Source organism: Triticum aestivum, chromosome 2D (assembly GCF_018294505.1).
Source record: "Triticum aestivum cultivar Chinese Spring chromosome 2D, IWGSC CS RefSeq v2.1, whole genome shotgun sequence".
Taxonomy (NCBI): domain Eukaryota; kingdom Viridiplantae; phylum Streptophyta; class Magnoliopsida; order Poales; family Poaceae; genus Triticum; species Triticum aestivum.
Window position 1 is genome coordinate 59656828 of NC_057799.1, and position 72089 is coordinate 59728916.

Sequence of the window (72089 nt, forward strand, 5' to 3'; positions counted from 1 at the left end):
CCCAGTAACTGGTTTACCGGGCGCGGCAACTCCCTTGCCGTCCTTCTTGAAGTTCTTCTTACCCTTGCCCTTCTTGAACTTAATGGTTTTATTCACCATCAACACTTGATGTTCTTTTCTGATCTCCCCTTCCGCTGATTTCAGCATTGAATATACCTCGGGAATGGTCTTTTCCATCCCCTGCATATTGTAGTTCATCACAAAGCTCTTGTAGCTTGGTGGAAGCGACTGGAGGATTCTGTCAATGACCGCGTCATCCGGGAGATTAACTCCCAGCTGGGACAAGCGGTTGTGCAACCCAGATATTCTGAGTATGTGCTCACTAACAGAACTGTTCTCCTCCATTTTACAGCTGAAGAACTTGTCGGAGACATCATATCTCTCGACCCGGGCATGAGCTTGAAAAACCAGTTTCAGCTCCTCGAACATCTCATATGCTCCATGTTTCTCAAAACGCTTTTGGAGACCCGGTTCTAGGCTGTAAAGCATGCCGCACTGAACGAGGGAGTAATCATCAGCACGTGATTGCCAAGCGTTCATAAAGTCTTGGTTCTCAGGGATTGGTGCATCACCTAGCGGTGCTTCTAAGACATAATCTTTCTTGGCTACTATGAGGATGATCCTCAGGTTCCGGACCCAGTCCGTATAATTGCTGCCATCATCTTTCAGCTTGGTTTTCTCTAGGAACGCGTTGAAATTGAGGACAACGTTGGCCATTTGATCTACAAGACATAGTGTAAAGATTTTAGACTAAGTTCATGATAATTGAGTTCATCTAATCAAATTATTTAATGAACTCCCACTCAGATAGACATCCCTCTAGTCATCTAAGTGAAACATGATCCGAGTTCAACTAGGCCGTGTCCGATCATCACGTGAGACGGACTAGTCAAGCTCGGTGAACATCTCCATGTTGATCGTATCTTCTATACGACTCATGCTCGACCTTTCGGTCCTCCGTGTTCCGAGGCCATGTCTGTACATGCTAGGCTCGTCAAGTCAACCTAAGTGTATTGCGTGTGTTCCGAGGCCATGTCTATACATGCTAGGCTCGTCAACACCCGTTGTATTCGAACGTAACAATCTATCACACCCGATCATCACGTGGTGCTTCGAAACGAAGAACCTTCGCAACGGTGCACAGTTAGGGTGAACACTTTCTTGAAATTATTATAAGGGATCATCCTACTTGCTACCGTCGTTCTAAGCAAATAAGATGCAAAAACATGATAAACATCACATGCAATCAAATAGTGACATGATATGGCCAATATCATCATGCTCCTTTGATCTCCATCTTCGGGGCACCATGATCATCTTTGTCACCGGCATGACACCATGATCTCCATCATTGTGTGTTCATGAAGTCCTCACGCCAACGATTACTTCTACTTCTATGGCTAACGCGTTTAGCAATAAAGTAAAGTAATTTACATGGCGTTATTCAATGACACGCAGGTCATACAAAATAATAAAGACAACTCCTATGGCTCCTGCCGGTTGTCATACTCATCGACATGCAAGTCGTGATTCCTATTACAAGAATATGATCAATCTCATACATCACATATATCATTCATCACATCTTCTGGCCATATCATTATCACATAGCACTTGCTGCAAAAACAAGTTAGACGTCCTCTAATTGTTGTTGCAAATTTTTACGTGGTTTGTAGGTTTCTAGCAAGAACGTTTCTTACCTACGTATGACCACAACGTGATTTGCCAATTTCTATTTACCCTTCATAAGGACCCTTTTCATCGAATCCGTTCCGACTAAAGTAGGAGAGACAGACACCCGCTAGCCACCTTATGCATCTAGTGCATGTCAGTCGGTGGTACCTGTCTCACGTAAGAGTACGTGTAAGGTCGGTCCGGGCCGCTTCATCCTACAATACCGCCGAAACAAGAAAAGACTAGTAGCGGCAAGAAGAATTGGCAAACTCAACACCCACAACTGCTTTGTGTTCTACTCGTGCATAGTAACTACGCATAGACCTGGCTCATGATGCCACTGTTGGGAATCGTAGCATAATTTAAAATTTTCCTACGCTCACCAAGATGCATCTATGGAGTCTACTAGCAACGAGGGGAAAGGAGTGCATCTACATACCCTTGTAGATCGCGAGCGGAAGCGTTCCAATGAACGTGGATGACGGAGTCGTACTCGCCGTGATCCAAATCATCGATGACCGAGTGCCGAACGTACGGCACCTCCGCGTTCAACACACGTACGGTGCAGCGACGTCTCCTCCTTCTTGATCCAGCAAGGGGGGAGGAGAGGTTGACGGAGATCCAACAGCACGACGGCGTGGTGGTGGATGTAGTGGGTCTCCGGCAGGGCTTCGCCGAGCTTCTGCGAGAGAGAGAGGTGTTGCAGGGGAGGAGGGAGGCGCCCAAGGCTGTAGTGTGCTGCCCTCCCTCCACCCTTTATATAGGCCCCTGGGGGGGTGCGCCAGCCCTAGGAGATGGGATCTCCAAGGGGGGGGGGGCGGCCAAGGGGGGGAAGGGGTTGCCTTGCCGCCCAAGGCAAGGGGGAACTCCCCCTAGGGTTTCCAACCCTAGGCGCATGGGGGGAGGCCCAAGGGGGCCGCCCCAGCCCACTAGGGGCTGGTTCCCTTCCACTTTCAGCCCACGGGGCCCTCCGGGACAGGTGGCCCCACCCGGTGGACCCCCGGGACCCTTCCGGTGGTCCCGGTACAATACCGATAACCCCGAAACTTTTCCGGTGGCCGAAACTGGACTTCCTATATATAATTCTTCACCTCCGGACCATTCCGGAACCTCTCGTGACGTCCGGGATCTCATCCGGGACTCCGAACAACTTTCGGGTTTCCGCATACATATATCTCTACAACCCTAGCGTCACCGGACCTTAAGTGTGTAGACCCTACGGGTTCGGGAGACATGCAGACATGACCGAGACGCCTCTCCGGTCAATAACCAACAGCGGGATCTGGATACCCATGTTGGCTCCCACATGTTCCACGATGATATCATCGGATGAACCACGGTGTCGAGGATTCAATCAATCCGTATGCAATTCCCTTTGTCAAACGGTATGTTACTTGCCCGAGATTCGATCGTCGGTATCCCAATACCTAGTTCAATCTTGTTACCGGCAAGTCTCTTTACTCGTACCGCAATGCATGATCCCGTGACTAACGCCTTAGTCACATTGAGCTCATTATGATGATGCATTACCGAGTGGGCCCAGAGATACCTCTCCGTCACACGGAGTGACAAATCCCAGTCTCGATCCGTGCCAACCCAACAGACACTTTCGGAGATACCCGTAATGCACCTTTATAGTCACCCAGTTACGTTGTGACGTTTGGCACACCCAAAGCACTCCTACGGTATCCGGGAGTTGCACGATCTCATGGTCTAAGGAAAAGATACTTGACATTGGAAAAGCTCTAGCAAACGAAACTACACGATCTTTTATGCTATGCTTAAGTTGGGTCTTGTCCATCACATCATTCTCCTAATGATGTGATCCCGTTATCAATGACATCCAATGTCCATAGTCAGGAAACCATGACTATCTGTTGATCAACGAGCTAGTCAACTAGAGGCTTACTAGGGATAGGTTGTGGTCTATGTATTCACACATGTATTACGATTTCCGGACAATACAATTATAGCATGAATAATAGACTATTATCATGAACAAAGAAATATAATAATAACCATTTATTATTGCCTCTAGGGCATATTTCCAACACAAGAGGTATGAGACCTCTGACAAGTTTCTTAAGCCTGCAGACTAAGGGAGAAAAGCTCAATCGTTGAGCATGTGCTCAGATTGTCTGAGTACCACAATCGCTTGAATCGAGTGGGAGTTAATCTTCCAGATGAGATAGTGATGGTTCTCCATAGTCACTGCCACCAAGCTATTAGAGCTTCGTGATGAACTATAACATATCAGGGATAGACAAGATGATCCTTGAGCAACTCGCGATGTTTGACACCGCGAAAGTAGAAATCAAGAAGGAGCATCAATTGTTGATGGTTAGTAAAACCACTAGTTTCTAGAAGGGCTAGGGCAATAGGGATACTTCATGAAACAGCAAATCATTTGCTGCTCTAGTGAAGAATCCCAAGGTTGAACCCAAACCCGAGACTAAGTGCTTCTGTAATGAGGGGAACGGTCACTGAAGCAGAACTACCCTAGATACTGGGTAGATGAGAAGGCAGGCAAGGTCGACAGAAGTATATTGGATATACATTATATGAATGTGTACTTTACTAGTACTCCTAGCAGCACCAGGGTATTAGATACCGGTTCGGTTGCTAAGTGTTAGTAACTCGAAATAAAAGCTGAGGAATAAACGGAGACTAGCTAAAGGTGAGATGACGATATGTGTTGGAAGTGTTTCCAAGGTTGATGTGATCAAGCATCGCATGCTCCCTCTAGCATCGAGATTGGTGTTAAACCTAAATAATTGTTATTTGGTGTTTGCGTTGAGCATAAACATGATTGGATTATGTTTATCGCAATACGGTTATTCATTTAAGGAGAATAATGGTTACTCTGTTTATTTGAATAATACCTTCAATGGTCTTGCACCTAAAAATGAATCTCGATCGCAGTGATACACATGTTCGTGCCAAAAAGATATAAAATAGTAATGATAGTACCACATAGTTGTGGCACTGCCATTTGAGTCATATTGGTATAGAACGCATGAAGAATCTCCATGTAGATGGATCTTTGGACTCACTCGATTTTGAAAAGATTGAGACATGTGAACCATGTCTATTGGTATATATGCATGAAGAAACTCCATGCAGATGGATCGTTTGGACTCACTTGATTTTGAATCACTTGAGACATGCAAATCATACCACATGGGCAAGATGACTGAAAGCCTCGTTTTCAGTAAGATGGAACAAGAGAGCAACTTGTTGGAAGTAATACATTTTGATGTGTGCAGTCCAATGAGTGCTGAGGCACGCAGTGGATATCGATATGTTCTTACTTCACAGATGATTTGAGTAGATGCTGAGAATATTTACTTGATGAAACACAAGTCTGAATTATTGAAAGGTTCAAGTAATTTCGGAGTGAAGTTGAAGATCGTCGTGACAAGAGGATAAAATGTCTATGATATGATCATAGAGATATCTGAGTTACGAGTTTGGCACACAATTAAGACATTGTGGAAAGTGTTTCACAATTGATACCGCCTGGAACACCACAGTGTGATGGTGTGTCCGAACATCATAACTTCACCCTATTGGATATGGTGCATACCATGATGTCTCTTATCGAATTACCACTATCGTTTATGGGTTAGGCATTAGAGACAACTGCATTCACTTTAAAAGGGGCACCACGCAATTCCGTTGAGACGACACCGTTTAGAGAAACCTAAGTTGTCGTTTCTTAAAAGTTTGGGGTTGCGATGCTTATGTGAAAAAGTTTCAGGCTGATAAGCACGAACCCAAAGCGGATAAATGCATCTTCATAGAATACCCAAAACAGTTGGGTATACCTCCTATTTCAGATCTGGAAGCAAAAGTAATTGCTTCTAGAAACGGGTCCTTTCTCGAGGAAAAGTTTCTCTCGAAAGAATTGAGTAGGAGGATGGTGGAGACTTGATGAGGTTATTGAACCGACACTTCAACTAGTGTGTAGAAGGGCACAGGAAGTTGTTCCAGTGGCACCTATACCAATTGAAGTGGAAGCTTATGATAGTGATCATGAAACTTCGGATCAAGTCACTACCAAAACTCGTAGGTCGACTGGGATATGTACTACTCCTGAGTGGTACGATAATCCTGTCTTAGATATCACGTTGTTAGACAATACTGAACCTACGAGCTATGGAGAAGCGATGGTGGGCCCGGATTCCGACGAATGGCTCGAGGCCATGAAATCCGTGAGAGGATCCATTTATAAAAGCAAAGTATAGACTTTGGAAGAAATACTTGATGGTCGTAAGGCTGTTGGGTGTAGATGGATTTTAAAAGGAAGACAGACAATGATAGTAAGTGTCACCATTAAGAAAGCTCGGCTTGTTGTTAAGATGTTTTCCGACAAGTTCAAGGAGTTGACTACGATGAGACTTTCTCACTCGTAGCGATGCTAAGAGTCTGTTGGAATTGTATTAGCAGTTACTGCATTATTTATGAAATCTTGCAGATAGGATATCAAAACATTGTTTCCTCGACGATTTTCTTGAGGAAAGGTTGTATGTGATACAACCAGAAGATTTTTTGTCAATCCTGAAAGATGCTAAAAAGTATGCAGAGCTCCAGCAATCCTTCTAAGGACTGGAGTAAGCATCTCGGAGTTGGAATGTACGCTTTGATGAGATGATCAAAGATTTTGGGTTTATACAAAGTTTATGAGAAACTTGTATTTCCAAAGAAGTGAGTGGGAGCACTATAGAATTTCTGATGAGTATATGTTGTTGACATATTGTTGATCAGAGATGATGTAGAATTTCTGGAAAGCATAAAGGGTTGTTTGAAAGGAGTTTTTCAAGGGAAGACCTGGATAAAGCTGCTTACATATTGGGCATCAAGATCTATAGAGATAGATCAAGACGCCTGATGATACTTTCAAAGAATACATACCGTGACAAGATTTTGAAGGAGTTCAAAATAGACCAGCAAAGAAGGAGTTCTTGGCTGTGTTACAAGGTGTGAGTATTGAGTAAGACTCAAGACCTGACCACAGCAGAAGAGAGAGAAAGGACGAAGGTCGTCCCCTATGCTTTAGACGTAGGCTCTACAGTATGCTATGCTGTGTACCGCACATGAAGTGTGCCTTGCCATGAGTTGGTCAAGGGGTACAATAGGGATCCGGGAATGGATCACATGACAGCGGTCGAACTTATCCTTAGTATCTAGTGGACTAAGGAATTTTCTCGATTATGGAGGTGAAAAGGAGTTCGTCGTAAAGGGTTACGTCGATGCGAACTTTGACACTAATCCGGATGACTCTGAGTAGTAAACCGGATTCGTATAGTAGAGCAGTTATTTGAAATGGCTCCAAGTAGCGCGTGGTAGCATCCACAAGATGACATAGATATTCGTAAAGCACACACGGATCTGAAAGGTTCAGACCCGTTGACTAATAACCTCTCTCACAAGCATAACATGATCAAACCAGAACTCATTGAGTGTTCATCACATAGTGATGTGAACTAGATTGTTGACTCTAGTAAACTCTTTGGATGATGGTCACATGGTGATGTGACCTGTGTGTGTTAATCACATGGTGATGTGAACTAGATTATTGACTCTAGTGCAAGTGGGAGACTGTTGGAAATATGCCTAGAGGCAATAATAAATTGGTTATTATTATATTTCCTTGTTCATGATAATCGTTCATTATCCATGCTAAAATTGTATTGATAGGAAACTCAGATACATGTGTGGATACATAGACAACAGCATGTCCCTAGTAAGCCTCTAGTTGACTAGCTCGTTGATCAATAGATGGTTACGGTTTCCTGACCATGGACATTGGATGTCGTTGATAACGGGATCACATCATTAGGAGAATGATGTGATGGACAAGACCCAATCCTAAGCCTAGCACAAGATCATGTAGTTCGTTTGCTAAGAGCTTTTCTAATGTCAAGTATCAGTTCCTTAGACCATGAGATTGTGCAACTCCCGGATACCGTAGGAATGCTTTGGGTATACCAAACGTCACAACGTAACTGGATGGCTATAAAGGTGCACTACAGGTATCTCCGAAAGTGTCTGTTGGGTTGGCACGAATCGAGACTGGAATTTGTCACTCCGTGTAAACGGAGAGGTATCTCTGGGCCCACTCGGTAGGACATCATCATAATGTGCATAATGTGACCAAGGAGTTGATCATGGGATGATGTGTTACGGAATGAGTAAAGAGACTTGCCGGTAACGAGATTGAACAAGGTATCGGGATACCGACGATCGAATCTCGGGCAAGTAACATACCGATTGACAAAGGGAATTGTATACGGGATTGATTGAATCCCCGACATCGTGGTTCATCCGATGAGATCATCGTGGAACATGTGGGAGCCAACATGGGTATCCAGATCCCACTGTTGGTTATTGGCCGGAGAACGTCTCGGTCATGTCTGCATGGTTCCCGAACCCGTAGGGTCTACACACTTAAGGTTCGATGACGCTAGGGTTATAGGGAATAGATATACGTGGTTACCCAATGTTGTTTGGAGTCCCGGATGAGATCCCGGACGTCACGAGGAGTTCCGGAATGGTCCGGAGGTAAAGATTTATATATGGGAAGTCCTGTTTTGGTCACCGGAAAAGTTTCGGGTGCTATCGGGAACGTACCGGGACCACCGGGAGGGTCCCGGGGGTCCACCAGGTGGGTCCACTGGCCCCAGAGGGCTGCGTGGGCCAAGTGTGGGAAGGGACCAGCCCCTAGGTGGGCTGGTGCGCCTCCCACAAGGGGCCCAAGGCGCAGGGAAGGGGGGAAGGGGGAAACCCTAGGCTCAGATGGGCCTAAGGCCCACCTAGTGGTGCGCCCCCCTATCTCCCCCCTTGGCCGCCCCTCCAAGTCCCATCTAGGGATGGCCGCACCCCTTGGGGGGAACCCTAGATGGGGGCGCAACCCCTCCCCCTCCCCTATATATAGTGGGGGTTTTGGGGCTGCCATAGACATGAGAACATCTCTCTCTTTGGCGCAGCCCTACCCCTCTCCCTCCTCGTCTCCCGCAGTGCTTGGCGAAGCCCTGCTGGAGTGCCACGCTCCTCCATCACCACCACGCCGTCGTGCTGCTGCTGGACGGAGTCTTCCCCAACCTCTCCCTCTCTCCTTGCTGGATCAAGGCGTGGGAGACGTCACCGGGTTGCACGTGTGTTGAACGCGGAGGCGCCGTGGTTCGGCGCTTAGATCGGAATCAACCGCGATCTGAATCGCTACGAGTACGACTCCTTCATCCGCATTCTTGCAACGCTTCCGCATCGCGATCTACAAGGGTATGTAGATGCACTCCCCTTCCCCTCGTTGCTAGATTACTCCATAGATTGATCTTGGTGATGCGTAGAAAATTTTGAATTTCTGCTACGTTCCTCAACAACAACACCGTCATGAATGAAGGGTGAATTTTATGAAATGGATATTTTTTTATGTATGGGGTCAATCCTATATTCTACTATATAACTAAATATGTGACTCACACTAACACATTTCTCTCAACATGGAGCCTTTTATAAATGCGAAAAGACCCACTTCAACATGCAACCATGCATGGAGAGATGTTTTTCACTATATGATGCTACTTGTTTTCTATAAATATTTTAGAATTATGTAATAAATAATATGGATTTTACTTTCGGTCTCATAATATTAGCCAAACACTCATGTTCCATATAACCAAATCTCATTGAATTATATTGCAACCAATTCCCGCAGCAATATGCGGGGTACCATTTAATAAATTGTAAAAGGTGAGACAATCTCCTTTTTTATTTCACCCTAGCCGCCAGAGGCAGCCAACAAGTGGAACTACCAGGTGCCCTAGACATTGGCGTCATCGAGTTTCCTCACCTCCATCATCTGCTCATGTCGTGCCGAGAAAAGGGGACTTTGGTACCTTGTTGTGTGTGTCTTAAGTAGTTTATATATCTTGGTTAGGTCTTTGGTTATCCATGGCTTCGGCTCCAACAGTGGGGAATAAGCTTCCTTTGGATCTTCCATCAAAGATGTAGTTATCCCGGGTACCGATATTTGATTTGATAGGTGGTGTTTGCGCCGTCTCAGGTCCGAAGAGCGAGCAACTCGTGTTTCTTCGTGTTGGCGTCAAGGCAATGATCCTCATCTTCCGGCTCTTTTCAATAGTGGTGTTGTGGGCAGCTAGTGGCGTCGACATCGGAAGACTAACCCTTGGGGATCAATGTGATGTTCCCTCGGATGTTTTTGCGGCTGCGCCTAGATTGTGGCCTCTTTTTGCTTCGTTTGGGTGCATATCGCTCTCCAGAGGTTCATGCCCAGCTGTACCTTAGCTGTACCTTATATTTTTAGTGGAATTTTCTTGTCTTTCCGGGATGCCTTGTATTGATCAAATTATTGTACGGAGATAACAAATCCCACGTTCTTTTTATCTTCTTTTCTTTTTTCCTCGAAAAAAAAAGATGGAAAGAACGGTCGGACGCACGCTAGGAAAGGTACTATCAGTAATAACTTACCCGAATTTTTGTACATGTGCATGCCGTGTCACACCGTATATGCGTAGATGCTTCCACAGCTACCTAGTCCGTACTCCACTTAGCATCAACGGAGCAGCAACAAGAAGAAAAATCCGAGATGGTGTTCTTCCAGCATGAACAAATTCTGACGCAGGTAGGCCTACTCGGCTACTCCTATCTGTAAAGACAGCAGACAGCACACGATCGATGAGAACGGCTTGAACCAGAGCAGAGCACCCCGTGACGCGCGTGCGCTCGTCGATCCTCCGGCTTTGCAGAATCGCAGCAGCGAGCAACCATCGATCGAGCAAGCCGCGGCCATGGGGATTCGCCCCAAGAAACTTTCACAGACCACCGCCATTTTCGTACTACTGTACACGGGCACACGTGGTGTGTAGCTGGCTTAGCCAGCCAGCCCGTGCGACGGCGGCGGCCTGTGCTTGGCGGTGCTGGTGGGCGCGTCGTCGAGCCAGGCAAGCCGGAAGGCGGCGACGATGGCGCGGTGGTGCTCGGAGGCGTTGAGGGCGAGGTAGCACGCGAGCAGCTCCTCGAGGCCCCGCGGCGAGGCGCGGACGTCGTCGTTGGCCGCGATCATCTCCGCCATGCTCGCCAGGAAGTCCTCCTCCGGGTCCGCCGACTCCTTCACCACCACCAGGCTCTCCTGCAGCCAGCGCCGCCGCCTCGCTTGTCGCCTCCGCGGCCCGGTGGTCGCCATCGCCGGGGGCTGCGCGTCCGCCGGCCTTCTCCCCATCCGCCCGCCGCTCGCCTTCACGTAGAGCCGCGGCCGCCGCCGCGCCCTGGCCGTCGGTGACGCGCCGCCGCTCCCCGAGGCCTCCTCCTCCTCCCCGTCCGCCTTTCTGCCGGCCGGTTTGGTGAGGATGGGCCGCAGCTTGAGCTCCGGCATCGCCCTGAGCCCGTCGAACCGGTCGGCCGCGGCCCGCGCCACGGTGACCACGTCGAAGATGATGTCGCTCGGCTGCGGGCTGCGCGGGAACTGCGTGTCCCGGCGCTTGGGCGGAATCGGAATCCCCTTGACAGCTCCACGCTCGCCGCTGGGGACGTAGTAGGACGCCCTGTTCGGGGTGCACGGAGGCGGCACCGGCACCTCCCGCGACGACGCCGACGACGGCGGCGGGGTCACCACCGCCGGAGCACGATCGCCCCTTGCGATCTCGCCGGCGTCGCCTCCTCGCTTGCGCCGCAGCCTGTAGAACCAGGAGGCCGGCGGTGGCATCGTCGTGGCACGAGAGGGCGTCAGGCTTGAGGTCTCACGCTAGCTAGCTCTCCACTCTGGCTTTGTGTTGCACTCGCTGTGCTGTACAGTGGGGAGGCTGGGGGAGAATGTGGAGTGAGCTGCCGAGCGTGCACTTTTTATGGCGCGAAGGCTCGCCGCGGGTGGCGGTCGACAGACACAAAGCCGCGGTGGAAAAGCGCGAGCGGCGTCACATAACAATCTGGCATCTGTTCCGGCGGGGAGCCCGTCCGATTAGGATATCCCGAAAACGCTTGCACCTCATGCTAAATCTATTTCTTTTCTCCTTACATTGTTCATTTTAAATGCGTAGCTCACTGTCTTGCGTGGCACAGATTGCGTAGTAACATCTGCTGTAAACTGTGTGGCAAACAAACACTGTCAACTTGTGTCAAGTGCGCAATTATTTTACAGTAGCACGAACCGACGGACCCGGACTAATTGAGCACGGAACATGGTCCACAAAGGTCAAAACGTCTGATTTGAATTCGACAGACATGTGTAGGCCGGGGACTGATCGAAGACCGGGGAGAGACGAGGCGAGGCCGGCCGGACCACGCTGCCACCTCCCCAGCTTTTTACCATAGGCCTGCAACGGCTACTGATTATTGTCTGTACCCAGCATTTTTGCACATGAGTTTCTTCACAGCAGGAGATAAGCGAGTGGTTAGTAGGTAGGAGTGTGAACCAAGTTACTACGTAGTTCTTGAGGCAGGGGCAGCCATGATTCGGTGCCTGCAGGGGACATGAGCGCTTCCAAAAGTCCAGGCTCTGGTCCACCACGCATCAGTGTGCGGCTTCGCTTTGCTTTGGTTTGCCCCGGCCCTCGTGTGGGCCGGGGGCAATTAGTTAGCCTTGTTAGAGATCGCACAGCTAGCTTAGCTAGTGCTGCAGCCAGTCATCTGCTACTGCTAGAATTCTAGATGCTCCGCGCAGTTGCACCTGCAGCTTCGCTCCATCGCGTGCATCGTGGCATGGGGGAACCAGTGCGCTTTTCTCTTCCTTGCTGTGGTCAGTGTACTACTGATGAAGATATTCAGAAGTGTGCTGCACTTCAAACAGACAAGTTCAGGGCACAAATGTCCTAGACGGATGACGGTTAAATCTAATTAAATCAGTGGTCGATCGCCACGCGGGAGCATGCAGACGAATCATTCAGTAGTATCTATGATCGCGCTCATGATTTCGCGGCGCGGTTTGCCGCCGATCTCCTCCTCGCTGGATTCCTCCTGCCAGTGGTTGCGGGGACACTAGCTACGAGAGGGATCACCCTCGCGCGTCGCGACTACTCCCTCCGTTTCAAGATACATGACTCAACTTTATACTAACTATAGTACAAAGTTGGGTCATCTATTTTGGAAGGAGGGAGTAGATCACTAGACGGCCGCAGTACAGTCCAGTCCCAGTCCCTGTCCAGTCCACCGGTGCTATCTAGCTAGCTGCTGGTACCAAGTGAAGTTTAGCATGCCAAAACTGCCACTGTAATCGCGGATTTGCGGTGGCCGAGCCAGCAACCACCGGTCTACTACCTGCGTAGCCCAACTCATGGAACGGGGAAGAAGTCAGTGGACATGAAACAGCACCCTGAAGCTCTGTCCGAGTGCACAGTGCAGGTGAGGTCGGCAGGTGGAGTTAAGATGGCGGCGTCTCCTCCGTTAGGTAGGTACGAGCGATCACCAATCACAGCTGAAGAGAATTTTAGAAACGAGAGGGAATTTTGTGAGGGCCGCGGCATGATTGTGGCTTTGCAAATCCTACTCGAACGCCATCATTGCGATGATCACGATCGCAGACGGCGGGTTTATATGCGCGCGCGCAGGCGGAGGTTTCAGTCATGGCGATCGATCATTGTGGTTGTTAAGGGATTGACACGTTTGTGGGCCGGCGTTTTACTTCCAATCATGCAGCAAGTCTAATACTCCTATATAGTATACTCCTATATAGTATACTTACAACACAGGCTTGATTGCTGACGCAATACGCACGAAGATACTACATGTATCTAGTAGCATGTGCATCTCTTGTCGGTTGCAACGTTCGGACGCGCCTCAAGGGTGGTTGTTAAGGGATTGATACGTAGTACATACATGCATAGAACCGCTAAGGAATTATTTGTACTACATTTTGTAGGAATCATGCGAATCAAAGAGGTCCTTTTTTTTTTGAAGGGAACAATTGCTATTCCATTACAGAGACATCAGGCCGGCTCGGCCCTGGATCGGGGCGCTCCTCCGATCTGGCGGCCGGTGAGCCGGGGTTCGCCGGATCCGCCCGGATCTGGCCGGCGTGGCCCTGCCTCGTCCTGCCCGGCTTGGGTCGCGGTGTGGTGCTCCCTGGTGGCGGCGGTATGGGTCTTTCTCCATGGTTCGACGGGATGTGTGCGGTGGGTGGATGCCGGGGCAGCGGCCTCGGGTGGTGTGGATGGCGTTGCCTCTGCGGGCGACGGCCGTGGGTGCTGGTGGTCCGCGACTTCGGCCGCGCGGGCGGCGAGGTCTCGGTGGACGTCTACTACAGTGGGTCGGGGTGCCCCGTCACTCGGCGTGCCTGCTTCGATGAAGTCGAACGCCTTCTTCAGCTGCGTGCGCTCCTCTGGCCAGGTCTTTGGCCGAGTGGATGGGATGGGGGCGGGACCGGGGGAAACCCTTGGCCGTCGGCGGAGGCCACGACAATGGCGACGCCTTTGCTGGGCGTCGGTTCCCTTCTTGGAGGCCTTGTCGAGGTCCTCTCCCATCTTTCACTGTGCTCTTCTTTTGGGCGAAAGCTCTAGTTCCCCTTGTGGGCGATGGCGTCGTACCCTCGTCGTGCTCCTTCTTGAAGGCGTCGCCTCGGGTTCCCGGAATCACGGTGGGCGCTTTGCGGTGCGTGTGAGGTGTTTGGCGGCGGCAATGTGTGCAACGTTTCATCTATTCTACCGCCGGTCTTCATCTTGTGGTAGCGCTCCTTCGGCTTGGAGATGGACTGGCATAGGTGGTGGTCGTCATTTGGCGTCATGGTGGCGTCGATGGCGGAGGAACCTGCCAAGGTTGGTACCTCAATCTGCTCTAAAGATGGACAAGTGGAAGATGGTGGCGACGACACATGTGAGTGCGTCGGACTGGATTGTGCCCCGGACCCGGTATGTGGCTCGGTCGGGGCTTCCAGTTTTAGATGTTAGGCTTAGGTGAGAGGCCTGGGTATATGGCCCAGCTTGCACCCCTTCTTCATATGGATAGGAGTAGCGGCATATGTTGCCAAGATGGCGGATTCAGGCATATTATTGTACTACTTTGTAAGGTCCTCGAGAATAATCAATAAAATGGCCGCATGCATCTCCCCGATGCAGAGGCCGGGGGTCATCCTCCTTTTCTAAAAAAAAATTACAGAGACCTGCTGGTTAAATCCCCAGCTACAGAGTTCATTACAAGTTCAGGAAACTGGCCTAACCAGATTTCATACATGCCATCTCCTAAGCTAGCTCCATGTGCTGCTAAGACATGCGCTGCATTGTTACAAGACCTAGGGCATACATAAAGTTTTACATTCTCAAAAGCGACCCTCAGTTGAAATTTTATCTCTTGGAACAAGGCTCCGAGTGGCGCTGGGTCATAGTCCTCACTTGAAATTGCTTGCTTCAGCACTGTGGAATCCATTTCGAAGATGACTTGGTTGAAACCCATCTTGGCTGTTGCATTGAGCGCATTTAGTAGTGCTAGTGCTTCAGCATGAAGGGCATCCGAGACGTGTTCCAGGTTTCCTGCACCTGCAGCTAAAAGTAAACCATACTCATCTCTTACCACTAGTAGAAAAAGGGTAATTTGTTCCGGTTCATAAGGGCCTTTAGTCCCGGTTCTGGAACCGGGACTAAAGGGTCATTACTAAAGCCTCCCCTTTAGTCCCGGTTCTTACACGAACCGGGACTAAAGGCCGTTCACGTGGCCGCTGTCTGGAGCTCCACCTTTAGTCCCGGTTGGTAACACCAACCGATACTAAAGGTATTTTTATAAAAAAAAATTGATTTTTTTTTTAAAATTCGATTTTCAAATTTCTAAATTATTTTCTAATTTACTCTCTAATCATCCCTCATCACTGCTTAATTTAACCTCTAATCTCTAATCACCCATCATCATTCATCTAACTTCCCGGCCGGTCACCCATCCTCTGACTACTCCAGCCTGAGCACGCTTAACTTTCAGGTTCTATTCCCCCTCGTTTCCAAGTCTGCACTTCTTGTTTACCTAATAATAGAAAGATGTCAATCCTATTAACCCTCAGGAGTTTAGCTTGAGCATGAAGTCACATGTTTCACTGTTTGAGTTTGAAACTATTATTCTAAAAAACAATAATTATTTAGTAACACTAATATTTCTTCAATAAGTAGTTTGACCATAGTTTGACCACAGTTTGACCAGATTGGACCAAAATTCAAAAATATGAAATAATTATTTAGTAACACTAATATTCTTGAATAATTATGTAGTAACACTAATATTTCTTGAATAAGTAGTTTGACCAGATTTGACCACAGTTTGACCAGATTTGACCAAAATTCTAAAAAACTGTAATAATTATTTAGTAATACTAATATTATTGAATAATTATTTAGTAATACTAGTACTTCTTGAATAAGTAGTTTGACCAAAGTTTGACCTGATTTAACCACAATTCAAAAAAAAAATTGAAATTTGAGCATAACTTTTTTTCCTTTTAGAATTTGAGGATTCTAAAAATTTGCAAACAGGTCGTAGGCTGTCAAAATCGGATGCGGATTTTTATGCTGAACATTTTGATATATTATACTTTTTTTCTGACATCGTATGCAAAAGTTATAGCCGTTTTACATTTTCCCTACACTTTTTGCAAAACATGTCCAAATTTAAGTTTTTAAATTTTCCTAACTAGTACATGTAGTAACATAACTACATCTGGAAGGATTTTAATTTTTGAAATTTTTATCATTTTCTTTAGCTTTTTACAAAACTGAAAAGTCGACCGGGGGGGGGGGGGGGTAGAGCTTGAAAATGGGACCTTTAGTACCGGTTCGTGCCATGAACCGGTACTAATGTCTCAAACCCCATTAGTACCGGTTGGTAGCTCGAACCGGGACTAAAGGTCTAACCTTTAGTACCGGTTGGTGCCACGAACCGGTACTAATGGGCATCGCAACCTTTAGTCCTGGTTCGTGGCACCAACCGGGACTAAAGTGTTGGGGAACGTAGTAATTTCAAAAAAATTCCTACGCACACGCAAGATCATGGTGATGCATAGCAACGAGAGGGGAGAATGTTGTCCACGTACCCTCGTAGACCGACAGGGGAAGCGTTATCACAACGCGATTGATGTAGTCGTACGTCTTCACGATCCGACCGATCATGTACCGAACGCACGGCACCTCCGAGTTCTACACACGTTCAGCTCGATGACGTCCCTCGAACTCCGATCCAGCCGAGTGTTGAGGGAGAGTTTCGTCAGCACGACGGCGTGGTGACGATGATGATGTTCCACCGACGCAGGGCTTCGCTTAAGCTCCGCAACGGTATTATCGAGGTGTAATATGGTGGAGGGGGGCACCGCACACGGCTAAGAGATCTCAAGGATCAATTGTTGTGTCTCTGGGGTGCCCCCCTGCCCCCGTATATAAAGGAGCAAGGGAGGAGGAGGCCGGCCCTAGGAGGGGGCGCACCAAGTGTGGAGTCCTACTAGGACTCCCTAGTCCTAGTAGGATTCCACCTCCCATATGGAATAGGAAAAGAGGAAGGGAAAAAGAGAAGGAAGGAAGGGGGCGCCCCCCTTCCCTAGTCCAATTCGGACCAAACCAAGGGGAGGGGTGCGGTCACCCTTGAGGCCCTTTTCCTTCTTTCCCGTATGGCCCAATAAGGCCCAATACGTATTCCCGTAACTCTCCGGTACTCCGAAAAATACCCGAATCACTCGGAACCTTTCGGAAGTCCGAATATAGTCGTCCAATATATCGATCTTTACGTCTCGGCCATTTCGAGACTCCTCGTCATGTCCCCGATCTCATCCGGGACTCCGAACTCCTTCGGTACATCAAAACTCAATAAAACTGTCATCGTAACGTTAAGCGTGCGGACCCTACGGGTTCGAGAACTATGTAGACATGACCGAGACACCTCTCCGGTCAATAACCAATAGCGGGACCTGGATGCCCATATTGGCTCCCACATATTCTACGAAGATCTTTATCGGTCAGACCGCATAACAACATACGTTGTTCCCTTTGTCACCGGTATGTTACTTGCCCGAGATTAGATCGTTGGTATCTCGATACCTAGTTCAATCTCGTTACTGGCAAGTCTCTTTACTCGTTCCGTAATACATCATCCCGCAACTAACTCATTAGTCACAATGCTTGCAAGGCTTATAGTGATGTGCATTACCGAGTGGGCCCAGAGATACCTCTCCGACAATCGGAGTGACAAATCCTAATCTCGAAATACGCCAACCCAACAAGTACCTTTGGAGACACCTGTAGAGCACCTTTATAATCACCCATTTACGTTGTGACGTTTGGTAGCACACAAAGTGTTCCTCCGGTAAACGGGAGTTGCATAATCTCATAGTCATAGGAACATGTATAAGTCATGAAGAAAGCAATAGCAACATACTAAACGATCGGGTGCTAAGCTAACGGAATGGGTCAAGTCAATCACGTCATTCTCCTAATGAGGTGATCCCGTTAATCAAATGACAACTCATGTCTATGGCTAGGAAACATAACCATCTTTGATTAACGAGCTAGTCAAGTAGAGGCATACTAGTGACACTCTGTTTGTCTATGTATTCACACATGTATTATGTTTTCGGTTAATACAATTCTAGCATGAATAATAAACATTTATCATGATATAAGGAAATATATGATACTTTATTATTGCCTCTAGGGCATATTTCCTTCATAAAGGTCCCATTTGAACCGGGACTAATGCCTGTACGGTGCCCTAGCCGCTCGAACCGGGACTAATGCTCACATTAGTTTCGGTTCGTAATGCAACCGGGATTAATGCTCTTTTCTGGCCGAACCAAAGCCCTGTTTTCTACTAGTGTACAGTAAACCCCCATCCTCCAGCATGCGTTCCTTTGTGAAATGCACCATCAGTATTTACTTTCAAAAACTCACCTGGTGGAGGAGTCCACTTTTGGATGTTTGTTTGCTTTGGGATCATCCTCCGCTGCTTCAGGCTCCTGTATTCATAAGTATGGTAATTAATAGAAGATACTATGTCATCTAGGCATTTGATTTTCTCTCCAGCATTGGCTTTGTTTCTTTGATGCCAAACTAACCAAAGTAAGATACACACTTTCATACATTCCTCCTCATTCAGCCGAAACACTTCTTCCAATAGACACAGAGGATTTGTGCACAACAACAAATTCAGCCTGATAGGTTCCATTTGGGATAAACCCCAAATCTTTTTCACAAATTTGCATTTCAGGAAGCAATGCCCTCCATCCTCATCAAATCTAAAGCAAGCTGGGCATCGTGTATCCACTTCCAAACCCCTCCGCTTTAGTTTCATTCTTAAGGGTAAACTATAAGTTGCTAGACGCCATAAGAAGTGGAGTATCTTACCTGGCAGGGGGAGGGCCCAAAGTTTTCCCCAGTTGAAATTTGTACCTTCATTATTACTCCATGTACTAGATGCCTGTCCCCGAGACGATTCTTGTTCTGCACAGTCCAAAGCCACCTTATAAGCTGATTTCACCGAAAATAACCCTTTCTTGTCATAATGCCAAGCGATGAAATCACTAGTGTGCTCCTCGATTGGAATTTGTAGGATTATCTCAGCATCTTCAGTGTTGAAGGTTTGCCGCACCAACTGCTTGTCCCAAGTGTTTGTGGCTGGATCAATGAGTTCTACAACTCTTGTGACCAGGTGTCTTCCTCTCACAGAGGTAACTCTTCTAGTACTGCCTGTTGGTATCCACGGATCTGACCAGATCTTTATGCTTCTACCATCGCCCACTTGCCAAATCAATCCCTTTTTCAAAAGCTCAACTCCTTTTAGGATGCTACGCCATGTGTACGACATTCCATTCTTCGGCTTCGCTTTGATTATACTACTCTTTGGATGGTATTTTGCTGCAAGTACTCTTGCACACAAGGAGGAAGGAGATTGGAGGAGGCGCCATGCTTGTCTTGCCAACATTGCCATGTTGAAATGATGTAGATCCCTGAAACCCAGACCTCCCACTCTCTTTGGTTTAGATAGTTTCTCCCAGCTTGTCCAATGTATCTTGTTAACTCTGCCCATTTGGCTCCACCAATATTTGCAGATCATGGAACTGAGATCCTCACATAATGCTTTAGTTATATCGAAGCAGGACATTGTGTACACTGGTATAGCCTGAGCTGCCGCTTTAATAAGTACCTCCTTTCCAGACTTCGAAAGTAATTTTTCCTTCCACCCCTGAATTTTATTCCATATCTTCTCCTTTATATAAATGAAAGTTCTTTTTTTTGCCCTCCCTACATAAGCCGGCATTCCCAAATATCTTCCTTTGAGACCTTCAGATAGTATATGCATAGTGTCCATCACCTCTTTCTTATGATTTTGATCTGTATTCTTACTGAAAAGGATAGCTGATTTATCTTTATTAATAACTTGCCCTGAACAAGCTTCATATTTATGTAGTATGGAGCTCACAGCTCTAGCATTGCTCGCATTAGCTTCAAAAAATAGTAGTGAATCGTCTGCGAATAGGAGGTGACTCACACTTGGTGCTTCTCTGCAGAGTTTAATACCACACAAGATGCCCTTCCTCTCAGCTTCGTATAGCATAGATGAGAAACCCTCTGCACACAGGAGGAACAAGTAGGGTGAGAGAGGGTCTTCCTGTCGCAACCCTCTCTGGGGTATGATTAACTCTGTCAAGTCCTTGTTCACCTTGACCTGGTACCTCACTGTTGTAACACACTTCATCACCAAATTTACCCAGCCAATGGCAAACCCCAGTCTAAGCATCATTTCTTTCAAAAAAGTCCATTTCACACGATCGTAGGCTTTACTCATGTCTAGTTTCAGCGCTGCATAGCCTACCTTGCCTCTTCTTCTTCTCTGCAAAAAATGTGTTAGTTCATATGCTAAGAGGATATTATCTGAAATTATGCGGCCCGGAACAAATGCACTTTGGTTAGGAGATATAATATCAGGAAGAATATATTTCAGTCTATTTGAGATTACTTTAGAAATCACCTTATAGATGACATTGCAAAGACTGATGGGCCTTAAGTCCTTCATGCTTTGTGGGTTGGGACACTTTGGAATTAGAACCACTGTGGTATCATTCCACCCCTCCGGCATTTGACTGCCTTTGAGGGTATTTAGAACTTCAGTTGTTACCCTGTCTCCCACAATATGCCAAAATCTTTTGTAGAAAATTGCAGGCATTCCGTCAGGCCCTGGTGCTTTGAGGTCTCCAATGCTCCATACTACTGCCTTTACTTCCCCTTCAGTATACTCTGCACATAGTCTCTCATTCATTTGCTCAGAAACTATATGCCTCACTTCTTGTAGGACTTCTTTACTGTTTGGCCCAACCGTGGAAGTGAAGAGGTAAAAAAAAATAACTTGCTACATGTTCTTTTAAGCAGTTCTCACCCTCTATCCACTTGCCATCTTCCCTTCTAAGTCCCTTTATAGTATTCTTCCTTTTCCTTTCTGAGGCAAAAGCGTGAAAAAGGATGTGTTTTTGTCCCCTGCTTGTAACCACCTAACATGAGCTCTTTGCTTCCAAAAAGTGTCTTGTTGCTGCTCCAGCCTAGCAAGCTTCTCCCGTAAGAAGTGTTCTCTAGACACTATAGTCTGGTCAACTGGGGCCCTTCTGACTTTCTCCAGTTCTACTTTGATTGCTTTAATTCTTTTCTCCAAGTTACCTAGAACATTAGAGTCCCAGTCCTAAAGATCTCTCCCTACTTTCATTAATCTCTTTGATAGATCATACTCCCCTTGGAGGGGAGCAGCAGACCAAGCATTACTTATAATCTCTTCACAACCTTCCTCCTGTAACCACTTCGCTTCGAATCTGAACCCCTTGGATCATGTAGGAAAATTCGCGGCAGGGTTTAAAAACTCGGGGGGCAAAGTGCAATTTATTTTTCTCTATCTAGCCCCCCTCCCCCCAATCCGTATTTCATGTTCAAAAGATTCTAAAATATATTAGCACATTCATAACACATCAATGTATATTATCACAAAAATTCAAAATATAGCTTAGAAAATCAAAACGACAAATTCGACACTGAATATGACATAACAATAGTTGGGCTTTACATTTGGCCATTATCATATTTATGTCAAATTTGTTGTTTTTGTATCTCAAACAAATTTTTAAATTTGGATATGAAATTTTGTGACAACATACTCCTATATGCGAGAGGCTGAATTGCTAACGCAATACATACAAAGATACATGAAACTAGTAGCGGGTGTATCTCTTGTCGATTACAACGTTTGGATGCTCTTCAAGGGTGGTTGTCAAGGGATTGACACGTAGTACATGTATAGAATTGCTAAGGAACCGCGAACTTGGTTAGGAGGACAGTGGTATCCCCAGCCCATCAGGTTTCAAATCCTGATGCTCGCAAACAATATTATGCGCAAAATTGCACAGAGGAAGCATATTTCGTATCAAATTTTACGTCTAGCATGCCATTGAACGTTATCTTTTGGTGGACAACGACCGGTGCTAAGTAGACAAACTAGCTCCATTTGGTTCAATGATTAATGAGAGTCACATTAACACATCAGCCCGATATGTTCTAGCGGAAGCTCCATATCTTAGGATCGTATGCCGACATGGTGAGTGCTAATCATCACTTTCACAGGAACTTTACCAGGGAACTCAAAGCCCCTTTTAAGATCAAAATGTTTTCTGTATCGATATAGATGGGTGACTTGACTAATGACAACTCGGCTAAGCACAATTGGAATGTAGTAAAAAAATGATGTTATTTTGCTGTGGAGGGAACAATATAGCATTTATTTATCCCTTGCCCCTTTGAGTGTATCTTGTGACAAATTATGTTTGTAGTGTTTAATCTGCAATGCGATTGAGAATTGGTTGTGAGGGGGTAGTAGACAACTTTAGGCTCAAATACTGGGTAGGGGTGTGCCTTTATGTTGGGCAACTTGAAATGTCATCATGATACTAAATTTAACCCCCAAAAAAGAGTTTTCAGTTTCTTATAGCTTATTCGTATGTCTACCCACTCGATTTGTAAGTGGGCGCTCACTTTAGCAATTGGAGGCGCGGGAGTCTCTTAGATGTACGCACTTGGAGATGGTTGTTCAAGCTATGGCAATAGAAATAATCGAGCACAAGTGCAACTATAATCTACATTGCTTTGGCTCCGAACTTGGCCTTTTATTTCCTTTTTGAGAAGCGATAGTATGAAATAATGATGGCTGCATGCAGAAGACGAAGTGCATCCTCTTTCTCATGGAAATGTGGGTTTGCATTTATCCCCTCTCACCCCCATGACACGTGTGAAACAATCCGACAGTTCTTTACGTCAGTGCAACAATTCCCAAACCACACAACTGCTTTTTGTGTGGTTTGGTTATTCCACTATGTACTTGCTAAATGTCCAAAAAAATTGGAAGTTTCACATTAGAAAAGCATCTCTTCTTACCTCATTTAGATGTGGTTTGACCACTTTGCATCCTATTTCACATTTTTTCTACCAAATTTGACCGTTGATTGGTGGAGCCACTTTTCGAGCCCATCAAAATAGGATGCAAAGTGACCAAACCACTTCTAAATGGGGACTTAGCAAAAATATGTCATATTTGATTCAGAGCATCCTTGACTCGTAGGTTTCTAAAAACAAAGTAACAGTAAAAACGTGGGATTGAAATGGTATGTCCATTCAAATTCCAAAGGATTTTGGTTTGTTTGATTGTGTCATGTTGTCATAGAAAGAACAAAAGATTCTATTCAAGAGGCTTGGGTGAATGTTAATTTCATATAAATGTAGTCCCCCCCTTTTTTTGTTAAAGTTTTTGATCTATTCACCAATCATCAAGGCAGTACAAAGGACACATGAAGTAAAAGAAACTACATCCAGGTCCATACACCACCTTGCAATGGCCGAGGGCACGCCGCCGTCTTCGCCTCTCCCTCACCGGAGTCGGACAGACCTTATTGTAGTAGACATTCGAGAAGTCGTTGTACTAAGGTCCCACACGATCAACACATTAGAAGAACAACGATCGCCAATGAATAGAAGCATACATCAAAAGGACCAACATGTATACTTACAAACATAGACGAACGAGAAATGAATCCAAGTGGATTCATCGAAGATAAACACTGATCGATTTCCGCGAGATCCGTCGAAGACACATCTCCAAACATCCTCCAACAACGCTAGAGGCGCCGCCGAGACGGGGGCTATGCGAGAAGAACCTTACTCCAACTTCAGAGAGCTGCCGGCCTGCCCACAAACAGAGAATAGTTTGACAAAATAAGTATTTTATAGAAGTCAATCCTATACTATTCAAACAAACAATTCCATTTTTTAAGCAAAATTCGTAAGGAAATCCTTTAAATCAAAATCAAATAGGCCCAGTCTTTTGCGCGCCCGCCGTTGACGTCCACATCGCGCGCATGGATGGAAGATCGATCTGGAAAGGACAGGAAGAATGTTTGGCATCCGCGTGTTCCCGACGGGGACCGGTCGGCCCGCGAGGCGTGCGCCCGTCCGCGGCCCGGCAGTTCGGTGCCGGACCACGCCCGCGGCTTTAAAGCTGCCATCCTTTTCGCGCCCGGCAACGGCACGGTTGGAGCCGCCGGGACGCAACTCGACCGGAGACGATCGCGCGCGCGAGACAGGCGCGGCGGCGCGGACGCATGCACATGCGTGCGTGCGTCGGCGCGGCGCGTGGTCGGCCGCAGCGAGATCCACGGGCTGCTGCACGCACGCACGCACGCACGCGGGATCCATGGCTTTTTTTCTCGTCGCCGACGGGATTCGGCCAGGGGCTTCCATTTGTTCCTGTGTTTGTTTGAATGCCAGCTCGGGTACGTATACGTCGGCGTGAACCCACGGCTGAAGACGTGCCGTGCGTACTTGATGAGGTGGATGCATGCATGGCCCGGTTGCCATCCCGTTGGTTCGATTCGTCTACGCGGAATGGCATCGTCGCATCGCACGCGTCGACGATCTATCATCGGTCGCGCCATGATGCGAGACTGCGGATGCGTTACAGGCTTGCAGTGGTACCGCAGCGCCGACCCTTCGATTTCTAGAGCAAAAGAGGGACGGAGCAATTAGTGCCTGCCACCGCTGCTGCTGCTCGCCGATGATGTATTTTACGCGATGCGGTACCGTGATCCGTGAATTCGTTGGCAACGTTGCGCCGGAATGGTTCGTTTACTTTGAGATCCATCTCGATGTCGTCGGATCTCTCTGAACTCCAAACCGTGTAATTATAATTTGCAGTTTTACTACACCCCAAACCTGACAAAGCAACATGCCTGCCCCGAGTGGTACCATGTCACATACTCACATCAAAGGTGGTTTTGCATCACACCAAAGCTTATTTGCCGTCTAAGGGCAACTCCAATGCTTACCAAGAAGAAGAAAAAGAGTGAAGTGCATCCTAGGTCCTCCGACTATTTCGAAGGTGTCATGTAGGTCCTCAAACTATGATAAATGTCATCTAGGTCCTCGAAAATCCTTAAAATGCAATAAGTGTGTGTATATATATATGTGACACTTCTAAAATAGATCAAGGACCTATGTGACACCTTTGAAATAGTTTGAGAACCAGGATGACACACATAATGCACTTTGAGGACCTAGATGACAATTTTCATAGTTCAAGGATCTACGTGACACCTCTGAGATAGTTTCATGACCTATGATGCACTTCATTCAAGAAAAAAACACCTAATGTCCGCGGACACGTTCGGACATGTTTACTAAGAGCGGATAGGGGAGCGACCATCCAACCCAGTGCACCAAACATCCATTCCTGTTCACACTGATCTTTCACAAAAATGGGCGAAATTCATGTAAACATGATGATATTTTCAACTAAAAAGGGTAAAATTTAACAAAGTTCAACTAAACCAAATGATATTTGAATTAAAACAAAACTAAGCGAGGAACCGAACAATGACCTTGTAGTCATGGCATTCGAGGCCGCTGACACCTCCATCGTCATTGACGTCGTTTTAGCTGCCTATTGGTCGTGACAGCCTTGATCCACCACGTCTGGCTGGCGATGATGATCGGGCGGGACACTGGCCCGCACCGCCCGCCTTGCCCTTGCGGCCTTGCCGGCGAGGCGCTGAGCCTAGCACTCAGACTCAGCCAACCATGCTTAGTAGAGCTGGCCGCTGACACGACGCCTACGATGGGCAGACGTCCGTGCGACGGTTTTGGACCAATCCTCGGCTAGGCAAACGCGAGGTCCGTGTCAGCAGGACCCCGTCTGACCTCGCAAACACACCAATAAAAGTGTTTGAAATAAACGTTCGCAAATTTAATTTAAAATATCTTTATAATTTTGCAAAAATGTTCGCGATTCAATAAAAATACATTCGTAAATCAAAAAATATTCATGAATTTTAAAAAATATTTGTAGATTCTAAATATAATATAAATAGAAAATACACACCACATACTGGTTCATGGAAGGTTCCAGAATATTTAGAAAAACGATGAGAAAGTCATAGAACCACTGAGTGTGCTGGTCCATTACCACGCAGAGAGGTTCATGTTGTACACTATCCCCGGGCCTACATGGGCCCGCACTCCCTCTAGGTCCATGCCGAATGGCCCACCCGCGGCCCATGCCAGAAATTCTTTTTACTCCCTTTCTAATACAACTAGACAGTTGCCCGTGTGTTGCAACGGGAGTATGAAAATTCTACTTCCTCTGTCCCAGAATATAAGAATGTTTTTGACACTATGCTAGTGTTAAAAACGTTTTTATATTTTGGAACGGAGGGAGTAGTAGATTAGCTGTGACTGCACGCCTATTATTACATTGATGTGCTAAAATCTTACTAGCAATTTTTTGTATGCAGTCGCCATGGTTTACCTGTCATTTTATTGTTAAGCACTTACTCCGTATTTGATAATCCCAAATATAAGTCTTTCTATAGATTCTAACAAGTGACTACATAGGGAGCAAAATGAGTGAATCTACACTTTAAAATATGTCTACATACATCCGTATGGTGTAGTCTATTTAAAATGCCTAAAAAGACTTATATTTAGGAACGGAGTGAGTATTTGATAATAATTTAATGACTTTCCAATTAATAAACATGAGACAAATGATTCTATTTTAGGGAGAAAATCAGAGACGGGAGGAAAAATAAAAAAGGAGAAGAAAAGAGTGAAACATATATAAGGAAGGTTGGACGAAAAAGCGGTGAAATAGAAACCATGTATTCTATTTAAATAGTAGAGATTAGAATTAGAGCAACCCCATAAAAGCACAATCAGAGCAATTTCTCAAAAAGAATAATACAATTAGAGGACCTCAATTATTATGTTGAGGGCGAAATGTATCTCTCCCCTCTTATCCACCTGCAGTTTCAAATCTGCTCTTTCGTGGCACATAGCCTCGCTACACATGCACTAGGTCTTTATGTAGGGCATCATTTTTTGCCTTGCAACCTTCGGACCTTAATTGTATCCCTATGAACATTATGCTTGATTAATAAAGTAATCATATTTAGAGTAAAAAAGAATCTTAATTATTTTCCGAGAGATACTAATTTTATTTTTATTTTTTTGGGAACTAAAACTTAAAAAAAAAAACTCTAACATTCGGTGGAAAAGGAAAATCTCTAACAGCTTGCTCCGAGCCATCATCCCTCGCGCCACAACCCGGAAGCGTTGGAGACCGAGGAAGGCGCCCCTCTCCCCTCTGCGAGCCGCCGCCGAGGTACGTCGCCCTTTTCCCGGAGAAAAAGCGAGAAACGGCCGGGGACGAGTGGATCCAGTCGCCAGGGGTCGAGCTGAGCCAGATCCGGCCGCCGCACGTGCCCGCGCTTCGGATCCAGCCGCCTGGGCGACGGCTCGGCGAGGCAGCGGCGGTCGGCGGTGATGAGAGGGGATGGCGGGGGCGGGGCGACGCGGCGCGTTCAGGGGGTATAGGCGCTGGGCGGCGCGGTCGGCTCCCATGGCGAGCGTTGGTTCGGTGAGGTCCGGTCGGCCCCGATGGTCCCGGAGTAAGGAGGAGGATTTTTGTATGCCCTTGTGTGATGAATTTAGGATCTGAGCAGCGGCTCGAGCGGTAGACTTGATTTCAGATGGCTTCTTGCTAGCCTTCATCTTTGAAAGAAACTAGTGATTTCTTGTTTGTTTTACTGCTTGTGAAAGAAACTAGTTGTTGTTGTTGTTGTTCAGAAGTTCATCTTTACGCGATTTTCATGTTGTTTCCTCTCCATCTTTGTGGACGTGAATTTTGATTTGTGCAGTGCCACCAGCCACAGTGTGCTGCGCTAACTGTACTTTGCACTTTGCTGTTGAGCTAAAATAGAATAGGCAAAATTCCATTCTTGACAAACACCGATAATATAACACTCACACACAAGTCGACTCCTACCTACAGGTCCAATCAGAAAACCCAACACTGCCTCGCCCTCCTGGTGGCCGGCGAGATGTCTTCGGCGGCGTACCTCGATACGGACGAGAACCTGGAGGCCCTCATCAGCCGCATCGAGCAGAAGTCCCGCAAGATCGAGACCCTCCTCAAGCAGTAAGCCCCCTATCGCTCTCTCTCCCCTCCCGATTCCTCTGCTGCTTCCTGATTATAATGTGCGGCACGGGCAGGTCGAAGCCGGTGGAGGCCCTGAAGACGGCGCTCGAGGGGTCGCCCCTCAAGACCCGTGACGAGCGATGCAAGGTTCGGTTTTCTGTGGGCAGTCCTTCCTTGTCCCATGTCTTGTATGGAATGTCTTAAAACTAAATAAATATATTGGTATCTTCATCTTGTCGCAGTCGGCAAACTGGATCGTGGTGCACCGCGCAATGATGGCGATCAGGGACATCGATGGCATGTTCAACTCACTGGATACCGAGTACTATGACATCCTCATGAAGTGAGACTCATCCCCTTTTCTTTCCTAATTCCCTTTCTTGCTGCCAAGATCCAACTACTGTAGTTGAACCAGATTAAAGCTGTGAGCCACAGTATAGGTCTGTTGTTTGGAATTGGGTGGTGTTGATCATTAGTTCCTAGTTCAGCCACCAAGTAAGCAGTAACAGCACAACATTTTACTTGTTTAGTCTTCCTGGACTTTGTCACAGTATTGCCGCAGCCATTTCCTCGCATATTCTTTTCACGACTTCTGTTTTTTCATGTGCCATTTGTGTTTTGCATTCCAAAATGTGTCACTGAAACATAGAGTTTTTCTGTTTCATGACTGTTAGATGAAGTTAGTGTCGAACTGTCGATTACTGCCACAAGTATTAGCTCACTTAGCATTTCATGACAACCATACCACACAGACCATTGATAGCTCATGCAATAAATGAAACTACATTTGTCTGGGTGCAAATCCATGATGAGCACGGTGGTTCAGTGCTTGGACGAGATGTTGGCCATTATGTTTTCAAATGTGTGGTGCATGACGGAAAATGTCTGAATCGTTGTTGGATGCGTTGTAGAGTTTACTTGGAGTGTATTTGCACAGTTCAAATAGATGTAGAAGCAATGGAGCAAAATATAGGTAATCAGTTTTAGGTACGATTTTGAAGAAGATCAAAAAAGGATTCTCTGAATCTTCTCTCTAAAACAGATTTTAGGCAATCAATTCTGTTGACTGTTTTCACCTCAGTGTGCAAGCTGAACCATCATTGTTTGTACATGATACTGGTATATATAGTCTTTCGCTTGAATTTCTCATGTCTGGTAGAATTTGTGGCACCATTCTCAGGTTTGTGTAGTTCAACTACTTGGCAATATAATATTTTTCCTCAAAGGTTTCGCTTTATTTAAGCATCTCTAATATTGTTGCCCATTCAATCTGCATATACTGTCTGTAAACATCTGTTGCAATCCAATGCAGGTACCTGTACAGAGGTCTGTCCACTGGTGACCGGCCGACGTGCGACCAGTGCCTCAAAATCCATGAGAAACTGACGGAGAGAGCAGGCTTAGGATGCATACTGCGGTCACTCGCCGACACCGTAAACACCGTGTGAGCCTCCTTCGTCTTCATCAAGGGTCTATGCTGTGAAGATCCTGTCAGGTCGAATTAGTTGTATGGACTTTATAAATATGCAGAAGATGTTTGTTGACCTCTTCTCTTCGCTGTTTGGCAGCTTCGTAGCTGGATAGAGCATTGTTGCTTATTTGCAGCTAGTTTGGTTAGTTGCATCTTGATTACACGATTGGAATTTTAGATCCTTCTTTCTGGCATGTAACTCGATCAGCCCAACTCAAGGCTGATTAAATCAGTGGTCACAGTGAGCCAATGAGCGAGCGTGCAGAAGAATCATCCAGTATATGTGTGTAGTACCTATGATCGCGTTCATGATTCTGCTGCGCGTTTTGCCAGACGACCAATCGCGGGATTCATTCATGCGACGAGATTATCTCCCGTGACTCGACGGGCGCGGGTAAACCGTCACTTGAAGCTGGCCCAAGTGTCAGAAAAATCATGGTAGCAACTAAGCACTACTTATAATCTACCTATGGAAATTGATCTAGAAAAAATCTACCTATGGAAATCGAGTTACTGTCTTGAGGACGATGATCATCATGTTGCTATGGAGAATATGGAGCTTGCGAAATGATATAGTACATGGAAAGGAGATCCCGCCTATGCAAGTGTCCCGGCTGTACCTTGCCAGTTATCTGTCATCATTTGATCAAGCGAATAAGAAGTGTCCAAGAAATCTTCAAGGGCAAGGCCCCTTTGTTCGTTCCTCCGGTGCCTCGCGAACCAAACCCGGTTATATACAAACCATGGCCCAATCCTCCTCAAGGTTGGGTAGCGTTGTCGGTCGCCGGCAACTTCGTCAAGGACACTGGAGAGGCTAGTGCAGGCATGGTCTTGAGGAATACAGACGGTTCAGTTATATTCTCAGCATATAGATACTTTTTCCAGTGCACAGACGTCCTTGAAGCTGAGATAAGTGCAGTCTTGGAAGGTCTCTCTCTGAGTATGGAGCGATCTGATCATTCCATTGTTATTCATTCAGAATCGTCGGTCGCCATTGCTGCCTTGACAGATGATTCACTTAATCGCTCTGCCTATGGACATTTGATGATAGAGATAAAGAAGCTCCTGGAGTTGCGTGGGTATGTTCCGCTGAAAATTAGTCCAAATCAAAATAGAGTTGCTACTGGTCTTGCTAATGTAGGGAGAACTGGAGGTAGAACCGCGTGTTGGTTGTACCATGTTCCCGACAATGTGGAGAGTTTTGTATTAGCGGACTGTAACACTATTTCAAAGGAATAAATACCCACTATTTTCCGCAAAAAAAAAGTGTGACACTAGAGAAAAGCAAACGTGTACTAGGCCGCATCGGCTTGGGTAGTGCGAGTTCTCGGGGTGACCAGAAATCATTGCGGGTGGCGCTAAGACATGGCTGGGTAGGGAGACATAGAAGAGAGGGGTAACATATGGTAAAATAAACAGGAGCTCATGATTATCATGCTTAGTAGCTAGGTTTGGTCGAGGGTTCGCTGGATACTGTAGTAGTTTGAACTGCTTTGGTTTTGTTAATGAAAATCGAAAGGGGAGCCCTTCTTTTATCAAAAATAAAAATAAAAAATGAGAGTGCACAGAGGAAATCCTCCATAACGTTTTTCTTTTTGTGAGAAAATTCCTCCATAACATTTAGGGTGTGGCTTGGTCTCAGTCGACTGCGATTTAATCAAATCTTAGTCATGTGACATAACATGCAAGAGAGAAAGAAAAAACTAAAAAGAAAATTTTGCACGGATCTTAATATAAGATCTCATGGATATAGTATCGACTGAGACTTAACGAAGTCTAAGTTGACTGAGACTTAGCAAGACTGTAACATTTAATCAATGCTTGATGTTCTATGTGTATTGTTCCATGGATGGCAATCGCACGAGCATACGGGCATTTGTATAGTGAATATCCTTGGGCTTACGAGTCAAGTATCACAGCTTAAAATCCTCAAAAAAAAAAAGTATCACCGCTTAAACAATCTCGTTGCTACCACGAGAAACACCATTTGCGGGAGTCGACGCCGTGTTCACGGAGCTCGTCACCGTGGTCCACCGATTTGCCGCCGCCTGCGCTGCCATGAGATGCTGGAACGGGTTCGCCGGCGGAGCAATGTCCTTCTCGCCCTCAAGCATCTTCACCACCACACCCATCGGTGGCCTCGCCTCCGGCTGCTGCTGCACGCACCAGAACGCCACCTCGCATATTCTATGCACCGTCTTCTCGTCTTGCTCGTCACAGCCCTCCACGACTTCCATTAGCTCGCCGCCATCCGCGAAGCTACGTTAGGGCCAGAGGGGGCCGTTGCCCCCCTCCCCCCCAGCCCAAACGATAGTTTTTCATTAATACATAGTAGTAGTCCCTGCATGCTATAGCTTGGCTTAGAGTTTGGCACATGCTTTTTTCGGTTAAAAACTTATATTACTCAAGCATCGCCGTACAATCCTTCTTAACACTAGTAGAAAACTGGGCTTTGGTCACAGGGCAATATTCACATTAGTCCCGGTTCAGTCACGAACCGGGACTAATGTGAGCATTGGTCCCGGTTTGTGCGGCCAGGGGCCTGCCGGGCCTCGTGGGGGCATTGGTCCCGGTACGTCCGGACCCGTTGGTCCCGATTGATGGGACAAACCGGGACCAATGGGCCACGCTCCTGGCCCACCACCCTTTAGTCCTGGTTCCTACCACAAACCAGGACTAAAGGGCTGGTCCTAGTTGCGGCTAGTGTTTAGTCCCACCTCGCCAACCGAAGGGCGCTCACACCAGTTTATAAGCCCGTCCCTCTATGCCTTGTTGAGCTTCTCTTAAAGTGAAAATAGATGCCCTTATACAGGGAATTTGACCTAAATTTACAGTAAATTTCTTTAATTTTCTCTATAAGCGCATCTATGTTATTTTTTATATTTATAAAATAAATAAACTTTAATAAAATAAATAAAACTAAATAAACCTTAATAAAATAAAATAAAATAAAATAAACTATAGTAACTACAATAAATAAACCTTAATAAATTAAGTAAAAATAGCAGCAGTAAAATAAATAAAAATAGCAGCAGTAAAATAAATAAAAATAAAATAATTAAAGTAAAATACATAAGTAATTAGAAATAAAATAAATAAGTTTTTTGTTGTAAGTAGAAACAAAACAAAACAAATAAAGCAAAAGAGAAAAAAAACAGAGAAAAAAATTATGCCACCTACTGGGCCACAACGGCCTGAATACGACTAGAAACCCATCCATGGGCCAGGATTCAGGCCCGCAGAAGGCCCAGTAGGCCCCACAGACAAAGAGAACAGTTAGGCCCGAAAGCCTGCAGTTGAGAGGAGTTCGAGAGGGTGGGCGCAGCAGCGCTTATAAACCACTCTCGAGCTCTCTCAACTAGCGAGGTGGGACTAAACTTTTGACGCGGGGCAGCACAAGGCCTTTGGTCCCGGTTGGTGCCACCAACCGGGACTAAAGGGGGCATTGGTCCCGGTTCGTGGCACCAACCGGGACCAAAGGCCTTTAGTCCCGGTTGGTGCCACGAACCAGGACCAAAGAGTTCCCTATATATACCCCATCGCCACAGCAGAGCACTCCACAGTGCTCTGTTTTTTTTGGCCGGCGAGGGGAGGGCATTTGGGTGCTCTAGCTCACCTCCTATGCACATGAGGTGTTCGATGAAATGTCTGAGCCACACTAGTTAATCTTTGTCCTCTCGAAACTCGACCTCCGAGCTCCATTTTCCCCGAGATTTGTCTAGGTTTAGCGGTCCGTCACGTCTCGTCCCCGTCTTCACCGTCGTCGATCGCCCGCGCCGATCTCGTCGCCAGCACCACCGTGGTGAGCCTCTTGTTCTTATCTTCTTTCTGAAAGGAAAAAAATTCTTACTTTAGATAGTTACTTGTCTAATTTTGTTACTTTTATTATTCCTTCTTATTACATAGTGCGATGGTTTTGGTATCCGCCCCCGTCGGCCCTCGTCCTGTCTATGATTCGGATGTGGTATATATTATCTTTTTATAACTATTTGGTTCATTTATTGTTTATGACAAATATACCGACCAACGTGACATAGATTTTATTTATCTAGGAGGTGGTTGAACCGGAAATTCTAACCGACCCTATTGTCGAGAGGTTAAATTTAGTTGAAGAAGAAAACAATTACTTGAAGGAAAAAATAAAAAAAATTGAGGAGGAGAAGATGATATTGGAGTTGCATGTTGCGGATGTCGTCGATGATCACAAGATCAAGATGGATGCAATGCGCTTGAAGATTAGAGAGATTAGAAAATATGCCATTCATACCGAGACTTGGTATCATTATGCCGTTGGATCAATTGTTACCTTGGTTGCGATTATGATCGCATTTGTTTTCGCATTGAAATGTTTTACATAGTTTCAATGTATGGTTTAATTAATTAGATGCTCTGGAGAGCTATATATATGTTGTTAGATGAGAACTATGTATGTACTTTGGTTCTAATGTGATGATGAACTTCTATTAATTTGGTCACTTAATTATCTATTCATGATGTTCTATAATAGTTTTTGACACACTTAATTATATATAATGCACGCAATGAACCGGCAATGGATGTACGGTGACAGACACACCTCCGAGTACATTAAGGGCGTGCATGATTTTCTCGAAGTGGCTGAGGCAAACAAGCAGAATGGTTTTATGTGTTGTCCATGCCCTATATGTGGGAATACGAAGTCTTACTCTGACCGGAAAATCCTTCACACCCACCTGCTTTACAAGGGTTTCATGCCACACTATAATGTTTGGACGAGGCACGGAGAAATAGGGGTTATGATGGAAGACGGCGAAGAAGAAAAGGACGATGACAACTATGTGCCCCCTGAATACGGTGATGCTGCAACGGGGGAAGCTGCTGAAGATCAAGAGGAACCAGACGATGTGCCCAATGATGCTGCAAGGGGGGAAGCTGCTGAAGATCAAGAGGAACCAGTGCCCGATGATGATGATCTCCGCCGGGTCATAGTCGATGCAAGGACGCAATGCGAAAGTCAAAAGGAGAAGTTGAAGTTCGATCGCATGTTAGAGGATCACAAAAAAGGGTTGTACCCCAATTGCGAAGATGGCAACACAAAGCTCAGTACCGTATTGGAATTGCTGCAGTGGAAGGCAGAGAATGCTGTTCCTGACAAAGGATTTGAGAAGCTATTGAAAATATTGAAGAAGAAGCTTCCAAAGGATAAGGAATTGCCCGACAGTACATACGCAGCAAAGAAGGTCGTATGCCCTCTAGGATTGGAGGTGCAGAAGATACATGCATGCCCTAATGACTGCATCCTCTACCGCGGTGCGTACAAGGATCTGAACGCATGCCCGGTATGCGGTGCATTGCGGTATAAGATCAGACGAGATGACCCTGGTGATGTTGACGGCGAGCCCCCAGGAAGAGGGTTCCTGCGAAGGTGATGTGGTATGCTCCTATAATACCACGGTTGAAACGTCTGTTCAGAAACAAAGAGCATGCCAAGTTGACGCGATGGCACAGTGAGGACCGTAAGAAAGACGGGAAGTTGAGAGCACCCGTTGACGGGTCGCAGTGGAGAAAAATCGAGAGAAAGTACTGGGCTGAGTTTGCAGCTGACCCAAGGAACGTATGGTTTGGTTTAAGCGCGGATGGCATTAATCCTTTTGGGGAGCAGAGCAGCAATCACAGCACCTGGCCCGTGACTCTATGTATGTATAACCTTCCTCCTTGGATGTGCATGAAGCGGAAGTTCATTATGATGCCAGTTCTCATCCAAGGCCCTAAGCAACCCGGCAACGACATTGATGTGTACCTAAGGCCATTAGTTGAAGAACTTTTACAGCTGTGGAATGGAAACGGTGTACGTACGTGGGATGAGCACAAATAGGAGGAATTTAACCTGCACGCGTTGCTGTTTGTAACCATCAACGATTGGCCCGCTCTCAGTAACCTTTCAGGACAGACAAACAAGGGATACCACGCATGCACACACTGTAGATGACACTGAAAGTATATACCTGGACAAAAGCAGGAAGAATGTGTACCTGGGCCATCGTCGATTTCTTCCGACCAACCATCAATGTCGAAAGAAAGGCAAGCATTTCAAAGGCGAGGTAGATCACCGGAAGAAGCCCGCCATGCGTACCGGTGATCACGTACTTGCTATGGTCAATGATTTACACATAATCTTTGGAAAGGGTCCCGTCGGACTAGCTGTTCCGAATGACGCTGAGGGACACGCACCCATGTGGAAGAAGAAATCTATATTTTGGGACCTACCCTACTGGAAAGAGCTAGAGGTCCGCTCTTCAATCGACATGATGCACGTGACGAAGAACCTTTGCGTGAACCTGCTAGGCTTCTTGGGCGTGTATGGGAAGACAAAAGATACACCTGAGGCACGGGAGGACCTGCAACGTTTGCACGAAAAAGACGGCATGCCTCCGAAGCAGTATGAAGGTCCTGCCAGCTACGCTCTTACGAAAGAAGAGAAAGAAATCTTCTTTGAATGCCTGCTTAGTATGAAGGTCCCGACTGGCTTCTCGTCGAATATAAAGGGAATAATAAATATGCCATAAACACACCCGCGGGCTTTTTCGTTCACACGGGGAATGACATTATCTTCTGGAAGGATCATTGGATGGATGGTATTCTGGCAGAAACACACCCGCGGGCTTTTTCGTTCGCCACCCAGGAGGATATTTCGGTTAGATATTTCTTGGGGGCCACGACTTTGCGCGAAACGTTTCATCTACCGCTTTCGGTACAGGCGCATGCAGAGACTAGAGATCTTCAACGTCTTGTACGTGACATTCAACTGCACGATAGCCTCTCGGGGAATGATAGCTGGAACTGCACTTGGATGACTCAGAAGTACTCGGCCAGCAAATACTACAACTTTTACTTCAGGGAGGTTCGGGCCCATCAAACTTATGCCTGGCTTTAGAAGTCCAAGGTTACAATGAAAATAAAGGTTTTTGGGTGGGTGCTTCTATCTGATAGACTTGACACCAGAAACATGCTAAAGCGAAGACACTACAACATTGGCAATGACTATACTTGTCCCCTCTGCGAGTCCAACGTGGAAGAAACACTTGAACATCTTTTCTTTGGTTGTGCTTTCAGCAAGGATTGCTGGTCTAATATTGCCATTTGCTGGAGTTCTCAGGGCTCACGATTGGATTGGATAAGCACAACTAAAACTGTATGGAACAAGCCAATGTTCATGGCAATATTTTTACAAGCTGCTTGGAGCATCTGGAAGGAACGAAATAATAAAGTCTTCAGAAGAATAGCACCCACAAAAACATCCTGGATCTCAAGATTAAAGGAAGACCTATCTCTCCTAACTCATAGGGTTGGAGATAAACACATCTCCTTTCTAACCTCCTTTGTAGCTACCCTTTGACTTGTTACTTTCCCACCCCAACCATCCCCAAAGGGGATGGCATGTACAGCTCCATATGTAAATCCCCCATTTATTAATTTAATTACACAGTAGGAGGCTCTCCTACTGTTTCAGGTGTCAAAAAAAATATGCCAGAGAAAAAGTTCCAGAACCTAAAGTCTCATGACTGCCACGTGATTATGACGCAACTGCTTCTGGTTGCATTGAGGGGGCTTCTACCGGAAAACGTCCGATTAGCCATTGTGAAGCTATGTGCATTCCTCAATGCAATCTCTCAGAAGGTGATCGATCCAGAAATCATACCAAGGCTAAGGAGTGATGTGGCGCAATGTCTTGTCAGTTTCGAGCTGGTGTTCCCACCATCCTTCTTCAATATCATGACGCACGTCCTAGTTCATCTAGTCGACGAGATTGTCATTCTGGGGCCCGTATTTCTACACAATATGTTCCCCTTTGAGAGGTTCATGGGAGTCCTAAAGAAATATGTCCGTAACCGCGCTAGGCCAGAAGGAAGCATCTCCATGGGCCATCAAACAGAGGATGTCATTGGGTTTTGTGTTGACTTCATTCTGGCCTTAAGAAGATAGGTCTCCCTAAATCGCGGTATGAGGGGAGACTGACTGGAAAAGGCACGCTTGGAGGGGGGGACTCAATAATATGCAGGGACGGATATTCTTGGTCTCAAGCACACTACACAGTTCTACAGAACTCTACCTTGGTGACCCCGTATGTCGATGAACACAAGAACAGTCTGCGCTCCAAACACCCGGAGCAGTGTGACGACTGGATTACATGTGAACACATCAAGACTTTCAGCAGTTGGTTGGAAACACGTCTCAGAGGTGACACCACTGTTTGTGATGAGTTGTACTCGTTGTCCAGGGGACCATCTTCGACTGTATTGACTTACAAAGGATACGAGATAAATGGGAATACATTTTACACGATCGCCCAAGATCAAAAGAGCACCAACCAAAACAGCGGTGTCCGCTTTGATGCAGCAACCGGGAGGGGAAAGGACACATATTATGGTTACATAATGGACATATGGGAACTTGACTACGGACATGATTTTAAGGTCCCTTTGTTTAAGTGCAAATGGGTCAATCTGTCAGGAGGCGGGGTACAGGTAGACCCACAGTACGGAATGACAACAGTGGATCTGAACAATCTTGGGTACACTGACGAACCGTTCGTCCTAGCCAATGATGTGGCACAGGTTATCTATGTGAAGGACATGTCTACCAGACCGAGGAAAAGAAAAGATAAGGAAGCGAATACATCATACGATGAGCCAAAGCGCCACATAGTTCTTTCAGGAAAAAGGGACATTGTGGGAGTGAAGGGCAAGACAGACATGTCCGAAGATTATGAAAAGATTCATGAAATTCCTCCCTTCAAAGTCAAGGCTGACCCAAGCATCCTGATAAACGATGAAGATTATCCATGGTTACGGCGCAATAAGCAAATGACACAAGCGAAGAAAAAGTGAAGACTTTCTCCCGCAACTATTATGATGATACCATGCCAACTTTGTAATAGACGAGTATGATACCATTGTCCGTTTTGTACAAGAAGTGCTTCTAGTTTTTGCCGTAACCCTCTCAACTTTCTTGCACATGCTATGTGGATGAAATGATGATACCATGCCAACTTTCAACCTTTTCAGAGTTCATTTGAAATGCTTTTCAATTTTAGGGTCTTATAGCTCAAAATAATTAGTAAATGCATGAAAAATAACAGGCCAAAAATTAAAAATTATGCCACCTACTGGGCCACCACGGCCTGAATACGATTAGAAACCCATCCATGGGCCAGGATTCAGGCCCGCAGAAGGCGCAGTAGGCCCACAGGCATGTACAGAGAGGTTAGGCCCGTAAGCCTGCTTTAGAGAGGAGCTCGACAGCTCAGGCGCACCGCACCTTATAAACAGGTGCGGCTCTCTCTTAGCTAGCGAGGTGGGACTAAACTCACCACCACGCCGCTGTGCAAGGCCATTGGTCCCGGTTGGTGGCACGAACCGGGACCAATTCCACCCTTTGGTCCCTGTTGGTGCCACGAACCGGTACTAATGAGGCTGTGGCCCCACGAGCACCTTTAGTACGTGTTCGTGGCACGAACCGGTACTAGAGTTTCTTACTAAGCAGTTTTTTAGTCCCACCTCGCTAGCTGAGAGGCACTAGGAGCGGTTTAAAGCCCTGAGTGCAGAGACGATGAAGAAGAGGCGCAATGCTCACGTTGCTTAGCTTCAAGCCTTGAGGAATAAGGTAGACTGCATCGAGCTATGTGCAGTGCAGTCTACACTATTCCGAAAGGCTTGAAGCAAATCAACGAGCATTGCGCCTCTTTTTTATTTTTAATAAGTTTTTTGTTGTAAGTAGAAACAAAACAAAATAAATAAAGCAAAAAAGAAAACAAAAAACTAAATACAGCAAAAAAAATTCATAAAGAACTTTTTTTGATATAAACTTAAATAGCAAAAAGAATTATCATAAAGTAAAATAAATAAGTAATTAGAAACAAAATAAAATAAAATAAATAAGTTTTTTGTTGTAAGTAGAAACAAAACAAAATAAATAAAGCAAAAAAGAAAACAAAAAAACTAAATACAGCAAAAAAAATTGTTGGGGCGCTGCCCGCTTGGCCTTCCAACCCTCAGGTTTGCAAATATAGGCCCAGAAGGGCTAGGAGGCTAAACGGGCAGCGCGCCAAAGTTAGGCCCAGAAGCCTGCTATAGAGAGGAGTTCGAAACAGTAGCCGCGCCGCGGCTTTTAAACTGGTGCGGGCGCCCCTCGGCTAGCGAGGTGGGACTAAACTTTTGGCCGCGATGCGGGCAGCAAGAGGCCTTTGGTCCCGGTTCGTGGCACCAACTGGGACCAATGCCCCCCCTTTAGTCCCGGTTGGTGCCACCAACCGGGACCAAAGGCCGCCGCTTCCCGCCCTTTGCGCCGCAAAAAAAATTGTTGGGGCACTGTCCGCTGGGCCCTCCAACCCTCGGGTTTGCAAATACAGGCCCAGAAGGGCTAGAGGGCTCAATGGGCAGCGCGCCAAAGTTAGGCCCAGAAGCCTGCTATAGAGAGGAGTTCGAGACAGCAGCCGCAGCGGGGCTTATAAACCACCCCAAGCCCTTCTCAACTAGCGAGGTGGGACTAAACTTTTCGCCGCGACGCGGGCAGCAAGAGGCCTTTGGTCCCGGTTGGTGGCACCAACCGGGACTAAAGGGGGGCATTGGTCCCGGTTGGTGCCACCAACCGGGACCAAAGGCCGCCGCTTCCCGCCCTTTGCGCTGCTGAAAAGGGACCTTTGGTCCCGGTTGGTGGCACCAACCGGGACTAAAGGGTGGCATTGGTCCCGGTTGGTGCCACGAACCGGGACCAATGCCCTTGCTATTTAACCAAGACTTGTGAAAATTTCACATCTCCCTCGCCTCCCTCGCCAGTTGCCCCCGCCGCCAGGCTGCCCAAATCGCTCGCGCGCTCCTCGTCGCCGTCGCCGCCGCCGGCCGCCATCCCCGTCTCCCCGTGCCCCTGCCCCGCGCCCGAGCCCACGCCGGCCGCCGCCCCGTGCCCCTGCCCCGTCCCCGAGCACGCACGGCCGCGCCCCTGCGCCCCGGCCCGCCCCCACCATTGTCGTCGTCGCCGGCGCCCGCCCCCACTGCCGCCCCTGCCTCGACGCCGCCCCTCCTCCCCGTTCGGTCCGGCTCCGGCGACCCCCTTTCCTCCCTGTCCCCTCGATCCTCTTCACATAATTTTTTTTCATATAATTTTTTTTCATATGCATATGTTGATTATATGGATGGATGGATGATGTATATGTTCATTATATGGATGGATGGATGATGTATGCTATTTTTTCATATAATTTTTTTAGGCAGATTTTTAGAATTTTTTTGTGTATGTATGTTATGTTTATATGTATGTATGTATGTTCATATGTATGTATGTTTATATGCAAAGCATATGCAAAGAAAATGTATGAATGGTCATACGCAAAGAAAAATGTACGTATGGTCATATGCAAAGAAAATGTATGTATGTATGTTCATATGAAAGAAAAATGTATGTATGTATGTTCATATGCATATGCAAAGAAAATGTATGTTCATATATATGATGATATGTTCATATAAAAAGGAAAATAAGAAGAGGAAGAAAGGAGAAGAAGAGGAGAGGAAGAAGAGGAGAAATAAATAAGAAGAGGAAAAAAGAAGAGGAGAAGAAGAAAGGAATAGAAGAGAAGAAGAAAAAATAGAAAACATTCTATTTTTTCTTCTTCTCTCCTCTAAATTCTATTTTTTTCTTCTTCTCTTCTATTCCTTTCTTCTTCTCCTCCTTTTTTTTCCTTTTTTTTTCTTCGATCTTCTCCTCTATTCCTTTTCTTCTTCTCCTCTTTTTATTTCTTCTTCGTTTTCTTATGTTTTATCGGGTCTGTCGTCGTCGATATACCCCTCTCTCGATAACTTCAACACGAGGGGGGGTCGATATACCCCCTCCCCGCCGATAATATTATTTTCCCATGTACGTATGTCGTCGTTGTCGATATAACCCCCTCCCGATAACTTCAACACGTGGGGGGGGGTCGATATACCCCCTCCCCGATAACATTATTTTCCCATGTATGTATGTCGTCGTTGTCGATATATATAACTCCCTCCCAGATAACTTCGACATGATGGACGGTCGATATTTATACCCCCTCTCGACCGTGATAACTTATACCACGGGAGCACCCCCCGGCCCTCTCACTCGACCAAAACTCTCGAGGACACCCAAACCCTAGAAAAAAACGATGTCGGTCTCCTACCCCCTCCCGCCGCGCCCCTACCCTTGAAGCGTTGCCTAGGCCACCCCAAACCCGGAATAAGCTAGGTCTACGTTTGCACTAATATATCCACCTGCTGTCATGTTTGTGTAATAATTGCCATGTTGTAATATTTGCAGAAACAATGGAGCACGGACGAGACGAGCAAGCAGAAGAGGTGTTGGGGGACATAATCTTAGCCGGAGGTGATATCTTGTCGTATCTTAACGACAATGATGGTCTGGAAGAACAGGATGAAGAAGCAGGCTACGGTGATCGAAGAGTGGAGGAGGAAAGACATGATTATGATGGCTCCGGTGACCCAATGCTGGTGCAAGAAGGAGCCCGTGGTGACGGCTCCGGTGACCGAACAGAGTCCGGCCAGGTAAATATATTAGTTAAGCCTGTGCTGACTAGCTAATTGATGCATTCATTGTTTTGGTATGTACACATATTAATTAACACTCGTCTTTCTTCTTTTTTCTAGCCCTCCGGATCGAGCACAACTGCGGTAAAGAGACGAGGCCCGAAGAGAAAGTTGCGCTCGGATGAAAGGTTTGAGATCACAGCAATCGCGCGCGACGGCCAACCGATTGAACCCATCCGGACAAAGGATGCATTTGCTGCTCAGTGCGGGGTTCTAGTTAGGGACAAGATCCCGATCAGCATCCACCAATGGTATAAGCCTAAGAAGGAAGACCCTGAGGTGTCTTATGTCAATGATATGCAGAAAGATGATCTTTGGACTGAGCTGAAGGCAAATTTCACCCTACCGCCAGAGGAGGATCCGGAGAAGCCAGTTATAGAGCAATTAATCAAGTCTCATGCTCTTAAGAAGATGGCAGACCTATTCAGGAGGTGGAAGAATGAGCTGAAAACGTTTGTCGACAAAGAAGAGACACCAGAATTCATCGGCCGGTATGAGAAGATCAGAGATCACTGGCCCGCATTTGTGGCCCACAAGACATCGGAAAAGAGTAAGAAGATGTCAGCGACAAACAAGAAGAATGCTGCAAAGAAGAAGCTTCACCATCGCACGGGGTCAGGTGGCTACCTCAAAGCCCGACCTAAGTGGGCCAAGGCTGAGAATGATCTGCTTGAAAAAGGGATCGAACCACAGACAATGAACTGGACAGACCGTTGCCGGACTTGGTTCTTCGGGGCTGGCGGAACCTTGGACCCTGTATCAGGGAGGTGCGTTTGGACGAACGAGCTTTTGAGAATACCAGTCAAGAAGATTCAGCAATATATCGATGCAGCGCAGGAAGGGACGTTCGTTCCAGACAGAGAGAACGACGAGCTCACAATGGCCCTCGGGAATCCTGAGCACCCTGGACGGACACGAGGCACGCCAGGCTCCGTTCCGTGGAAGGCTGGTTTTCCGGACGCGGGCGGTTACAAAAGCCAGGAGAGGAGGAAAAAAGTGGAGCAGATCCAAATTCAGAAGCTGCACGAAAGGGTTCAAGCGCTAGAGGAACGAGACGGCAATCGACATGCCGAAACTGCCCCCGAAGCTACACCGCCATCTCAGCGGAGAAGCAGCGTGGCTTCCACCGAGCTGCTTCAGCTGGAGCATGCGGCTCCTGCTAGCTACCCCGTGGATGCTATCACGGAGTCTCAACATTGCCACCTTATGGCGGAATGGCAGAACTTCAAAGTCAAGGCGGCTGTTGGCTCTGTTTTACCTCCTGAACCCGGCGCAACCTACCACTGCCGGCCGATTCCAGAAGGATATGCTAGGGTGATGGTGGATGAAATAACGGAGGGATTTGAGGAGCTCCAGCTTGACCACCCTACCGGTGAAGGGGAGACTCGGCTGGGTTCTGCTCTGAAGACTCCATGCCTATGGCGGAAGGAGCTCATCAAGCTTCCGAACTGGACGGCTCCGGCGAGTAAGGGCACTCCGCCTCCTCCTCCGCCTCCTCCTCCGGCGAGTGATCAGGGCACTCAGCCTCCTTCTCCGGCGCGTGGCGGCACTCCGCCTCCTTCTCCGCCAGCGCCGGCGCGCCAGAGCAGCCAGCCTCCTCCTTCTCCGCCTCGTCAGCAAGGGCGGAAGAGACCCGCCGCCGCTGCGGCTGCTCCGGCGCGTCGTAGTCCTTCTCCTCCGCCTCGTAAGCAAGGAAAGAAGACAGCCGCAGCCGCTCCGTCTGCTCTGCCGGCGTCTAGCAGTACAGCTGCCAGAGGCGGGAGGCAATACAGATTCGGTCCTTCTCTGAAGACTCCAGAGAAGTTACCATACGAGAGGACCGAGGAGGAAACCAGGAAGATCGTGCGAGCCGAAGTGACAAACTTCTTTGAAGGGGTGAAAGCAAAGAAACATCCACCTCCGGAGGAGAAGGTAGATCCGGTGAAAGCAAAGCGCACTCTGGCTGCCCTGACAAAACCACCAAAGTCTCCGCCGAGAGGCAACTATGAGCGCATTCTTGCAAAGACATATGCCGAAGCGGAGCGGTCGGGAAGTACTGTCAGTGATCAAAGGTTAAAAGAACGACGAGCTGGGAAAAAAATTGCCCAGCTCGGCGAACAAGCGAACCAATCGTGCCCCCCGCTCAAGGTGTCAAAAGACATCGTCGCTAATGATCCGAGTATGGTGCCCGGTTATAGCAATCTTGGAGATTACCTGCCCGACGATGTACATTATGAAATCATGGAGGTGGACGAACACAAATACCATTACGGGAAGCCTCTCGTCAAAGATGAAAGATCTCTAACAACGATGATGCGAAGACTACATGATTGGTACATGAAAACCTGCAGAGAGTCTGATGGGATGGATACTTTGACGCTGAGAGTTAAACCGGAGCATGACCTCGTTGGAATTGATCTGCTGAATGTTCCATTTGAGGATTTCTTCCAGTTTTACAATCAAAAGGCCCTCGATAAAACAACGATCACTTGCTACTGTCTGTAAGTAGTACTACTTCTGTCATTAAGTCTCTCTATATAGGTCAGCTCTTTCATTGCATGTATTTATAATTATCCTCACTATATTATGCAGATTGAAGATCGCCGAATTGAAGAAAAGACAAATCGGTGATATTGGGTTCATTAACACAAATCTCATAGATGCATATACGGTTGAAAAACATCCCAAAGAAGCCGAGGCCAACTTGCTACAATCGTTGGTATTAAATCAAAACAAAGATATAATACTCTTTCCTTACAACTTCAAGTGAGTGTTACTGTCTTGTGCATATTCGGTTTCCCTTATTAGTCCAGGTTATGGTAATGTAATTGATGACTTATGCATGCATGCGCAGCTTCCACTATATTCTCCTAGAGATTAAGCTTGAGCAGGGAGTAGTAACCGTCTTAGACTCGAGACGAAAAGATCCCCAGGACTATGCGAACATGACTCAAATGCTCGAGAAGTAAGTTAAATCGATCATTATCCACCATATCAGCAACTTTGTTCATTTCCTGATATCAAGTAATTGTTTTCTTTGTCTGGCAGGGTTTGGAGAAAATTCACCTCAAAAGCTCCGGGACTGCCGAAGAAGCTGCAATTTAATCACCCGAAAGTAAGTACTATAGTAGCATGTTCCGCGCATCTCCTAGTGATTCAAGCGCTAGTTTCATCAATACCATTTAGCATGCTTGCTTATCAGTTTGATTGACCTCTATTTCTTGTAAAGTGGTTGTGGCAGGAACCCGGGAATAATTACTGTGGATACTACGTTTGCGAGTCCATCCGCTACACGACCTGTGAGCGGGGCTACACTGAAGAACAATATGAAGTGCGTAAGCAATAATATTCACAATTTTATTTTATTACCATCATTTGTGTTGAGTTTCATTTATTCATATATATATATGTATTGACCCCCTTCTTCAAATTAGATGTTTCGGAAGCGGGATGAACTCCTAGCACCAGATCGTATGCGAGGAATTCAAGAGGAATTGGCGGCATTCTTCCTTGACCACGTGATCGCTGAAAACGGAGAATACTATGTGGACCCTGTGTTCCTACAATTTAATTAGGAGATTGTATTGTAAGAGATAATTATTGTATATATGTAGCCGGTAGTGTCGGATAGATATACGAGAACTTGTTGTTCGACCAATATCTCGGAGAAGGAGAGGTGGTCGATATCACTTCTCTCTGTATGCATATGTTCATGACGATCTTCTGTTTCCTTCATTTGATTACTAGCTAGCGTGTCTACTCCTCTCCATACGTATATAGTACGTAGCGTCGACCAAGCACGGAGATAAGAGAGGACACTTCTCTCTATTAATTAGCTAGCTAACACAATATATGAAACACCTAAATTAACCCCCCAAAACCCCTAAACCACCCCCTTTCAAAAAAAAACAAAAACCTCAGCTCCTGCCAGCTGCTGACGCGTGGATGCCTATTGGTCCCGGTTGGTGACACCAACCGGGACAAAAGGCCCTACCTATTGGTCCCGGTTGGTGGCACCAACCGGGACCAAAGGCCCCCCTGCCTGGGCTGGCAGCAGCGGCCACGTGGAGGACCTTCTGTCCCGGTTCGTGTAAGAACCGGGACTAAAGGGTTAGGGCTTTAGTAACGACCCTTTAGTCCCGGTTCGAGAACCGGGACAAAAGGCCCTTACAAACCGGGGTAAAAGCCCCTTTTCCTACTAGTGTGAATGACTTCTTGGAGGCCAAAGCCCAACCAAACTACAGTTCTACTACCAGTTCTAGCAAATTTAGCTAGGAAATCACTTACATAGTTTTGACCACGATTGATATGAGTAATATGAGTCATACGAAGAGACTTCAAATGCATGATCTCCTGCACCAGCGCCGCATAAACAGACCTGTTCACGCCACTGTCATTCAACATGTTCACCGCTAGTATCGAATCCATTTCAATGCAAATTGGGAGATCCGAACGCTGAATGGCTAGAGATAAACCCTCCATGCATGCACTTATTTCTGCTTCTAAGGCATCTCGACATGAGAAGTGTTCCCTGCAGGATGAATAGATGATATTGCCGCGTGAAGGAAATATGCCCTAGAGGCAATAATAAAGTATTATATATTTCCTTATATCATGATAAATGTTTATTATTCATGCTAGAATTGTATTAACCGGAAACATAATACATGTGTGAATACATAGACAAACAGAGTGTCACTAGTATGCTTCTACTTGACTAGCTCGTTAATCAAAGATGGTTATGTTTCCTAGCCATAGACATGAGTTGTCATTTGATTAACGAGATCACCTCATTACGAGAATGACGTGATTGACTTGACCCATTCCGTTAGCTTAGCACTTGATCGTTTAGTATGTTGCTATTGCTTTCTTCATGACTTATACATGTTCCTATGACTATGAGATTATGCAACTCCCGTTTACCGGAGGAACACTTTGTGTGCTACCAAACGTCACAACGTAAATGGGTGATTATAAAGGTGCTCTACAGGTGTCTCCAAAGGTACTTGTTGGGTTGGCGTATTTCGAGATTAGGATTTGTCACTCCGATTGTCGGAGAGGTATCTCTGGGCCCACTCGGTAATGCACATCACTATAAGCCTTGCAAGCATTGTGACTAATAAGTTAGTTGCGGGATGATGTGTTACGGAACGAGTAAAGAGACTTGCCGGTAACGAGATTGAACTAGGTATCGAGATACCGACGATCAAATCTCGGGCAAGTAACATACCGGTGACAAAGGGAACAACGTATGTTGTTATGCGGTCTGACTGATAAAGATTTTCGTAGAATATGTGGGAGCCAATATGGGCATCCAGGTCCCGCTATTGGTTATTGACCGGAGGCGTGTCTCGGTCATGTCTACATAGTTCTCGAACCCGTAGGGTCCGCACGCTTAACGTTACGATGACAATTTTATTGAGTTTTGATGTACCGAAGGAGTTCGGAGTCCCGGATGAGATCGGGGATATGACGAGGAGTCTCGAAATGGTCGAGACGTAAAGATCGATATATTGGACGACTATATTCGGACTTCGGAAAGGCTCCGAGTGATTCGGGTATTTTTTGGAGTACCGGAGAGTTACGGGAATTCGTATTGGGCCTTAATGGGCCATACTGGAAAGGAGAGAAAGGCCTCAAAAGGTGGCCGCACCCCTCCCCATGGTCTGGTCCGAATTGGACTAGGGAAGGGGGGCGCACCCTTCCTTCTTTCTCCTTCCCCCTTCCCTTCTCCTACTCCCACAAGGAAAGGAGGAGTCCTACTCCCGGTGGGAGTAGGACTCCCCCCTATGGCGCGCCTCTCCCCTTGGCCGGCTGCCTCCCCCTTGCTCCTTTATATACGGGGGCAGGGGGGCACCCCGGAGACACAACAATTGATCCTTGAGATCTCTTAGCCGTGTGCGGTGCCCCCTTCCACCATATTACACCTCGATAATACCGTTGCGGAGCTTAGGCGAAGCCCTGCGTCGGTGGAACATCATCATCGTCACCACGCCGTCGTGCTGACGAAACTCTCCCTCAACACTCGGCTGGATCGGAGTTCGAGGGACGTCATCGAGCTAAACGTGTGTAGAACTCGGAGGTGCCGTACGTTCGGTACTTGATCGGTCGGATCGTGAAGACGTACGACTACATCAACCGCGTTGTGATAACGCTTCCGCTGTCGGTCTACGAGGGTACGTGGACAACACTCTCCCCTCTCGTTGCTATGCATCACCATGATCTTGCGTGTGCGTAGGAATTTTTTTGAAATTACTACGTTCCCCAACAGTGGCATCCGAGCCTGGTTTTATGCGTTGATGCTATGCACGAGTAGAACACAAGTGAGTTGTGGGCGATATAAGTCATACTGCTTACCAACATGTCATACTTTGGTTCAGCGGTATTGTGAGATGAAGCGGCCCGGACCGACATTACGCGTACGCTTACGCGAGACTGGTTTCACCGTTCGGAGCACTCGTTGCTTAAAGGTGACTGGCGGGTGTCTGTCTCTCTCACTTTAGTTGAACCGAGTGTGGCTACGCCCGGTCCTTGCGAAGGTTAAAACAGCACCAACTTGACAAACTATCGTTGTGGTTTTGATGCGTAGGTAAGAACGGTTCTTGCTAAGCCCGTAGCAGCCACGTAAAACTTGCAACAACAAAGTAGAGGACGTCTAACTTGTTTTTGCAGGGCATGTTGTGATGTGATATGGTCAAGACATGATGTGATATAATGTGTTGTATGAGATGATCATGTTTTGTAACCGAGTTATCGACAACTGGCAGGAGCCATATGGTTGTCGCTTTATTGTATGAGATGCAATCGCCATGTAATAGTTTAACTTTATCACTAAGCGGTAGCTATAGTCGTAAAAGCAATAAGTTGGCGAGACGACAATGATGCTACGATGGAGATCAAGGTGTCGCGCCGGTGACGATGGTGATCATGACGGTGCTTCGGAGATGGAGATCACAAGCACGGTGCTTCGGAGATGGAGATCACAAGCACAAGATGATGATGGCCATATCATATCACTTATATTGATTGCATGTGATGTTAATCCTTTATGCATCTTATCTTGCTTTGATTGACGGTAGCATTATAAGATGATCTCTCACTAAAATTTCAAGATAAAAGTGTTCTCCCTGAGTATGCACCGTTGCAAAAGTTCTTCGTGCTGAGACACCACGTGTTAATCGGATGTGATAGGCTCTACGTTCAAATACAACGGGTGCAAAACAGTTGCACACGCGGAATACTCAGGTTAAACTTGACGAGCCTAGCATATACAGATATGGCCTCGGAACACAGAGACCGAAAGGTTGAGCGTGAATCATATAGTAGATATGATCAACATAGTGATGTTCACCATTGAAACTACTCCATCTCACGTGTTAATCGGACATGGTTTAGTTGCTTTGGATCACGTAATCACTTAGATGATTAGAGGGATGTCTATCTAAGTGGGAGTTCTTAAGTAATATGATTAATTGAACTTAAATTTATCATGAACTTAGTCCTGATAGTATTTTGCAAATTATGTTGTAGATCAATAGCTCGCGTTGTTGCTTCCCTGTGTTTATTTTTGATATGTTCCTAGAGAAAAATTATGTTGAAAGATGTTAGTAGCAAAGATGCGGATTGGATCCGTGATCTGAGGATTATCCTCATTGCTGCACAGAAAAATTATGTCCTTGATGCACCGCTAGGTGACAGACCTATTGCAGGAGCAGATGCAGACGTTATGAACGTTTGGCTAGCTCAATATGATGACTATTTGATAGTTTAGTGCACCATGCTTAACGGCTTAGAATCGGGACTTCAAAGACGTTTTGAACGTCATGGACCATATTAGATGTTCCAGGAGTTGAAGTTAATATTTCAAGCAAATACCCGAGTTGAGAGATATGAAGTCTCCAACAAGTTCTATAGCTAAAAGATGGAGGAGAATCGCTCAACTAGTGAGCATGTGCTCAGATTGTCTGGGTACTACAATCGCTTGAATCAAGTGGGAGTTAATCTTCCAGATAAAATAGTGATTGACAGAATTCTCTAGTCACCATCACCAAGTTAGTAGAACTTCGTGATGAACTATAGTATGTAAGGGATGACGAAAATAATTCCCGAGCTCTTCGCGATGCTGAAATCGACGAAGGTAGAAATCAAGAAAGAGCATCAAGTGTTGATGGTTAACAAGATCACTAGTTTCAAGAAAAGGGCAAAGGGATAGAAGGGGAACTTCAAAAGAACGGCAAGCAAGTTGCTGCTCAAGTGAAGAAGCCTAAGTCTGGTCCTAAGCCTGAGACTAAGTGCTTCTACTGCAAAGGGACTGTTCACTGGAAGCGGAACTACCCCAAGTATTTGGTGGATAAGAAGGATGGCAAAGTGAACAAAGGTATATTGGATATACATGTTATTGATGTGTACTTACTAGTGTTTATAGCAACCCCTCAGTATTTGATACTGGTTCAGTTGCTAAAGAGTAGTAACTCGAAAACGGGAGTTGCAGAATAAACAGAAACTAGTAAAAGGCGAGGTGACGATGTGTGTTGGAAGTGGTTCCAAGATTGATATGATCATCATCGCACACTCCCTGTACTTTCGGGATTAGTGTTGAAACTAAATAAGTGTTATTTGGTGTTTGCGTTGAGCATGAATATGATTTGATCATGTTTATTGCAATACGGTTATTCATTTAAATTAGAGAACAATTGTTGTTCTGTTTACATGAATAAAACCTTCTATGGTCATACACACCAACGAAAATGGTTTGTTGGATCTCGATCGTAGTGATACACATATTCATAATATTGAAGCCAAAAGATGCAAAGTTAATAATGATAGTGCAACTTATTTGTGGCACTGCCGTTTAGGTCATATTGGTGTAAAGCGCATGAAGAAACTCCATACTGATGGAATTTTGGAATCACTTGATCATGAATCACTTGATACTTGCGAACCGTGCCTCATGGGCAAGATGACTAAAACGCCGTTCTCCGGAACTATGGAGAGAGCAACAGATTTGTTGGAAATCATACATACAGATGTATGTGGTCCGATGAATGTTGAGGCTCGTGGCGGATATCGTTATTTTCTCACCTTCACAGATGATTTAAGCAGATATGGGTATATCTACTTAATGAAACATAAGTCTGAAACATTTGAAAAGTTCAAAGAATTTCAGAGTGAAGTTGAAAATCATCGTAACAAGAAAATAAAGTTTCTACGATCAGATCGTGGAGGAGAATATTTGAGTTACGAGTTTGGTCTTCAATTAAAACAATGTGGAATAGTTTCACAAATTCTTGCCACCTGGAACACCACAGCATAATGGTGTGTCCGAACGTCATAAACGTGCTTTATTAGATATGGTGCGATCTATGATGTCTCTTACCGATCTACCACTATCGTTTTGGGGTTATGCATTAGAGACAGCTGCATTCACGTTAAAAAGGGCACCATCTAAATCCGTTGAGATGACACCTTATGAACTGTGGTTTGGCAAGAAACCAAAGTTGTCGTTTCTTAAAGTTTGGGGCTGCGATGCTTATGTGAAGAAACTTCATCCTGATAAGCTCAAACCCAAATCGGAGAAATGTGTCTTCATAGGATACCCAAAGGAGACAGTTGGGTACGCCTTCTATCACAGATCCGAAGGCAAGACATTTGTTGCTAAGAATGGATCCTTTCTAGAGAAAGAGTTTCTCTCGAAAGAAGTGAGTGGGAGGAAAGTAAAACTTGATGAGGTAACTGTACCTGCTCCCTTATTGGAAAGTAGTTCATCACAGAAATCTGTTCCTGTGACTCCTACACCAATTAGTGAGGAAGTTAATGATGATGATCATGTAACTTCAGATCAAGTTACTACCAAACCTCGTAGGTAAACCAGAGTAAGATCCGCACCAGAGTGGTACGGTAATCCTGTTCTGGATGTTATGTTACTAGACCATGACGAACCTACGAACTATGAAGAAGCGATGGTGAGCCCAGATTCCGCAAAATGGCTTGAAGCCATGAAATCTGAGATGAGATCCATGTATGAAGAACAAAGTATGGACTTTGGTTGACTTGCCCGATGATCGGCGAGCCATTGAGATTAAATGGATCTTCAAGAAGAAGACTGACGCTGATGGTAATGTTACTGTCTATAAAGCTCGACTTGTTGCGAAAGGTTTTCGACAAGTTCAAGGGATTGACTACGATGAGACCTTCTCACCCGTAGCGATGCTTAAGTCTGTCCGAATCATGTTAGCAATTGCCGCATTTTATGATTATGAAATTTGGCAAATGGATGTCAAAACTGCATTCCTGAATGGATTTCTGGAAGAAGAGTTGTATATGATGCAACCAGAAGGTTTTGTCGATCCAAAGGGAGCTAACAAAGTGTGCAAGCTCCAGCGATCCATTTATGGACTGGTGCAAGCCTCTCGGAGTTGGAATGAACGCTTTGATAGTGTGATCAAAGCATTTGATTTTATACAGACTTTTGGAGAACCCTGTATTTACAAGAAAGTGAGTGGGAGCACTACAGCATTTCTGATAAGTATATGTGAATGACATATTGTTGATCGGAAATAATGTAGAATTATTCTGCAAAGCATAAAGGAGTGTTTGAAAGGAGTTTTTCAAAAGAAAGACCTCCGTGAAGCTGCTTACATATTGAGCATCAAGATCTATAGAGATAGATCAAGACGCTTGATAAGTTTATTCAATGAGTACATACCTTAACAAGATTTTGAAGTGGTTCAAAATGGAACAGTCAAAGAAAGATTTTCTTACCTGTGTTACAAGGTGTGAAATTGAGTATGACTCAAAGCCTGACCACGGCAGAAGATAGAAAAAGAATGAAAGTCATTCCCTATGCCTTGGCCATAGGTTCTATAAAGTATGCCATGCTGTGTACCAGATCTATTGTATACCCTACACTAATTTTGGCAAGGGAGTACAATAGTGATCTAGGAGTAGATCACTGGACAGCGGTCAAAATTATCCTTAGTGGAATAAGGATATGTTTCTCGATTATGGAAGTGACAAAAAGGTTCGTCGTAAAGGGTTACATCGATACAAGTTTTGACACTAAATCTAGATGACTCTAAGTCTCGGTCTAGATACATATTGAAAGTGGAAGCAATTAGCTAGAGTAGCGCCGTGCAGAGCATTGTAGACATAGAAATTTGCAAAATACTTACGGATCTGAATGTGGCAGACCCGTTGACTAAAATTATCTCACAATCAAAACATGATCACACCTTAGTACTCTTTGGGTGTTAATCGCATAGCGATGTGAACTAGATTATTGACTCTAGTAAACCCTTTGAGTGTTGGTCACATAGAGATGTGAACTATGGGTGTTAATCACATGGTGATGTGAATTATTGATGTTAAATCACATGGCGATGTGAACTAGATTATTGACTCTAGTGCAAGTGGGAGACTGAAGGAAATATGCCCTAGAGGCAATAATAAAGTATTATATATTTCCTTATATCATGATAAATGTTTATTATTCATGCTAGAATTGTATTAACCGGAAACATAATACATGTGTGAATACATAGACAAACAGAGTGTCACTAGTATGCCTCTACTTGACTAGCTCGTTAATCAAAGATGGTTATGTTTCCTAGCCATAGACATGAGTTGTCATTTGATTAACGAGATCACCTCATTACGAGAATGACATGATTGACTTGACCCATTCCGTTAGTTTAGCACTTGATCGTTTAGTATGTTGCTATTGCTTTCTTCATGACTTATACATGTTCCTATGACTATGAGATTATGCAACTCCCGTTTACCGGAGGAACACTTTGTGTGCTACCAAACGTCACAACGTAAATGGGTGATTATAAAGGTGCTCTACAGGTGTCTCCAAAGGTACTTGTTGGGTTGGCGTATTTCGAGATTAGGATTTGTCACTCCGATTGTCGGAGAGGTATCTCTGGGCCCACTCGGTAATGCACATCACTATAAGCCTTGCAAGCATTGTGACTAATGAGTTAGTTGCGGGATGATGTGTTACGGAACGAGTAAAGAGACTTGCCGGTAACGAGATTGAACTAGGTATCGAGATACCGACGATCAAATCTCGGGCAAGTAACATACCGGTGACAAAGGGAACAACGTATGTTGTTATGCGGTCTGACCGATAAAGATTTTCGTAGAATATGTGGGAGCCAATATGGGCATCCAGGTCCCGCTATTGGTTATTGACCGGAGACGTGTCTCGGTCATGTCTACATAGTTCTCGAACCCGTAGGGTCCGCACGCTTAACGTTACGATGACAGTTTTATTGAGTTTTGATGTACCGAAGGAGTTCGGAGTCCCGGATGAGATCGGGGATATGACGAGGAGTCTCGAAATGGTCGAGACGTAAAGATCGATATATTGGACGACTATATTCGGACTTCGGAAAGGTTCCGAGTGATTCGGGTATTTTTCGGAGTACCGGAGAGTTACGGGAATTCGTATTGGGCCTTAATGGGCCATACGGGAAAGGAGAGAAAGGCCTCAAAAGGTGGCCGCACCCCTCCCCATGGTCTGGTCCGAATTGGACTAGGGAAGGGGGGCGCACCCTTTCTTCTTTCTCCTTCCCCCTTCCCTTCTCCTACTCCCACAAGGAAAGGAGGAGTCCTACTCCCGGTGGGAGTAGGACTCCCCCCTATGGCGCGCCTCTCCCCTTGGCCGGTTGCCTCCCCCTTGCTCCTTTATATACGGGGGCAGGGGGGCACCCCAGAGACACAACAATTGATCCTTGAGATCTCTTAGCCGTGTGCGGTGCCCCCTTCCACCATATTACACCTCGATAATACCGTTGCGGAGCTTAGGCGAAGCCCTGCGTCGGTGGAACATCATCATCGTCACCACGCCGTCGTGCTGACGAAACTCTCCCTCAACACTCGGCTGGATCGGAGTTCGAGGGACGTCATCGAGCTGAACGTGTGTAGAACTCGGAGGTGCCGTACGTTCGGTACTTGATCGGTCGGATCGTGAAGACGTACGACTACATCAACCGCGTTGTGATAACGCTTCCGCTGTCGGTCTACGAGGGTACGTGGACAACACTCTCCCCTCTCGTTGCTATGCATCACCATGATCTTGCGTGTGCGTAGGATTTTTTTTGAAATTACTACGTTCCCCAACACCGCGATCATCACGAAGCACCATACCAGCTCCAGCTTTACCGTCCTCCGTCCGTATTAAGTTTGACCCAACCAACGGGTGGAGGAGACCACTTTGTAGGATGTGTACCATCTGATATTTCATACGTACATTTCACAACTGGAGCATAAGATAATACAACTTTACCTTTCACAGGATCACAACTATAGTCTTGGGCCATTGCGATCAAGGAGTCCATGTAACTGCAAAAAAACGTCTACATGTATCCATCGGTGGTGGGGTCTTGTTGTGTGTCACCTCATTACGGTTACGCCAAATTCTCCAAAAGGTAAACAACATGGTTCGTCGAATATCTCCCAATGAATACAAGACATCCAGTAGCCATTCTACACCAGTGTTAATTACTTCCTTAAGATTCGGCAAGCGCCACACTTCCCTCATACAGTCCCAGAGCTGGACTGCTAGTGGACATGGGCATAGTGCATGGAAACTATCCTCCGGTTCAGTACCACAAACAGGACAAACATCTGAAGTTTCTAGTCCAAGGCACCATGCACCAACAAACACGCACCAGCTGACCAGCTCGGCTGCTTCTCTAACAAACACGCAGCTTTCTCTAACAAACGGCTGCTTCGTTTTGCAAGGGTACATAACATTCAAATCTGCATGCACAAATTTTTGGATGACTTTTGTGTGTTGCTACGAATTTTTGAATTATTTTAATGCATCATGGTTTATCTCCATTTTACTATACATGCATGAATGGAATAATATATTTTTAAAAGTTCTACGGCTTGGGCAGTTGGGCTCCTCTATTACAATACATTGGTAAGTGTGCCAGCTCACTAGACTAAAAAAATAGGAGCCTTCCCAGGCCTATGAGTAGCCCCTCGAGAGATGGATTAAGTCAAACAATACAAAATCAAAGAAATTTGAATACTGACAGGGCTCGGATCCACACGAAAGTTGTATTAGATCGGACGGTGGCGAGCGTAGGTTCGGGTGAGCCATGGTCCTAAATCTCATCTCTTAGCGCGCGCACGTCGGCGTCGTAGCAGAAGCCGAGCCTGACCAGGTTGATGTGGTGCGTCCTCCCGATGGTGCCCACCTCCGCCATGAACTGCTCCTGCGAGGTCCTGTCGTCTTGGCCCGGGTGGAGGCGCTTCACGGCGACCGCGAGGCCGTTGGGCAGCATGCCCATGTAGACGGCGCCGAGTCGGGTGGAATAGTTGTCTGTGAAGCCCGAGAGCTGCTGCGGGGTGAACCGGATGGGCTTCTCCCCGGCGATCTCTTTGAGGAACCTCTCCACGGTTGCGTCCCGTATCTGGGAGTCTGGCACCACCGCGTAGAGCGCCATGCTCCCCGGCAAAGCCGCTGCAGGGACGGGGGTCGTGTTCAATGGCGGAGCTATGTACAAACCTGAGGGGGCCATGGCCCCCCAGCCCAAAGTAGATTCATTTTTTATTTACTACTAGTGCCCCTGCAGTCTGCCTCAGTCCCATGTTCTGATGCATGCATACCCATCAGCTTCACACATGCATAGCTCGTCTGCTCCCCAACCATTGCTACTCAGGCGCTTGGCAGCTCCATCTCATTCGGCACGACTGATGCCACACTAGTTCGACGCTCACTCTCGAAGAGCTCCACCTCTGGGCGGCGCGCTCACCGCTCAGCCAGGGATAGCGAGAAACAAGGGCGCGCTCGAGCTGTGTCTTCACCACTAATCCGTTGCCACCCATGTTCTTGCCTGCTTCTGCATGAACGGCCGGCCGGTCGGCCACTCCTTGTCCAGTTATTTTGGTTCCTTGTATGAGTTTGATTAGTGGTCTTATTGACTTGGTCTCGTTAAAGGATTTGTCTTGCCGTTGGCGGCACATATTTGTTCATCTAGTTACTTGAATTGGGACTAAAAAAGAGACCGAAAAGCTGATCTGTAGTACCCCATGGTGTGTTCTCACTGAGGTTCGAAAGCTCAACTGTGCTAGTTAGTTGTTTTTTGAAGTATGTATGTATGCACTTTGCAACCAATACAGGTAATATGAATACAATTTTGTCTGAAGGCTACGAGTTCTAGTTTATTGCAGTGGTTAAATTTTTTTTTGGCCCCCCCATACATTCTTGTCAAGCTCCGCCACTGGTCGTGTTGATGTTGATGGCGGGGAGGCCGCTCTTTCTGACGCACCTGTACACGAAGCAGGCTATGGTGACGGATCCCAAGATGCTCAGCACCGCGATAACTGCATCAATGACACGCAAAATTCGGCGTTAAACTTATATCATCTTGAATTCTTATTCCTGATGATAGTGGCGTTAGCTAGATTTGTTGAGAGCGCACCGACGAAGACGGCGAGGAAGGAGTATAAGGTGCTGGAGGCTTCTTTGTCAAAATCGTCAAATGATGGTGGTGGGAAAGTAGACATGTTGATGAATTGGTTTGGTCGTTTGGACTTTGGAGGCAAAGAGAAGATTAGCAATGCGATTCTAGGGTTTTACATGCATGGGGGCTCAAATAGGAGATCACGATCGACCTGGAAGAGCGGTCACAGTTTTTTTTTTTTTGAAATAAAACATCAAGCTTTATTCATTAGATATAACAGTTGCATCGTCAGTAAGGAAAGATACAATGTCATCTATAGGCTCCTCAAACCAATCCCTAGTTGTAGAAAATTTCGCTAGCCTAGCAATTTCATGAGCAACCTTATTTGCTTCCCTATTACAATGTTCAAACGTCGTAACAGTAAATTCACAAGACATAAAATAGCAATCATCAAACACTGCGGCCGCCACTCCCGCCGATTGTCCTCCATTTTTCATTGTGTCAATCACTTCCAAATTATCCGAGTTGACAATAAGGCGATTACACCCCGCCTTCTGTACAAGGATAAGGCCAAACCTTAGCGCCATTGCTTCTGCGGTTAGTACATCAGCACACCAGTCGATCCTCCAGCTTCCGCCTACAATGAACCTTCCTTTGTCATCTCTGAGGACTGCCCTTGCCGTTCCTCTAAGCAGATCATGGTCAAAAGAAGCATCAACATTTAGCTTCACAAAACCCATAGGAGGTCTAAGCCACCCCCCTGTTTTACTAATTGCCTTAGGGGAGTTTACTTTGACATAGTTTGCCATTATAGCACGAGCCGCCATCGAAGTTTGATATGCATCTTGAGACTTTCCTTCATGAACTAGTCTGCGTCTATCCCACCATAAATACCAAGTTGTTATTGCGATCAATTCACGTGCGTTCTGGATGCCCAATTCAGCTATTTCTTGATCTCGCATAAGTAGTAAAAGTTCAAGAACTGCCTCTCCCGCCCGGTCGACATCAGAAGCTGTATTGATCACTTAATGCAAACCTAACTTAGCCCAGACCTGTTTCGCCTTCTGACATAGAAACAGGACGTGTTTTGTGTCTTCTGGCCCATTAGAACATGATGGGCATATGGGCGAGACTTGCATGTGTCTATTGGCAAGCGTAACCCGACATGGGAGGGTACCATGCAATGTACGCCAGATGAAATTTTTTACCTTTGATGGACATGATAGCTTCCATATCTTGCTCCAAATAGGATTAGCATTGGCTCTACCCATCCCATTTGTATGTTGCAATCTCCTCCCATGTTGTTGGTTTCATTCCTCCCAATATGCTGATCGAACAGTAAACAAACCATTTTTTGTGTAGCTCCAAGCAATGAAGTCGCTCATGTCATGCATCGGAAGGGGAATCACGAGCACCCTTTTAGTGTCAATTGGCCATAAAGTTTGTCTCACCAAGTCTTCATCCCAATAACTCGTGATTGGATCAATAAGGTCAGATACCTTTGACAGAAGTTGCCCCCCTCTAGGAGTAATTATTTTCCTATTTGCACAATTCGGGATCCAAGCATCTTCCCAGATATCAATATTTTGTCCATTTCCAACTCGCCAGATATAACCATTCCTTAGAGAATTAATCCCCGCCATAATGCTTTGCCAGGTAAAAGAAAAACCCTTCTTTAGATTTGCATTCATCAAATCGCTATTCGGGAAATATTTATCTCTCAAGATTGTGGCACATAAAGATTCTGGATTATCAAGCAAACGCCACACTTGCTTGGCTAGCAAAGCCAAATTGAAACAATGTATATCTCGGAATCCCATTCCGCCTTGGTCTTTTGGGACACACATCTTCCACCACGCCATCCAATGCATCCTTTTCTGGTTGTCCTCATCACCCCACCAAAATTGCGACATCGCGTCAATGATTCCTTTGCAATTTTTTTAGGAATTTTAAAGACGGACATGACATAACTTGGGATAGCTTGTACAACCGATTTAAGTAGGATTTCCTTCCCTCCAGCGGATAACAATTTCTCTTTCCATTCACTAATTTTTTTAGCAATACGGTCAAATAGGAATTGAAAACAATCACTTTTATGCATACCCACATTTGCAGGCAAACCCAAATATTTATCATTGAGGGCTTCGGTCATAATATTCAGGGTAGTGCAAATTTGCGCTCTATTTTCCACTTTTGTATTGGGGCTAAAGAAAATACTAGACTTTTCAACGCTCACCAATTGCCCCGAGGTAACACAATAAGCGTCCAAAACTGATTTCAGCGCCTCCGCATTCATAGCATTTGCTTTCATAAGGATGAAAGAATCATCGGCGAATAAAAGGTTTGAAACCGATGGGGCATCTCTACAAACCTTAACTCCAGAAATATTACCATTCTCCTCTGCATTAGCTAGTAGGGCAGTCAACCCCTCCGTGCATAACAAGAATAAATATGGGGAGAGGGGGTCTCCCTGCCTCAGACCTCTAGTAGGTTTAAAACTCTTAGTCTCTTCATTGTTAAAACGAACCCGGTACTCCACAGAGGATACACATTGCATAACTAAATCTACCCACTTCTTTTGGAAACCCAATTTCAACATTATTTGCTTCAGAAAAGACCACTCTACTCGGTCATACGCTTTATGCATGTCCAGTTTGATGGCACACATACCCTCTTTACCACTCCTTTTTTTCTTTATGGTATGAAAACACTCGTAGGCCACTAAAATATTATCTGTAATCATTCTACCAGGTACAAATGCACTCTTAGTCGTACTGATAATATCTGAAAGGATTATCTTCAAGCGAGCCGCAATCATTTTTGAAATAACCTTATACACCACGTTGCACAAACTGATCGGTCTAAATTGAGTTACCTTTTCTGGAGAATCCACCTTTGGGATAATTACAATTGTAGTATTATTCCACCCATCAGGTATAGTACCAGTATTCAATGCCTGGAGTACCTCTTCGGTCAGATCATCCCCTAACATAGACCAAAATCTTTTATAAAAAATGGCGTGTAGTCCATCCGGGCCCGGCGCTTTTAAATCTCCAATATCAAATAGCGCCTTCCGAACCTCCTCTGCCGTATAAGGGGCGAGGAGAGCATTATTCATCTCATCTGTCACTTTTCTTCTGACAAGAGATAAAACATCCGGATTCGGTTGCGCAACTTCTGATGTAAAAAGATTAGAAAAATACCCCAAAATATGGCTCTTCATCTCCGTATCTTGCACCCAAACACCGTTTTAATCCGATTTCTTTTTTTCCTAGCCGTTGCCGCGTTATGGAAAAAAGAAGTGTTACGATCACCATGCAATAGTCAGTTTGCACGACCCCTTTGTAGCCAATAAATCTCCTCTTGCTCCAAAAGGTTTTCAATTAGGACCAGAATCTCCTTTTGTCGCGCTTGGGACTCCCCGTTCATAGGACCCCTTCGTAGCTTTTCTAATTCTTTTTTAATTTATTAATTCTTTTTTGGGTCCTCTGAGAATATCCCGACCCCAAATATGTAAATCCGCATTCACCGCCCGTGTACGCTCAGCGAGAGAGGGCCCAATACCCCGTAATTTTGCTTTTTCCCATGCTGTACGTACAATTTCTTCAACGATTTCTTCTTTGAGCCATCGGGCTTCAAATTGCTTTTGTCGGCTTTCTGGGTGGTTAAAAATATTGCCATCAAAGTATTTTGTATCCAGAATGATAGGGCGATGATCGGAATGTACATGTTCTTCATTTATTACTGCCGACCTAGGGAATTTGTTTGCCCATTCCACATTACAAACCGCACGGTCAAGCCTCTCCCTAACATTGCCCCTCCTCCAAGTGAAAGGGTCCCCAATACATCCCATATCTTCCAGCCCGCACTCTCCCAAACAATTACGAAATTCCCTCATCATTGCGTTAGGTCTCGCATTGCCTCCCTCCTTTTCGGAAGACAGTAGAATTTCGTTAAAATCTCCCAAAACCACCCAAGGGTGATCCCCATTATTATGCAAATTACGAATATCCGCCCACGACAAATTACCATCCCTCTAATTCGGATGACCATAAAACCCCGTAAAATGCCATTGTACAACATTGTCATTCATAAACAGAATATCTATAAAATTAGCCGACACATAGTTTAAAACAACTTTATTCATTTTGTGGTAAAACATAACAAGGCCACCGGCTCGACCATCACTCTCCACTACAAACATCGAATAAAAATCTAAAACACGACATAGCTCATCGGCTTTACATTTATTCAAATGAGACTCCGAAAGAAAAATTAAGTCTGCCTTGGTTCGCCCTTGTAGATCCAAGAGCTCGCGAACTGCCGTGGGGGAGAGCATACCACGGCAGTTCCAACCTATGATTTTCATTTGGCCCAGCGGACCTCCTCCTCGGAGGCCGCCGATGCGCCATCATCTCCAACCGATTCTCTCCTCTGCTGCACATATGCCTCTTCTTTCCCCTCTGTCTCCTTTGTTACATGTGTAGTGACCCCATCTCCATCCGTTACTGTTTCCACCCTACCCGTACACACTCTCTTAGAGGAAGCGTACATATCACCATACAACACACGCTCATAACTATCCATGGTTTTTTCAAAAGAGAACTCTACGTCACTGCCTGTTGGTGGGACTTCAAATGGGTTTCTTCTTTTTTTCCCTAAAAGTTTACTACGCGCGTCCTCAGCCCTCTCAATTCCTCCTTCCTTTTTTCCCTTTTCCCCTTTCTCTGTGGCTTAACCTGGATAGGCTTCTTAGCACTAAAGTTAAACACATCACCAGTATTAGCACTTGCAGCAGCAAGCCTTGCAGCCACTGCTCCTGATAAGGCCTCCAGCACCCCTGGTTTAAACAAGATTTGATCATGTTGATCATTAGTAGTTGCGTGGCTGGTCTCACCCATGAGCAGGACACCCTGACCCTCTTGGGCTGCATTGTAACAGAGATGATCAGCCAGCCGCATCACCCCCTGGCCCTCCTGGCCAGCAGAGATACCCGGACGGGTGGTTTCCATCAGCGCCAGCCCCTGGCCCTCCTGGCCCTCCTGGCCAGAGCTAGCATGGGCGCCCGAGTCTGCTACCCGATCCTCCAGATCGGTAGCAGACCCAAGACTAGCATGCGGTGGTGCCTCAGGGGCCCGGCCCTCCTGGCCAAGCGGCAGAACACCCAGATGGGTGCCCGCTATCGCCACCAGCCTCAGGCCCTCCTGGCCGAGGCTAGCAGGGGTGGCTGTTCTTTTTAATTGGTAGCACCCATTCAACATGGCAGCGCGATATCGTAACCACGGTGAAGAAGTCATCGTGCCTGCACATGGCCAGCTCGACCGATCGGACCCAAATCGCGTCATTGCAGGCAGCTGCAGATTCGATTGGAGTGATTAAGATCGAACAGGCAAGGTCAGTCAAGATTGTTGAGTACTCCCTCCGTTCCTAAATATAAGTCTTTATAAATATTTCACTAGGTGGACTACATACGGAACAAAATGAATGAATCTACATTTTTTTTACGGGAAAGCTTACTTTATTAATTAAAGGACGGATATATCGTCTGCTAGCAGACTCACAATGAAATCAGGCGGGGCATCAATCCAACGAGATGGATTATTAGCACGTCCCATCTAGCCAGCTCATGAGCTACATAATTTGACTCTCTAATACAATGCTCAATAGTAAACCTTCCGAAATCTACTAGATAACTACGACATTCATCAAGAACCGGCGCTGCCACCATAGAATAACCTTCATTGAATTTAAGTGCATCCACCATCGTGATATTATCCGATCTCACCACCAAGTTATTGCATCCCGTATCTCTTGCTAGCTTCAGTCCTTCAAGCAGAGCTGCCGCTTCTGCCGTGAACACATCAGCTACATGTTCTAATCTCGCTGTGGACGCCGACATGAAAGATCCCCGGTGATCACGGATGACAGCACCACAAGACCCTGCATAATCGCCTTCTGTGAATGAAGCATCAACATTAAGGACAAGTTGTCCTGCTAGGTACGTCGGCCGCCTGTTGATCTTGGGTGTAGATTTAGCTTGTGCTCCGGGCACATAATTAATCGCTAGGGCAACCACCGCCGGCGCTGTTCGTTCTGGAGTCAATATTTCTCCCCCTCGCACGAATTGTCTTCTTTGCCACCATAAGAACCAACAAACTGTTGATATGAGCTCTGGTAGCTCGACCAATCCAGAATATTGTCGCCGATAATAATCATCACATAAAATGAACTCCAAGACTGTTGAACCTGCTCGATCAGTCAATGAAGCAAAGTTAATATCTGTTGCGATTCCCAAAGCTTCCCAAACTGCTTGCGCCCTTGCACACTTAAACAACATATGTGCTAAGTCCTCCGCACCATCTGTACAGTATGGGCATTGGGACAAGTTTCCAACATGGCGATTCATAAGAGTACTCCGGCATGGGATGGCATTGTGCAAGCATCTCCAGATATAAATTTTAACTTTCGCTGGCACTCTCAAACTCCGCAACTTCTTCCAAACTGGATGGGGCGCCACGAAGAAGCGGGCCAGACCGCTGTCATCTGTATCATAATTGACTTCCCATTGCTTATAATAGGCAGAATGTACTGAAAAAATGCCGCTCCTTGTGAGATGCCATGCAACATACTCCTCTGTCTCCACATGGAATAATGGGATTTGTAGTATGCGTTCAGCATCAATGTGCCAGAAATTCTCCCGGATTAACATCTCATCCCATTCTCCCGTGATTGGGTCAATTAACTCATTCACTTTAGTAAGTACTTGGTTCCCCCTTACTGTTAAAACTTTTTTGGAGGCACTGTTCGGGATCCAACAGTCATCCCATATATTAATCTTTTCTCCATTGCCTACTCTCCAAATGTAACCCTTCTTGAACGTTTGAATTCCAGACCAAATGCTTTGCCACACATAGGACGACCCCTTCTTCAGTTGACAATTCAGAATATCTCCTGTAGGGTAGTACTTGGCTCTCAGAACTCGTGCACATAATGAACCAAAGTTCTCAATTAGTCTCCAACACTGCTTTGCCAACATTGCCAAGTTAAAGCTATGAATATCCCGGAATCCCATACCTCCTCTCTCCTTCGGAATACACATCTTCCACCATGCAAACCAATGCATCCTTTGTTGGTCCTCCTCATCACCCCACCAGTATTGCGACATTGCATCAGTGATTCCCTTGCAAATTTTCTTCGGGAATTTAAATACGCCCATCGCATAAGTTGGGATGGCTTGGGCCACCGCTTTCAGCAAAGCCTCTTTGCCTCCGAATGAGAGAGTTCTCTCTTTCCATCCATTCACCATTGCTTGAATTCTTTCTATTATGTGTTTAAAACAATCAACACGGTCCACCCCTATCATGGATGGTAGACCCAAATATTTGTCTGAAATAGACTCCGTCATAATATTCAGAATTTGACATACTTCTGCCTTCACCTCCACATTTGTGTTAGGACTGAAAAATATAGAGCATTTTGATTCACTCACCAATTGACCTGAGGCTGCACAGTACTCATCTAAAATCCCATGCAGGGTGTTTGCATTGTGGGCGTCTTCTCTCATGAGAATAAGAGAATCGTCAGCAAAAAGTAAATGAGAAATCGTTGGCGAATCTCTACACACCTGCACACCATTCAAGTTACCAGCCTCCTCCTCATGAGCAATAAGGGCCGACAGTCCTTCAGCACATAAGAGAAACAGATATGGGGAGAGGGAGAGGGGATCCCCCAGTCTCAAACCTCTCGTGGGTGAAAAAGGCAACGTTTCATTTGAGTTGAACCGAACCTTATACTCAACCGACCTTACGCAAGTCATCACCATTTGAATCCACTGAGCATGAAATCCCAATTTAGTGAGCATGGCCTCCAAGAATACCCACTCAACTCTGTCATATGCCTTGTGCATATCTAACTTGATTGCACAGGTTCCAAACTTCCCCTTCTTTCTCTTCTTCATCGTATGTAAGCACTCATATGCTACTATGACGTTATCAGTAATGATGCGCCCTGGCACAAATGCACTTTGTGTCTCACTGATTATATCTCGAAGAAAAACCTTCAGGCGTGCTGCGAGCATTTTTGAGATCACCTTATAAACCACATTACATAAACTGATAGGCCTAAATTGGGTGATCTTCTCTGGGTTGTCCACTTTGGGAATCAACACGATAGTAGTAGAGTTCCAACCTTCTGGGATCGTACCTGTATTGACAGCCGCAAGAACCTCCTTCGTTAGATCTCCTCCGAGCAGGTGCCAAAACTTTTTATAAAAGATAGCATGTAATCCGTCCGGTCCCGGTGCTTTCAAATCACCAATACTGAATAAAGCTTTCCTGACCTCCTCCTCTGTGTACGGAGCCATAAGTGACTCATTCATATAATCCGTAACACGCCTCTTAACTTTAGTTATAACATTCATCGCTGGTACATTAACTTCAGCAGAGAAGAGATGCTGAAAGTACTCGGTAATCAAACTTCGCATAGCTTCATTGTTCTCTCTCCATACACCTGAGTCATCAAGCAAGCGTTTAATGTAATTTCTTTCTTCCTAGCCGATGCAAAATTATGAAAGAAACTAGTGTTCCGATCATCGAATTTTAGCCGGTTTGAGCGGCTACGTTGTACCCAATAGATCTCTTCCTTCTCCAAATTTTCTTCTATCTCCATTAGCAATATTCTCTGCATGTCTCCCGCCTCGTCAGTGAGAGGGCCCGACCGCAACAATTCCAACTCCGCCTTCAGCTCCTTCAAACGCCGACGGGGAGCCTTCAAGATCGAACGATCCCATTCATGCATGGTGGCGTGTACACTTGCTGTGCGCTCTGCAATGGGTGCCAACGGATTGGTTCGATCCCAAGCTTCAGACACAATTTGCATAACATTCTCCTCTTGCGGCCACCTAGATTCAAAGCACCTCTGATCGGTTCGCTGATGGTCCCCCTGTACATCTCCCTCCGTATCAATGAATATCGGCCTGTGATCAGACTTGGTGTGTGCAGCATTAGTAATCTTTGCCTCAGGAAAAAGCCCATGGAACTGACCATTGCATACTGCTCTGTCGAGGCGTTCTCTAAGCCTCCTCCTCCCCCAAGTATATAAATCACCACTACAACCCATGTCCTCCAATTCGCAATCAATAAGGGCATCTCTGAAATTTTGCATCATGTGCATTGGACTCGGTACACCGCCCTCCTTCTCGTGGGAGTATAAGATCTCATTAAAATCCCCGGCTATCAACCAAGGGAGTTTTATTCGTTGATGTAGATCACGCAAACATGACCATGACAGATGTTTATCTTCCCACTTCGGCTCACCATAAAACCCTGTAAACCTCCAAACCTCATCCGTGCCATCCCCCATGGTAACATCTATGAATTTTTTATCCTTATCTCTGAGTTGAATTGCCAATGTTCTCCGCCAAAACAGAAGCAAACCACCACTCGCCCGGTTACTTTCATGCACCTCCATGCTGTCCATCTTTAACTTTTTCCGGAGTTTTTCTGCCTTAGCTTTGTTCAGATGTGTCTCAGACAGAAAAACGACATCCGGCCCCCACTGCTTCTGGACGTCCAGAAGCGATCTTTCTGCCGCGGCACTAGCCATGCCACGACAGTTCCAACATATGAGTTTCATTATTCACGGTGATCACCCACCAGTCAAACAAGCCAAAACGTCGTACGTCCAAACCCTAACTCGCAAGGAGCATAGTAGACGGAAATCAAGACTGCAAGAACCTTGCCGAGGTATCGGCCAGAGCTGCAGGACAGAAAACCGATCGTTGCCGAAGCCAACGCCAGGACAGAAAACTTGGACGAACTTGCAATTGCCTCCTGATCCGGTCAGCAGCCAAGTTCCTGATGCATAAGCACCAGAAGGACCAAACGCAACAACGCCGTGGTAGTAGTCATCATGACGAAGAGGCAACACGTGAGAAAAAACGGCCTGCGTCGACGCCGCCGCAGGCGGCTGCCGCGCCCAGCCCTAATCACAAACGTAGGATACGGCCGCGCGGACGAGGGTTTGCTGTTTGTATCGATGAAGAAGTCGATTTCCGTTGAATGAATCTACACTTAAAATGCATCTATATACATCCGTATGTGGTTCATAGAGGAATGTCTACAAAGACTTATATTTAAGAACGGAGGAAGTATATGTGTTATGGACGCGGAGTAACTAGTCTCGAGTGCAGATGCTAGCGATATCATGGGCGTTCGCTAGTGCGTGGGGATCTGGGCCAATTCTTTACTAGTAATTTCTACGTGCTTTGCACGTTAGATTATTATGTGTGATCACAATGCTATATCATTTCTTAAAAGTAAATATGTTATGTTATAATAACATTACCATGTTGAGAACTCGTGGATTGTTTCCTACAATTTGTATAAAATCATGGTGGCACAACAAATTTCTAGTATATGAAGCATGCATAGAAATAATATATAATTTTATTCCAAAAGAAATGTTATTGACGTGTTTGTGGAATATTTTAAATTTTCATATTCGAATTTGAATTATAGATAAAATTAGTTTGATGTTATAATTTCACTTTTCCGAACCATCGGCGTTTTCTCACAAAATCTATTTCTTTTGTGTGTTGTCGACCGCACAAAGCTTTAAATAACTTACCGTCCCATTAAGAAAATAAATTAAAATATAAATCTTAATTTTCTACTGGTTGTTTAAATATTTCTCTCAACAAACAACAATATTGCCATGCGTACAAGTTTTCTACAGTGTACTAATTCATTTGGAAAAAATAAAAAATACTTCAGTGCGTGCATTCAACAGTACTCATCCATGCGAGGGGATAATTGCTACCGCAGTAATATAGGCTGCTAGGCTCTACGCGCACTCTTGTTTAGAGCTTCTATTCTACACTGGAGTACTACACTTGTTCGCAACATAAAGCTAGCTCCTCACGTGCAAATTCTCGAGCATGAATTTTGTAGGCTAGAAGCTCCTCACGTGAACTGGCATGTGTTTAACTCTAGAGAGTTCCGAGCATGAAATTTGTAGGCTAGGAGCTCCTCACGTGAAAGTTACTTTGTGTCAGATTGGTCAGATGGCAGCTGAATTTTAGAAAGATCCCCGACCTCGTTTTGGCGCGCAGCCGTGGGGAGCGAATCCCACGAACCATGGCTGTTGGATAAGTTCGGTTCCAAATTGATAAATGGCAGTGATTCATTCTGTTGAAGAAATCAACGGCTAACAAATGCTTCGGCATTACTCTGGGTGGCCAATCCAAATTTGAAAATTGGTGTACTATAGTAGTAGAGATACGGTGGGCTTAGAAGTGCTGGAAAGTCCGCACTGTGCAGGAATACGTAGGTGTCAGACCTGGGTAGTGGGCCAGCTCAGGGCGGCCGTCCGCAGGTGACGGGCTGAGCCGTGGCCCAGGTTCGTGTATGTCTGTCTGATCCGTGGCTCGGAAGTCACTTTTCGTCGTGCGGTGGCAGCCTCGAATAGAATGCCTCTGCCTAGACAATTTCCCTACCGCGGCCGGCCAGCCGCCAGTACTGTACGTGACGACGGAGAGAGGGAGTAGAGGCGACGGACGACAATGGAGTTTTTCTTGCAGCCGATAGGGAGGTATGTCTGTCCGATGTGATTTTTTTCCAACTTATAGCGTGTGATTTGAAGATTGGAGATCATTTGATTTCCCTGCCACAGATCCACCTGATTGAGGAGGTCGGCGATAGCCTGGTGCTGGAAGGTACGCCGATGGATGGAACCAGGCGAACATTCGTGGAGGTGGCGCTGCCGGAGGGCATGGGTGTGAGAGGCGAAGGGCAGATCGGATTTGCAGCGTAGCTCAAGAGGCGGCAGTGAGAAGGGACAACTCGCCTCCTGGTTGGAATAAGAGGTTAGGGGAACTGAATTTACTTTGAGCAGTGCTATGAATAATTTCAGTACAACGTGGTTGCAAGTTGTGTATGGGCGTGTAGCCTTGATTGAATTTTTGACGTCAGTTAGGCATGGTGCCATATAAATTAGAGTGCAAACTTGATGTTTGAAACATTTAATATGATCTAATTAAGCTGGATATGAATTTGTAGTTTTAACTACAATTTGATGGACAGTGAATCAATCTAGGCCGTGAAGTGTTGGTTGATTTTTTGGCAGCAGGTAGGCATGGAGTGATAATCAATTAAGCTTGATTTTTTGGCAGCAGGTAGGCATGGAGTGATAATCAATTAAGCTTGATTTTTTGGCAGCAGGTAGGCCGTGAATTAGTGTGAAAAGGTTAATGCTTGAAACATTTAATAATCTAATTAAGCTTGATTTGAATTATTAGTTTAAATGCAATTTGACGGCCAGTGAATCAATTAAGGCCGTACATACTAATTGAATTTTTGGCAGCAATTAGGCACGGAGTGATGTGAATTATTGTGAAAGCTTGATGTTTGAAACATTTAATATAGAGTAATTAAGATGTTTATGAATTTAGTAGTTTGGACTGCAATTTGATGGTCAGTGAATTAATTTGGAAGGCACAATCATTTGTAACCCCTTTTAGGTTGAGGATTGGTGCCGCTGCTCCTACCAAGACTTACTATAGAGCGGTTAGATTGGTGCAAGCTAATGTCCTAGGTCCTTCCCATGCCGCGCAAGCAGATTCTGTCCATTGCATGATTATTATCCTTCCAAACTCCTATTCTTAGTTGTTCTCTTGTAGCAGTACAGTGGTCCACTCGAAGATGCAATGGCGCACGCGGACTGGCTCAGGAGAGACCGTCACTTCTCTGGTATACTCATCCAGATTTCACCAACGTTAAGCGGGTATGCTTTTCCTCGGCTCAAACTGCGGTACAAACAATCATTGGTTCAGGTAAGCAATTCCTTTGTTTGCTGCATAGGAAACACAGTTCAGTGCCTTCACACATGTAGAGGCTGATATTCTCAATTACTAAGTGACAACCATCCAAGTAACTGACTAGATGTCAGAAGATAATAATTGAATATATGTTGTAACTGAGTTCTAGTCATAAGTCTAAATGGTGAAAAACATAGGAACAGATATGTGACTATCCAAGAGTTAACAAGATAATAACCGTCATATTGTGTACAAAATTTCATGTCAAAACCTCGTATTAAATACAACTCACGCGACAGATTCATCCTTGAGCTTCTTTTCATACTATGCATGGAGGCAAGCCTCCTAGCACTTTCAACATTTATTTTTTTAACTGGACATTTTCTTATCTTATCTTAAACAGAGAAAGAGTGATCATTATCAAGCAAGAACTAGACACTTTATGCAAACATTGTGGTAGAGTTGTAATGAATATGACACTTCATGAGTGCAGTTCAGGTATTTGGTGTGTCACCTTGCACTTTCAGCATCTTGAACAGAGAAAGAGCAATAGTTACGAATCATGTAAACTCCTAAAAAATTCCTCTCTGAACTACAGACCGTTCATGAAATTTACAGTGCGGATATTAGTTAAACTTACTTTTAGAGTTTTACCCGACTAGTTTAGCCAAAGGTCTTGGCCCAGCATTATCGGAAAAGAAATTAAGAGCGCAGTAGTTGCAAAAAGCACGCTAGTTTCAACAGAAATCCAAAGATAACCAAGTTAATTCCACTATTTAACTCGGAAAAAGAGGTCACACACCAAAGACATGGGCTGCAGTAGCAAAGTGTCATAATTAGTTCGAGTCTGCAACAATCTTTTCAAGTGTTATGTTGTGCGACACTTTGCAGTCATTTCATCATTGAAGCACTGATTTTTGGGTACCCTCAAGAACACATTTTTCGGCTACAAGACCAATTTGTATGCCATGCCTTTTGGCTTATTTTTTGGTGTGAATAATGATTTCTAGAGTGTGATGCTTGCTGGAGTGCTTGTCTGTGATGAAACCGCAGAGAGTTTGAATGGGTTTTCTCTGAATTCCTGAGAATGATGGGCGGCTCTGCGTGCAAAATATATTTACATGTAAGATAGTCATTATATTAGTAGGGTAGTGTTGATGTCCTTATAATATGGTTGCGGGGGTGACTGATGGATGCTGATTTTTTGTGCTTCGACAGACCAGAACCGAGCTATGGAACTGGCGATCAAGAGCATAATGTTGGATACTACACACCAAGGATGACGCTGAGCCCGCACATCTTCCTGGTAGCAACGAAGATGGTTTGGATACATTGGTGGCAAATGACATTGTCTAGGTGAGGCCAAGCAGGGTGGAAGAGCCATGGACAGCCATGACGGGAAGTGCAGCAAGCGGTTCAGATGGTACGTGCCTCCATGATGGTCGTGGCGACCATGTTTTCCTAATGAATACTTCCGAGTTGGACAGTCTATATTAATGTTTTGAATTGTAGGTGCTGCTCCGCACAGACATGGAACTGACATGGCCCAAGGAGCATACGGTATCGGCAGTAGACCATGCGGTAGAATACCGCTACCATCTCCTGTTGGTGCTCTCACAGGCACAGGGGGTGTCTAGCTGGATGGCTAGGAATTTAAGGTG

At 45.8% G+C, this 72089-nt stretch overlaps 3 protein-coding genes across 3 annotated transcripts; 1 reads left to right on the plus strand and 2 right to left on the minus strand.

The window, feature by feature from the left end:
• Positions 1–9588: 9588 nt before the first annotated feature.
• Positions 9589–11657, minus strand: LOC123048705 (uncharacterized). The gene has a single exon (XM_044471748.1). It carries the CDS (start codon positions 11396–11398, stop codon positions 10568–10570), a length of 831 nt encoding a protein of 276 aa, XP_044327683.1. The 5' UTR covers positions 11399–11657; the 3' UTR covers positions 9589–10567.
• Positions 11658–27172: 15515 nt separating this feature from the next.
• On the plus strand, positions 27173–29908 carry LOC123051557 (actin-related protein 2/3 complex subunit 5A). The gene is made up of 5 exons (XM_044474465.1): positions 27173–27324; positions 27994–28140; positions 28215–28287; positions 28383–28483; positions 29453–29908. Exons 2-5 carry the CDS (start codon positions 28043–28045, stop codon positions 29586–29588), a joined length of 408 nt encoding a protein of 135 aa, XP_044330400.1. The 5' UTR covers positions 27173–27324; positions 27994–28042; the 3' UTR covers positions 29589–29908.
• A 1655-nt stretch (positions 29909–31563) lies between these two features.
• Positions 31564–56946, minus strand: LOC123048706 (uncharacterized). The gene is made up of 4 exons (XM_044471750.1): positions 56340–56946; positions 55319–55429; positions 46480–46767; positions 31564–31767 (listed from the first exon to the last, which is right to left on the minus strand). Exons 1-4 carry the CDS (start codon positions 56727–56729, stop codon positions 31564–31566), a joined length of 993 nt encoding a protein of 330 aa, XP_044327685.1. The 5' UTR covers positions 56730–56946.
• Between the last annotated feature and the right edge of the window lie 15143 nt (positions 56947–72089).

Excerpts from the sequence above, each read along its gene's own strand:
- LOC123048705 (XM_044471748.1), bottom strand. The coding sequence starts at position 11,398 with ATGCCACCGCCGGCCTCCTGGTTCTACAGGCTGCGGCGCAAGCGAGGA.
- LOC123051557 (XM_044474465.1), top strand. The coding sequence starts at position 28,043 with ATGTCTTCGGCGGCGTACCTCGATACGGACGAGAACCTGGAGGCCCTC. Across the intron at positions 28,141-28,214 it reads ATCGAGACCCTCCTCAAGCA|GTCGAAGCCGGTGGAGGCCC; the intron begins GTAAGCCCCCTA and ends CGGCACGGGCAG. Across the intron at positions 28,484-29,452 it reads TACTATGACATCCTCATGAA|GTACCTGTACAGAGGTCTGT; the intron begins GTGAGACTCATC and ends AATCCAATGCAG.
- LOC123048706 (XM_044471750.1), bottom strand. The coding sequence starts at position 56,729 with ATGGCCCCCTCAGGTTTGTACATAGCTCCGCCATTGAACACGACCCCC. Across the intron at positions 55,430-56,339 it reads GCTTCTGCTACGACGCCGAC|ATGGTACACATCCTACAAAG; the intron begins GTGCGCGCGCTA and ends ATGAAATATCAG. Across the intron at positions 31,768-46,479 it reads TCAATCGTGGTCAAAACTAT|CAGCAGCCGGAGGCGAGGCC; the intron begins GTAAGTGATTTC and ends TGGTGCGTGCAG.